The following is a 72,089-nucleotide window of genomic DNA, read 5'->3' on the forward strand; positions in this document are numbered from 1 at the left end:
CCTTACATACACACACTTAGACACTTACATACAGACATTTACATACAGACTCTTACATAAAGACACTTACATACAGACACTTAGACACTTACATACAGACACTTACATACAGACTCTTACATAAAGACACTTACATACAGACACTTACATACAGACACTGAGACACTTACATATACACTTACATACAGACACTTACATACAGACACTTACATACTGACACAAACAGACACTGAGACACTTACATACAGACACTTACATAAAGACATTTACATACAGATACTGAGACACTTACATACAAACACTTACATACATACACTTACATACAGACACTTACATACAGACACTTACATACAGACACTGAGACACTTACATAGACACTTACATACAGACACTTACATACAGACACTTACATACTGACACAAACAGACACTGAGACACTTACATACAGACACTTAAATAAAGACATTTACATACAGATACTGAGACACTTGATACAAACACTTACATACAGACACTTACATACAGACACTTACATACAGACACTTACATACAGACACTGAGACACTAACATAGACACTTACATACAGACGCTTACATACACTTACATACAGACACTGAGACACTTACATACAGACACTTACATACAGACACTTACATACACTTACATACAGACACTGAGACACTTACATACAGACACTTACATACAGACACTTAAATACAGACACTGAGACACTTACATAGACACATACAGACGCTTACATACAGACACTTACATACAGACACTGAGACACTTACATACAGACACTTACATCAGACACTGTGACACTGACATACAGAAACTTACATACAGACACTTACATTGAGACACTTACATACAGAAACTTACATACAGACACTGAGACACTTACATAGAGACACTACTTACAGACACTTACATACAGAAGCTTACATACAGACACTTACATACAGACACTGAGACACTTACATACAGACACTTACATACAGGCACTTATATACAGACACTTAAATACAGACACTTACAAACAGGCACTTACATACAGACACTTACATACAGACACTTACAAACATACACTTACATACAGAAACTTACATACAGACACTTACATACAGATACTTACATACAGACACTTACAGACACTTACATACAGCAACTTACATACAGACACTTACATACAGACACTTACATACAGACACTTACATACAGACACATACAGACACTTATATACAGACACTTACATACAGACACTAAGACACTTACATACAGACACTTACACACAGACATTTACATACAGATACTTACATACAGACACTTACATACAGACACTTACATACAGACACTGAGACACTTACATACAGACACTTACATACAGAAACTTACATACAGTCCCTGAGATACTTACATACAGACACTTACATACAGACACTTAACATACAGACACTTAACATACAGACACTTACATACAGACACTTACATACAGACACTTACTTAGACACTTACTTACAGACACTGAGACACTTAAATACAGACACTTACATACAGACACTTACATACAGACACTTACAAACACACACTGACATACAGACACTGAGACTTACATACAGACACTTACATACAGACACTTACATACAGACACTTACATAAAGACATTTACATACAGATACTGAGACACTTACATACAGACACTTACATACAGACACTTACATACACACACTTACATACAGACACTTACATACATACACTTACATACAGACACTTACATACAGGCACTTACATACAGACACTTACATAGACACTTACATACAGACACTTACATACTGACACAAACAGACACTGAGACACTTACATACAGACACTTACATACAAACACTTACATACAGACACTTACATACAGACACTTATCTACAGACACTTACATACAGACCCTTACATACACACACTTAGACACTTACATACAGACACTTACATACAGACTCTTACATAAACACACTTACATACAGACACTTAGACACTTACATACAGACACTTACATACAGACTCTTACATAAAGACACTTACATACAGACAATTACATACAGACACTTACATACAGACACTAAGACACTTACATACAGACACTTACATACAGACACTTACATACAGACACTGAGACACTTACATAGACACTTACATACAGACACTTACATACAGACACTTACACACTGACACAAACAGACACTGAGACACTTACATACAGACCCTTACATAAAGACATTTACATACAGACACTGAGACACTTACATACAGACACTTACATACAGACACTGAGACACTTACATACAGACACTTACATACAGAAACTTACATACAGTCCCTGAGATACTTACATACAGACACTTACATACAGACACTTAACATACAGACACTTAACATACAGACACTTACATACAGACACTTACATACAGACACTTACTTAGACACTTACTTACAGACACTGAGACACTTAAATACAGACACTTACATACAGACACTTACATACAGACACTTACAAACACACACTGACATACAGACACTGAGACTTACATACAGACACTTACATACAGACACTTACATACAGACACTTACATAAAGACATTTACATACAGATACTGAGACACTTACATACAGACACTTACATACAGACACTTACATACACACACTTACATACAGACACTTACATACAGACACTTACATACAGACACTTACATACAGGCACTTACATACAGACACTTACATAGACACTTACATACAGACACTTACATACTGACACAAACAGACACTGAGACACTTACATACAGACACTTACATACAAACACTTACATACAGACACTTACATACAGACACTTATCTACAGACACTTACATACAGACCCTTACATACACACACTTAGACACTTACATACAGACACTTACATACAGACTCTTACATAAACACACTTACATACAGACACTTAGACACTTACATACAGACACTTACATACAGACTCTTACATAAAGACACTTACATACAGACAATTACATACAGACACTTACATACAGACACTAAGACACTTACATACAGACACTTACATACAGACACTTACATACAGACACTGAGACACTTACATAGACACTTACATACAGACACTTACATACAGACACTTACACACTGACACAAACAGACACTGAGACACTTGCATACAGACCCTTACATAAAGACATTTACATACAGACACTGAGACACTTACATACAGACACTTACATCAGACACTGTGACACTGACATACAGAAACTTTCATACAGACACTTACATTGAGACACTTACATACAGAAACTTACATACAGACACTGAGACACTTACATAGAGACACTACTTACAGACACTTACATACAGAAGCTTACATACAGACACTTACATACAGACACTGAGACACTTACATACAGACACTTACAAACAGGCACTTACATACAGACACTTACATACAGACACTTACAAACATACACTTACATACGGAAACTTACATACAGACACTTACATACAGATACTTACATACAGACACTTACATACAGCCACTTACATACAGACACTTACATACAGACACTGATACACTTACATACAGACACTTACATACAGACACTGAGACACTTACATACAGACACTTACATACAGACACTTACATACAGACACTGAGACACTTACATAGACACTTACATACAGACACTTACATACAGACACTTACATACTGACACAAACAGACACTGAGACACTTACATACAGACACTTAAATAAAGACATTTACATACAGATACTGAGACACTTGATACAAACACTTACATACAGACACTTACATACAGACACTTACATACAGACACTTACATACAGACACTGAGACACTAACATAGACACTTACATACAGACGCTTACATACACTTACATACAGACACTGAGACACTTACATACAGACACTTACATACAGACACTTACATACACTTACATACAGACACTGAGACACTTACATACAGACACTTACATACAGACACTTAAATACAGACACTGAGACACTTACATAGACACATACAGACGCTTACATACAGACACTTACATACAGACACTGAGACACTTACATACAGACACTTACATCAGACACTGTGACACTGACATACAGAAACTTACATACAGACACTTACATTGAGACACTTACATACAGAAACTTACATACAGACACTGAGACACTTACATAGAGACACTACTTACAGCCACTTACATACAGAAGCTTACATACAGACACTTACATACAGACACTGAGACACTTACATACAGACACTTACATACAGGCACTTATATACAGACACTTAAATACAGACACTTACAAACAGGCACTTACATACAGACACTTACATACAGACACTTACAAACATACACTTACATACAGAAACTTACATACAGACACTTACATACAGATACTTACATACAGACACTTACAGACACTTACATACAGCAACTTACATACAGACACTTACATACAGACACTTACATACAGACACTTACATACAGACACATACAGACACTTATATACAGACACTTACATACAGACACTAAGACACTTACATACAGACACTTACACACAGACATTTACATACAGATACTTACATACAGACACTTACATACAGACACTTACATACAGACACTGAGACACTTACATACAGACACTTACATACAGAAACTTACATACAGTCCCTGAGATACTTACATACAGACACTTACATACAGACACTTAACATACAGACACTTAACATACAGACACTTACATACAGACACTTACATACAGACACTTACTTAGACACTTACTTACAGACACTGAGACACTTAAATACAGACACTTACATACAGACACTTACATACAGACACTTACAAACACACACTGACATACAGACACTGAGACTTACATACAGACACTTACATACAGACACTTACATACAAACACTTACATACAGACACTTACATACAGACACTTATCTACAGACACTTACATACAGACCCTTACATACACACACTTAGACACTTACATACAGACACTTACATACAGACTCTTACATAAACACACTTACATACAGACACTTAGACACTTACATACAGACACTTACATACAGACTCTTACATAAAGACACTTACATACAGACAATTACATACAGACACTTACATACAGACACTAAGACACTTACATACAGACACTTACATACAGACACTTACATACAGACACTGAGACACTTACATAGACACTTACATACAGACACTTACATACAGACACTTACACACTGACACAAACAGACACTGAGACACTTGCATACAGACCCTTACATAAAGACATTTACATACAGACACTGAGACACTTACATACAGACACTTACATCAGACACTGTGACACTGACATACAGAAACTTTCATACAGACACTTACATTGAGACACTTACATACAGAAACTTACATACAGACACTGAGACACTTACATAGAGACACTACTTACAGACACTTACATACAGAAGCTTACATACAGACACTTACATACAGACACTGAGACACTTACATACAGACACTTACAAACAGGCACTTACATACAGACACTTACATACAGACACTTACAAACATACACTTACATACGGAAACTTACATACAGACACTTACATACAGATACTTACATACAGACACTTACATACAGCCACTTACATACAGACACTTACATACAGACACTGATACACTTACATACAGACACTTACATACAGACACTGAGACACTTACATACAGACACTTACATACAGACACTTACATACAGACACTGAGACACTTACATAGACACTTACATACAGACACTTACATACAGACACTTACATACTGACACAAACAGACACTGAGACACTTACATACAGACACTTAAATAAAGACATTTACATACAGATACTGAGACACTTGATACAAACACTTACATACAGACACTTACATACAGACACTTACATACAGACACTTACATACAGACACTGAGACACTAACATAGACACTTACATACAGACGCTTACATACACTTACATACAGACACTGAGACACTTACATACAGACACTTACATACAGACACTTACATACACTTACATACAGACACTGAGACACTTACATACAGACACTTACATACAGACACTTAAATACAGACACTGAGACACTTACATAGACACATACAGACGCTTACATACAGACACTTACATACAGACACTGAGACACTTACATACAGACACTTACATCAGACACTGTGACACTGACATACAGAAACTTACATACAGACACTTACATTGAGACACTTACATACAGAAACTTACATACAGACACTGAGACACTTACATAGAGACACTACTTACAGACACTTACATACAGAAGCTTACATACAGACACTTACATACAGACACTGAGACACTTACATACAGACACTTACATACAGGCACTTATATACAGACACTTAAATACAGACACTTACAAACAGGCACTTACATACAGACACTTACATACAGACACTTACAAACATACACTTACATACAGAAACTTACATACAGACACTTACATACAGATACTTACATACAGACACTTACAGACACTTACATACAGCAACTTACATACAGACACTTACATACAGACACTTACATACAGACACTTACATACAGACACATACAGACACTTATATACAGACACTTACATACAGACACTAAGACACTTACATACAGACACTTACACACAGACATTTACATACAGATACTTACATACAGACACTTACATACAGACACTTACATACAGACACTGAGACACTTACATACAGACACTTACATACAGAAACTTACATACAGTCCCTGAGATACTTACATACAGACACTTACATACAGACACTTAACATACAGACACTTAACATACAGACACTTACATACAGACACTTACATACAGACACTTACTTAGACACTTACTTACAGACACTGAGACACTTAAATACAGACACTTACATACAGACACTTACATACAGACACTTACAAACACACACTGACATACAGACACTGAGACTTACATACAGACACTTACATACAGACACTTACATACAGACACTTACATAAAGACATTTACATACAGATACTGAGACACTTACATACAGACACTTACATACAGACACTTACATACACACACTTACATACAGACACTTACATACATACACTTACATACAGACACTTACATACAGGCACTTACATACAGACACTTACATAGACACTTACATACAGACACTTACATACTGACACAAACAGACACTGAGACACTTACATACAGACACTTACATACAAACACTTACATACAGACACTTACATACAGACACTTATCTACAGACACTTACATACAGACCCTTACATACACACACTTAGACACTTACATACAGACACTTACATACAGACTCTTACATAAACACACTTACATACAGACACTTAGACACTTACATACAGACACTTACATACAGACTCTTACATAAAGACACTTACATACAGACAATTACATACAGACACTTACATACAGACACTAAGACACTTACATACAGACACTTACATACAGACACTTACATACAGACACTGAGACACTTACATAGACACTTACATACAGACACTTACATACAGACACTTACACACTGACACAAACAGACACTGAGACACTTACATACAGACCCTTACATAAAGACATTTACATACAGACACTGAGACACTTACATACAGACACTTACATACAGACACTGAGACACTTACATACAGACACTTACATACAGAAACTTACATACAGTCCCTGAGATACTTACATACAGACACTTACATACAGACACTTAACATACAGACACTTAACATACAGACACTTACATACAGACACTTACATACAGACACTTACTTAGACACTTACTTACAGACACTGAGACACTTAAATACAGACACTTACATACAGACACTTACATACAGACACTTACAAACACACACTGACATACAGACACTGAGACTTACATACAGACACTTACATACAGACACTTACATACAGACACTTACATAAAGACATTTACATACAGATACTGAGACACTTACATACAGACACTTACATACAGACACTTACATACACACACTTACATACAGACACTTACATACAGACACTTACATACAGACACTTACATACAGGCACTTACATACAGACACTTACATAGACACTTACATACAGACACTTACATACTGACACAAACAGACACTGAGACACTTACATACAGACACTTACATACAAACACTTACATACAGACACTTACATACAGACACTTATCTACAGACACTTACATACAGACCCTTACATACACACACTTAGACACTTACATACAGACACTTACATACAGACTCTTACATAAACACACTTACATACAGACACTTAGACACTTACATACAGACACTTACATACAGACTCTTACATAAAGACACTTACATACAGACAATTACATACAGACACTTACATACAGACACTAAGACACTTACATACAGACACTTACATACAGACACTTACATACAGACACTGAGACACTTACATAGACACTTACATACAGACACTTACATACAGACACTTACACACTGACACAAACAGACACTGAGACACTTGCATACAGACCCTTACATAAAGACATTTACATACAGACACTGAGACACTTACATACAGACACTTACATCAGACACTGTGACACTGACATACAGAAACTTTTATACAGACACTTACATTGAGACACTTACATACAGAAACTTACATACAGACACTGAGACACTTACATAGAGACACTACTTACAGACACTTACATACAGAAGCTTACATACAGACACTTACATACAGACACTGAGACACTTACATACAGACACTTACAAACAGGCACTTACATACAGACACTTACATACAGACACTTACAAACATACACTTACATACGGAAACTTACATACAGACACTTACATACAGATACTTACATACAGACACTTACATACAGCCACTTACATACAGACACTTACATACAGACACTGATACACTTACATACAGACACTTACATACAGACACTGAGACACTTACATACAGACACTGAGACACTTACATACAGACACTTACATAAAGACACTGAGACACTTACATAGACACTTACATACAGACGCTTACATACGGACACTTACATACAGACACTGAGACACTTACATACAGACACTTACATACAGACACTTACATACAGACATTGAGACACTTACATACAGATTCTTACATACAGACACTTATATACAGACACTGAGACACTTACATACAGACACTTACATACAGGCACTTACATACAGACACTTACTTAGACACTTACTTACAGACATTGAGACACTTAAATACAGACACTTACATACAGATACTTACATACAGACACTTACAAACACACACTGACATACAGACACTGAGACTTACATACAGACACATACAGACACTTACATAAAGACATTTACATACAGATAGTGAGACACTTACATACAGACACTTACATACAGACACTTACATACACACACTTACATACAGACACTTACATACAGACACTTACATACAGACACTTACATACAGGCACTTACATAGACACTTACAGACACTTACATACTGACACAAACAGACACTGAGACACTTACATACAGACACTTACATACAGACACTTACATACAGAAACTTACATACAGTCCCTGAGATACTTACATACAGACACTTACATACAGACACTTAACATACAGACACTTAACATACAGACACTTACATACAGACACTTACATACAGACACTTACTTAGACACTTACTTACAGACACTGAGACACTTAAATACAGACACTTACATACAGACACTTACATACAGACACTTACAAACACACACTGACATACAGACACTGAGACTTACATACAGACACTTACATACAGACACTTACATACAGACACTTACATAAAGACATTTACATACAGATACTGAGACACTTACATACAGACACTTACATACAGACACTTACATACACACACTTACATACAGACACTTACATACAGACACTTACATACAGACACTTACATACAGGCACTTACATACAGACACTTACATAGACACTTACATACAGACACTTACATACTGACACAAACAGACACTGAGACACTTACATACAGACACTTACATACAAACACTTACATACAGACACTTACATACAGACACTTATCTACAGACACTTACATACAGACCCTTACATACACACACTTAGACACTTACATACAGACACTTACATACAGACTCTTACATAAACACACTTACATACAGACACTTAGACACTTACATACAGACACTTACATACAGACTCTTACATAAAGACACTTACATACAGACAATTACATACAGACACTTACATACAGACACTAAGACACTTACATACAGACACTTACATACAGACACTTACATACAGACACTGAGACACTTACATAGACACTTACATACAGACACTTACATACAGACACTTACACACTGACACAAACAGACACTGAGACACTTACATACAGACCCTTACATAAAGACATTTACATACAGACACTGAGACACTTACATACAGACACTTACATCAGACACTGTGACACTGACATACAGAAACTTACATACAGACACTTACATTGAGACACTTACATACAGAAACTTACATACAGACACTGAGACACTTACATAGAGACACTATTTACAGACACTTACATACAGAAGCTTACATACAGACACTTACATACAGACACTGAGACACTTACATACAGACACTTACATACAGGCACTTATATACAGACACTTACATACAGACACTTACAAACAGGCACTTACATACAGACACTTACATACAGACACTTACAAACATACACTTACATACGGAAACTTACATACAGACACTTACATACAGATACTTACATACAGACACTTACATACAGCCACTTACATACAGACACTTACATACAGACACTGATACACTTACATACAGACACTTACATACAGACACTGAGACACTTACATACAGACACTGAGACACTTACATACAGACACTTACATAAAGACACTGAGACACTTACATAGACACTTACATACAGACGCTTACATACGGACACTTACATACAGACACTGAGACACTTACATACAGACACTTACATACAGACACTTACATACAGACATTGAGACACTTACATACAGATTCTTACATACAGACACTTATATACAGACACTGAGACACTTACATACAGACACTTACATACAGGCACTTACATACAGACACTTACTTAGACATTTACTTACAGACATTGAGACACTTAAATACAGACACTTACATACAGATACTTACATACAGACACTTACAAACACACACTGACATACAGACACTGAGACTTACATACAGACACATACAGACACTTACATAAAGACATTTACATACAGATAGTGAGACACTTACATACAGACACTTACATACAGACACTTACATACACACACTTACATACAGACACTTACATACAGACACTTACATACAGACACTTACATACAGGCACTTACATACAGACACTTACATAGACACTTACAGACACTTACATACTGACACAAACAGACACTGAGACACTTACATACAGACACTTACATACAGACACTTACATACAGACACTTACATACAGACACTTACATACAGACACTTACATACAGACCCTTACATACACACACTTAGACACTTACATACAGACACTTACATACAGACTCTTACATAAAGACACTTACATACAGACACTTAGACACTTACATACAGACACTTACATACAGACTCTTACATAAAGACGCTTACATACAGACAATTACATACAGACACTTACATACAGACACTGACACTTACATACAGACACTTACATAAAGACATTTACATAGAGATACTGAGACACTTACATACAAACACTTACATACAGACACTTACATACAGACACTTACATACAGACACTTACATACAGACACTGAGACACTTACATAGACACTTACATACAGACACTTACATACTGACATAAACAGACACTGAGACACTTACATACAGACACTTAAATAAAGACATTTACATACAGATACTGAGACACTTACATACAAACACTTACATACAGACACTTACATACAGACACTTACATACAGACACTTACATACAGACACTGAGACACTTACATAGACACTTACATACAGACGCTTACATACACTTACATACAGACACTGAGACACTTACATACAGACACTTACATACAGACACTTACATACACTTACATACAGACACTGAGACACTTACATACAGACACTTACATACAGACACTTAAATACAGACGCTGAGACACTTACATAGACACATACAGACGCTTACATACAGACACTTACATACAGACACTGAGACACTTACATACAGACACTTACATCAGACACTGTGACACTGACATACAGAAACTTACATACAGACACTTACATTGAGACACTTACATACAGAAACTTACATACAGACACTGAGACACTTACATAGAGACACTACTTACAGACACTTACATACAAAAGCTTACATACAGACACTTACATACAGACACTGAGACACTTACATACAGACACTTACATACAGGCACTTATATACAGACACTTACATACAGACACTTACAAACAGGCACTTACATACAGACACTTACATACAGACACTTACAAACATACACTTACATACAGAAACTTACATACAGACACTTACATACAGATACTTACATACAGACACTTACAGACACTTACATACAGCCACTTACATACAGACACTTACATACAGACACTTACATACAGACACTTACATACGGACACATACAGACACTTACATACAGACACTTACATACAGACACTAAGACACTTACATACAGACACTTACACACAGACATTTATATACAGATACTTACATACAGACACTTACATACAGAAACTTACATACAGACCCTGAGATACTTACATACAGACACTTACATACAGACATTTAACATGCAGACACTTACATACAGACACTTACATACAGACACTTACATACAGACACTTACATACAGACACTGAGACACTTACATACAGACACTTACATACAGCCACTTACATACACACACTGATATATTCACATACAGACACTTACATACAAACACTTAACATACAGACACTTACATACAGACACTTACATACAGACACTTACTTAGACACTTACTTACAGACACTGAGACACTTAAATACAAACACTTACATACAGACACTTACATACAGACACTTACAAACACACACTGACATACAGACACTGAGACTTACATACAGACACTTACATACAGACACTTACATACAGACACTTACATAAAGACATTTACATACAGATACTGAGACACTTACATACAGACACTTACATACAGACACTTACATACAGACACTTACATACAGACACTTACATACAGACACTTACATACAGGCACTTACATACAGACACTTACATAGACACTTACATACAGACACTTACATACTGACACAAACAGACACTGAGACACTTACATACAGACACTTACATACAAACACTTACATACAGACACTTACATACAGACACTTACATACAGACACTTACATACAGACCCTTACATACACACACTTAGACACGTACATACAGACTCTTACATAAAGACACTTACATACAGACACTTCGACACTTACATACAGACACTTACATACAGACTCTTACATAAAGACACTTACATACCGACACTTACATACAGACACTGAGACACTTACATAGACACTTACATACAGACACTTACATACAGACACTTACATACTGACACAAACAGACACTGAGACACTTACATACAGACACTTACATAAAGACATTTACATACAGACACTGAGACACTTACATACAGACAATTACATCAGACACTGTGACACTGACATACAGAAACTTACATACAGACACTTACATTGAGACACTTACATACAGAAACTTACATACAGACACTGAGACACTTACATAGAGACACTACTTACAGACACTTACATACAGAAGCTTACATACAGACACTTACATACAGACACTGAGACACTTACATACAGACACTTACATACAGGCACTTATATACAGACACTTACATACAGACACTTACAAACAGGCACTTACATACAGACACTTACATACCGACACTTACAAACATACACTTACATACAGAAACTTACATACAGACACTTACATACAGATACTTACAAACAGACACTTACATACAGCCACTTACACACAGACACTTACATACAGACACTTACATACAGACAGTTACATACAGACACATACAGTCACTTACATACAGACACTTACATACAGACACTAAGACACTTACATACAGACACTTACACACAGACATTTACATACAGATACTTACATACAGACACTTACATACAGACACTTACATACAGACACTGAGACACTTACATACAGACACTTACATACAGAAACTTACATACAGACACTGAGATACTTACATACAGACACTTACATACAGACACTTAACATACAGACACTTACATACAGACACTTACATACAGACACTTACATACAGACACTGAGACACTTACATACAGACACTTACATACAGCCACTTACATACAGACACTGATATATTCACATACAGACACTTACATACAAACAGTTAACATACAGACACTTACATACAGACACTTACATACAGACACTTACTTAGACACTTACTTACAGACACTGAGACACTTAAATACAGACACTTGCATACAGACACTTACATACAGACACTTACAAACACACACTGACATACAGACACTGAGACTTACATACAGACACTTACATACAGACACTTACATACAGACACTTACATACACACACTTACATACAGACACTTACATACAGACACTTACATACAGACATTTACATACAGGCACTTACATACAGACACTTACATACTGACACAAACAGACACTGAGACACTTACATACAAACACTTACATACAGACCCTTACATACACACATTTAGACACTTACATACAGACACTTACATACAGACTCTTACATAAAGACACTTACATACAGACACTTAGACACTTACATACAGACACTTACATACAGACACTTACATACAGACACTGAGACACTTACATAGACACTTACATACAGACGCTTACATAGACTTACATACAGACACTGAGACATTTACATACAGACACTTACATACAGACACTTACATACAGACACTTACATACAGACACTGAGATATTCACATACAGACACTTACATACAGACACTTACATACAGACACTTACATACAGACACTGAGACACTTACATACAGACACTTACATACAGACACTGAGACACTTACATAGACACTTACATACAGACGCTTACATACAGACACTTACATACAGACACTGAGACACTTACATACAGACACTTACATACAGACACTGAGACACTTACATACAGATGCTTACATACAGACACTTATATACAGACACTGAGACACTTACATACAGACACTTACATACAGACACTTACATACAGACACTTACATAAAGACATTTACATACAGATACTGAGACACTTACATACAGACACTTACATACAGACACTTACATACACACACTTACAATCAGACACTTACATACAGGCACTTACATACAGACACTTACATAGACACTTACATACAGACACTTACATACTGACACAAACAGACACTGAGACACTTACATACAGACACTTACATACAGACTCTTACATAAAGACACTTACATACCGACACTTACATACAGACACTGAGACACTTACATAGACACTTACATACAGACACTTACATACAGACACTTACATACTGACACAAACAGACACTGAGACACTTACATACAGACACTTACATAAAGACATTTACATACAGACACTGAGACACTTACATACAGACACTTACATCAGACACTGTGACACTGACATACAGAAACTTACATACAGACACTTACATTGAGACACTTACATACAGAAACTTACATACAGACACTGAGACACTTACATAGAGACACTACTTACAGACACTTACATACAGAAGCTTACATACAGACACTTACATACAGACACTGAGACACTTACATACAGACACTTACATACAGGCACTTATATACAGACACTTACATACAGACACTTACAAACAGGCACTTACATACAGACACTTACATACCGACACTTACAAACATACACTTACATACAGAAACTTACATACAGACACTTACATACAGATACTTACATACAGACACTTACATACAGCCACTTACACACAGACACTTACATACAGACACTTACATACAGACACTTACATACAGACACATACAGTCACTTACATACAGACACTTACATACAGACACTAAGACACTTACATACAGACACTTACACACAGACATTTACATACAGATACTTACATACAGACACTTACATACAGACACTTACATACAGACACTGAGACACTTACATACAGACACTTACATACAGAAACTTACATACAGACACTGAGATACTTACATACAGACACTTACATACAGACACTTAACATACAGACACTTACATACAGACACTTACATACAGACACTTACATACAGACACTTACATACAGACACTGAGACAGTTACATACAGACACTTACATACAGCCACTTACATACAGACACTGATATATTCACATACAGACACTTACATACAAACAATTAACATACAGACACTTACATACAGACACTTACATACAGACACTTACTTAGACACTTACTTACAGACACTGAGACACTTAAATACAGACACTTACATACAGACACTTACATACAGACACTTACAAACACACACTGACATACAGACACTGAGACTTACATACAGACACTTACATACAGACACTTACATACAGACACTTATATACACACACTTACATACAGACACTTACATACAGACACTTACATACAGATATTTACATACAGGCACTTACATACAGACACTTACATAGACACTTACATACAGACACTTACATACTGACACAAACAGACACTGAGACACTTACATACAGACACTTACATACAGACCCTTACATACACACATTTAGACACTTACATACAGACACTTACATACAGACTCTTACATAAAGACACTTACATACAGACACTTAGACACTTACATACAGACACTTACATACAGACACTTATATACAGACACTGAGACACTTACATAGACACTTACATACAGACGCTTACATAGACTTACATACAGACACTGAGACATTTACATACAGACACTTACATACAGACACTTACATACAGACACTTACATACAGACACTGAGATATTCACATACAGACACTTATATACAGACACTTACATACAGACACTTACATACAGACACTGAGACACTTACATACAGACACTTACATACAGACACTGAGACACTTACATAGACACTTACATACAGACGCTTACATACAGACACTTACATACAGACACTGAGACACTTACATACAGACACTTACATACAGACACTGAGACACTTACATACAGATGCTTACATACAGACACTTATATACAGACACTGAGACACTTACATACAGACACTTACATACAGACACTTACATACAGACACTTACATAAAGACATTTACATACAGATACTGAGACACTTACATACAGACACTTACATACAGACACTTACATACACACACTTACAATCAGACACTTACATACAGGCACTTACATACAGACACTTACATAGACACTTACATACAGACACTTACATACTGACACAAACAGACACTGAGACACTTACATACAGACACTTACATACAAACATTTACATACAGACACTTACATACACACACTTACATACAGACACTTACATACAGACCCTTACATACACACACTTAGACACTTACATACAGACACTTACATACAGACTCTTACATAAAGACACTTACATACAGACACTTAGACACTTACATACAGACCCTTACATACACACATTTAGACACTTACATACAGACACTTACATACAGACTCTTACATAAAGACACTTACATACAGACACTTAGACACTTACATACAGACACTTACATACAGACACTTACATACAGACACTGAGACACTTACATAGACACTTACATACAGACGCTTACATAGACTTACATACAGACACTGAGACATTTACATACAGACACTTAAATACAGACACTTACATACAGACACTTACATACAGACACTGAGATATTCACATACAGACACTTACATACAGACACTTACATACAGACACTTACATACAGACACTGAGACACTTACATACAGACACTTACATACAGACACTGAGACACTTACATAGACACTTACATACAGACGCTTACATACAGACACTTACATACAGACACTGAGACACTTACATAGACACTTACATACAGACGCTTACATACAGACACTTACATACAGACACTGAGACACTTACATACAGACACTTACATACAGACACTGAGACACTTACATACAGATGCTTACATACAGACACTTATATACAGACACTGAGACACTTACATACAGACACTTACATACAGACACTTACATACAGACACTTACATAAAGACATTTACATACAGATACTGAGACACTTACATACAGACACTTACATACAGACACTTACATACACACACTTACAATCAGACACTTACATACAGGCACTTACATACAGACACTTACATAGACACTTACATACAGACACTTACATACTGACACAAACAGACACTGAGACACTTACATACAGACACTTACATACAAACATTTACATACAGACACTTACATACACACACTTACATACAGACACTTACATACAGACCCTTACATACACACACTTAGACACTTACATACAGACACTTACATACAGACTCTTACATAAAGACACTTACATACAGACACTTAGACACTTACATACAGACCCTTACATACACACATTTAGACACTTACATACAGACACTTACATACAGACTCTTACATAAAGACACTTACATACAGACACTTAGACACTTACATACAGACACTTACATACAGACACTTACATACAGACACTGAGACACTTACATAGACACTTACATACAGACGCTTACATAGACTTACATACAGACACTGAGACATTTACATACAGACACTTAAATACAGACACTTACATACAGACACTTACATACAGACACTGAGATATTCACATACAGACACTTACATACAGACACTTACATACAGACACTTACATACAGACACTGAGACACTTACATACAGACACTTACATACAGACACTGAGACACTTACATAGACACTTACATACAGACACTTACATACACACACTTACATACAGACACTTACATACAGACACTTACATACAGACATTTACATACAGGCACTTACATACAGACACTTACATACTGACACAAACAGACACTGAGACACTTACATACAAACACTTACATACAGACCCTTACATACACACATTTAGACACTTACATACAGACACTTACATACAGACTCTTACATAAAGACACTTACATACAGACACTTAGACACTTACATACAGACACTTACATACAAACACTTACATACAGACACTGAGACACTTACATAGACACTTACATACAGACGCTTACATAGACTTACATACAGACACTGAGACATTTACATACAGACACTTACATACAGACACTTACATACAGACACTTACATACAGACACTGAGATATTCACATACAGACACTTACATACAGACACTTACATACAGACACTTACATACAGACACTGAGACACTTACATACAGACACTTACATACAGACACTGAGACACTTACATAGACACTTACATACAGACGCTTACATACAGACACTTACATACAGACACTGAGACACTTACATACAGACACTTACATACAGACACTGAGACACTTACATACAGATGCTTACATACAGACACTTATATACAGACACTGAGACACTTACATACAGACACTTACATACAGACACTTACATACAGACACTTACATAAAGACATTTACATACAGATACTGAGACACTTACATACAGACACTTACATACAGACACTTACATACACACACTTACAATCAGACACTTACATACAGGCACTTACATACAGACACTTACATAGACACTTACATACAGACACTTACATACTGACACAAACAGACACTGAGACACTTACATACAGACACTTACATACAGACTCTTACATAAAGACACTTACATACCGACACTTACATACAGACACTGAGACACTTACATAGACACTTACATACAGACACTTACATACAGACACTTACATACTGACACAAACAGACACTGAGACACTTACATACAGACACTTACATAAAGACATTTACATACAGACACTGAGACACTTACATACAGACACTTACATCAGACACTGTGACACTGACATACAGAAACTTACATACAGACACTTACATTGAGACACTTACATACAGAAACTTACATACAGACACTGAGACACTTACATAGAGACACTACTTACAGACACTTACATACAGAAGCTTACATACAGACACTTACATACAGACACTGAGACACTTACATACAGACACTTACATACAGGCACTTATATACAGACACTTACATACAGACACTTACAAACAGGCACTTACATACAGACACTTACATACCGACACTTACAAACATACACTTACATACAGAAACTTACATACAGACACTTACATACAGATACTTACATACAGACACTTACATACAGCCACTTACACACAGACACTTACATACAGACACTTACATACAGACACTTACATACAGACACATACAGTCACTTACATACAGACACTTACATACAGACACTAAGACACTTACATACAGACACTTACACACAGACATTTACATACAGATACTTACATACAGACACTTACATACAGACACTTACATACAGACACTGAGACACTTACATACAGACACTTACATACAGAAACTTACATACAGACACTGAGATACTTACATACAGACACTTACATACAGACACTTAACATACAGACACTTACATACAGACACTTACATACAGACACTTACATACAGACACTTACATACAGACACTGAGACACTTACATACAGACACTTACATACAGCCACTTACATACAGACACTGATATATTCACATACAGACACTTACATACAAACAATTAACATACAGACACTTACATACAGACACTTACATACAGACACTTACTTAGACACTTACTTACAGACACTGAGACACTTAAATACAGACACTTACATACAGACACTTACATACAGACACTTACAAACACACACTGACATACAGACACTGAGACTTACATACAGACACTTACATACAGACACTTACATACAGACACTTACATACACACACTTACATACAGACACTTACATACAGACACTTACATACAGATATTTACATACAGGCACTTACATACAGACACTTACATAGACACTTACATACAGACACTTACATATTGACACAAACAGACACTGAGACACTTACATACAGACACTTACATACAGACCCTTACATACACACATTTAGACACTTACATACAGACACTTACATACAGACTCTTACATAAAGACACTTACATACAGACACTTAGACACTTACATACAGACACTTACATACAGACACTTACATACAGACACTGAGACACTTACATAGACACTTACATACAGACGCTTACATAGACTTACATACAGACACTGAGACATTTACATACAGACACTTACATACAGACACTTACATACAGACACTTACATACAGACACTGAGATATTCACATACAGACACTTACATACAGACACTTACATACAGACACTTACATACAGACACTGAGACACTTACATACAGACACTTACATACAGACACTGAGACACTTACGTAGACACTTACATACAGACGCTTACATACAGACACTTACATACAGACACTGAGACACTTACATACAGACACTTACATACAGACACTGAGACACTTACATACAGATGCTTACATACAGACACTTATATACAGACACTGAGACACTTACATACAGACACTTACATACAGACACTTACATACAGACACTTACATAAAGACATTTACATACAGATACTGAGACACTTACATACAGACACTTACATACAGACACTTACATACACACACTTACAATCAGACACTTACATACAGGCACTTACATACAGACACTTACATAGACACTTACATACAGACACTTACATACTGACACAAACAGACACTGAGACACTTACATACAGACACTTACATACAAACATTTACATACAGACACTTACATACACACACTTACATACAGACACTTACATACAGACCCTTACATACACACACTTAGACACTTACATACAGACACTTACATACAGACTCTTACATAAAGACACTTACATACAGACACTTAGACACTTACATACAGACCCTTACATACACACATTTAGACACTTACATACAGACACTTACATACAGACTCTTACATAAAGACACTTACATACAGACACTTAGACACTTACATACAGACACTTACATACAGACACTTACATACAGACACTGTGACACTTACATAGACACTTACATACAGACGCTTACATAGACTTACATACAGACACTGAGACATTTACATACAGACACTTAAATACAGACACTTACATACAGACACTTACATACAGACACTGAGATATTCACATACAGACACTTACATACAGACACTTACATACAGACACTTACATACAGACACTGAGACACTTACATACAGACACTTACATACAGACACTGAGACACTTACATAGACACTTACATACAGACGCTTACATACAGACACTTACATACAGACACTGAGACACTTACATACAGACACTTACATACAGACACTGAGACACTTACATACAGATGCTTACATACATACAGACACTGAGACACTTACATACAGACACTTACATACAGACACTTACATACAGACACTTACATAAAGACATTTACATACAGATACTGAGACACTTACATACAGACACTTACATACAGACACTTACATACACACACTTACAATCAGACACTTACATACAGGCACTTACATACAGACACTTACATAGACACTTACATACAGACACTTACATACTGACACAAACAGACACTGAGACACTTACATACAGACACTTACATACAAACATTTACATACAGACACTTACATACACACACTTACATACAGACACTTACATACAGACCCTTACAAACACACACTTAGACACTTACATACAGACACTTACATACAGACTCTTACATAAAGACACTTACATACAGACACTTAGACACTTACATACAGACTCTTACATAAAGACACTTACACACAGACAATTGCATACAGACACTTACATACAGACACTTACATACAGACACTGAGACACTTACATACAGACACTTACATACAGAAACTTACATACAGACACTGAGATACTTACATACAGACACTTACATACAGACACTTAACATACAGACACTTACATACAGACACTTACATACAGACACTTACATACAGACACTGAGACACTTAAATACAGACACTTACATACAGCCACTTACATACAGACACTGATATATTCACATACAGACACTTACATACAAACACTTAACATACAGACACTTACATACAGACACTTACATACAGACACTTACTTAGACACTTACTTACAGACAGAGACACTTAAATACAGACACTTACATACAGACACTTACATACAGACACTTACAAACACACACTGACATACAGACACTGAGACTTACATACAGACACTTACATACAGACACTTACATACAGACACTTACATAAAGACATTTACATACAGATACTGAGACACTTACATACAGACACTTACATACAGACACTTACATACACACACTTACATACAGACACTTACATACAGACACTTACATACAGACACTTACATATAGGCACTTACATACAGACACTTACATAGACACTTACATACAGACACTTACATACTGACACAAACAGACACTGAGACACTTACATACAGACACTTACATACAAACACTTACATACAGACACTTACATACAGACACTTACATACAGACACTTACATACAGACCCTTACATACACACACTTAGACACTTACATACAGACACTTACATACAGACTCTTACATAAAGACACTTACATACAGACACTTAGACACTTACATACAGACACTTACATACAGACTCTTACATAAAGACACTTACATACAGACAATTACATACAGACACTTACATACAGACACTAAGACACTTACATACAGACACTTACATACAGACACTTACATACAGACACTGAGACACTTACATAGACACTTACATACAGACACTTACATACAGACACTTACATACTGACACAAACAGACACTGAGACATTTACATACAGACACTTACATAAAGACATTTACATACAGATACTGAGACACTTACATACAGACACTTACATCAGACACTGTGACACTGACATACAGAAACTTACATACAGACACTTACATTGAGACACTTGCATACAGAAACTTACATACAGACACTGAGACACTTACATAGAGACACTACTTACAGACACTTACATACAGAAGCTTACATACAGACACTTACATACAGACACTGAGACACTTACATACAGACACTTACATACAGGCACTTATATACAGACACTTACATACAGACACGTACAAACAGGCACTTACATTCAGACACTTACATACCGACACTTACAAACATACACTTACATACAGAAACTTACATACAGACACTTACATACAGATACTTACATACAGACACTTACATACAGCCACTTACACACAGACACTTACATACAGACACTTACATACAGACACTTACATACAGACACATACAGTCACTTACATACAGACACTTACATACAGACACTAAGACACTTACATACAGACACTTACACACAGACATTTACATAAAGATACTTACATACAGACACTTACATACAGATACTTACATACAGACACTGAGACACTTACATACAGACACTTACATACAGAAACTTACATACAGACACTGAGATACTTACATACAGACACTTACATACAGACACTTAACATACAGACACTTACATACAGACACTTACATACAGACACTTACATACAGACACTTACATACAGACACTGAGAGACTTACATACAGACACTTACATACAGCCACTTACATACAGACACTGATATATTCACATACAGACACTTACATACAAACACTTAACATACAGACACTTACATACAGACACTTACATACAGACACTTACATACAGACACTTACTTAGACACTTACTTACAGACACTGAGACACTTAAATACAGACACTTACATACAGACACTTACATACAGACACTTACAAACACACACTGACATACAGACACTGAGACTTACATACAGACACTTACATACAGAAGCTTACATACAGACACTTACATACAGACACTGAGACACTTACATACAGACACTTACATACAGGCACTTATATACAGACACTTACATACAGACACTTACAAACAGGCACTTACATACAGACACTTACAAACAGACACTTACAAACATACACTTACATACAGAAACTTACATACAGACACTTACATACAGATACTTACATACAGACACTTACAGACACTTACATACAGCCACTTACATACAGACACTTACATACAGACACTTACATACAGACACTTACATACAGACACTAAGACACTTACATACAGACACTTACACACAGACATTTATTTACAGATACTTACATACAGACACTTACATACAGACACTTACATACAGACACTGAGACACTTACATACAGACACTTACATACAGAAACTTACATACAGACCCTGAGATACTTACATACAGACACTTACATACAGATATTTAACATACAGACACTTACATACAACAACAACAACCGCCATTCGCCACTAAGTGGCGGTGACGTCACCACGACGCTTGTGCCAGGCTATGTGCACCCTGAGGCCACGTGAAGTGTCGAACGCCCGCTGGCAGGAGGTCACGGGGCAGACCCAGGTGCCACGGGTCGACTGACTGAGATGACTGGCTGATGCACCACCTGTGCCCCCTACTGTGCCAACCTGCTGTGCTTTAGCCACCCGGCGCTCCGCTCGCTGTTGTGAGCGTCGCTCCTCCGCCCTCCGTTGTTGTTGGAGGGCGACTGCCTCCAACTGCCCAGTAGCATCCTTCACGAGCCTCCTCCACAGAGGCCGATCTTGACACCGCTGGTACCAGTCATCGGCAAGTCCACTCAGCTCCACGTCCTCCTGTACCACATCACTCCATCTCTTCTCTAGCCCGTGCTGCGCCCGCTTAGCCCCCTCAATCCGGCCAAACAAAAGCTGTTTCGGCATGCGGTGGCTGGGCATGCGGGCTACATGACCCAGCCATCGCAGCCTTGCCTGCCGGAGGAGCTCACCGATGGGACCCTGCCCAGATCTTTCAAGGATTTGTGAGCTCCTCACACAATCCAGTCTGGTTAAACCGAGGATGGATCGGAGGCAGGCCAGCCTAAATGTTTCTAACCGGCGAAGATGTTCCATTAGGGGGGTCCACGTTTCGCAAGCGTAGAGAAGGGAGGGAATGACCGTGGCCGAGAAGACCTGAAGCTTAGTGCGGAGCGACAGACCAGGTAGCTTCCACACAGCGTTACGCAACCGATGAAAAGATATTGCCGCTCGACTGATTCGGAGTGAGACCTCTGCTTACATACAGACACTTACATACAGACACTTACATACAGACACTTACATACAGACACTGAGACACTTACATACAGACACTTACATACAGCCACTTACATACAGACACTGATATATTCACATACAGACACTTACATACAAACACTTAACATACAGACACTTACATACAGACACTTACATACAGACACTTACTTAGACACTTACTTACAGGCACTGAGACACTTAAATACAGACACTTACATACAGACACTTACATACAGACACTTACAAACACACACTGACATACAGACACTGAGACTTACATACAGACACTTACATACAGACACTTACATACAGACACTTACATAAAGACATTTACATACAGATACTGAGACACTTACATACAGACACTTACATACAGACACTTACATACACACACTTACATACAGACACTTACATACAGACACTTACATACAGGCACTTACATACAGACACTTACATAGACACTTACATACAGACACTTACATACTGACACAAACAGACACTGAGACACTTACATACAGACACTTACATACAAACACTTACATACAGACACTTACATACAGACACTTACATACAGACACTTACGTACAGACCCTTACATACACACACTTAGACACTTACATACAGACACTTACATACAGACTCTTACATAAAGACACTTACATACAGACACTTAGACACTTACATACAGACACTTACATACAGACTCTTACATAAAGACACTTACATACAGACAATTACATACAGACACTTACATACAGACACTAAGACACTTACATACAGACACTTACATACCGACACTTACATACAGACACTGAGACACTTACATAGACACTTACATACAGACACTTACATACAGACACTTACATACTGACACAAACAGACACTGAGACACTTACATACAGACACTTACATAAAGACATTTACATACAGACACTGAGACACTTACATACAGACACTTACATCAGACACTGTGACACTGACATACAGAAACTTACATACAGACACTTACATTGAGACACTTACATACAGAAACTTACATACAGACACTGAGACACTTACATAGAGACACTACTTACAGACACTTACATATAGAAAGCTTACATACAGACACTTACATACAGACACTGAGACACTTACATACAGACACTTACATACAGGCACTTATATACAGACACTTACATACAGACACTTACAAACAGGCACTTACATACAGACACTTACATACCGACACTTACAAACATACACTTACATACAGAAACTTACATACAGACACTTACATACAGATACTTACATACAGACACTTACATACAGCCACTTACACACAGACACTTACATACAGACACTTACATACAGACACTTACATACAGACACATACAGTCACTTACATACAGACACTTACATACAGACACTAAGACACTTACATACAGACAATTACACACGGACATTTACATACAGATACTTACATACAGACACTTACATACAGACACTTACATACAGACACTGAGACACTTACATACAGACACTTACATACAGAAACTTACATACAGACTCTGAGATACTTACATACAGACACTTACATACAGACACTTAACATACAGACACTTACATACAGACACTTACATACAGACACTTACATACAGACACTTACATACAGACACTGAGACACTTACATACAGACACTTACATACAGCCACTTACATACAGACACTGATATATTCACATACAGACACTTACATACAAACACTTAACATACAGACACTTACATACAGACACTTACATACAGACACTTACTTAGACACTTACTTACAGACACTGAGACACTTAAATACAGACACTTACATACAGACACTTACATACAGACACTTACAAACACACACTGACATACAGACACTGAGACTTACATACAGACACTTACATACAGACACTTACATACAGACACTTACATACACACACTTACATACAGACACTTACATACAGACACTTACATACAGACATTTACATACAGGCACTTATATACAGGCACTTACATAGACACTTACATACAGACACTTACATACTGACACAAACAGACACTGAGACACTTACATACAGACACTTACATACAGACCCTTACATACACACATTTAGACACTTACATACAGACACTTACATACAGACTCTTACATAAAGACACTTACATACAGACACTTAGACACTTACATACAGACACTTACATACAGACACTTACATACAGACACTGAGACACTTACATAGACACTTACATACAGACGCTTACATAGACTTACATACAGACACTGAGACATTTACATACAGACACTTACATACAGACACTTACATACAGACACTTACATACAGACACTGAGATATTCACATACAGACACTTACATACAGACACTTACATACAGACACTTACATACAGACACTTACATACAGACACTGAGCACTTACATACAGACACTTACATACAGACACTGAGACACTTACATAGACACTTACATACAGACGCTTACATACAGACACTTACATACAGACACTGAGACACTTACATACAGACACTTACATACAGACACTTACATACAGACACTGAGACACTTACATACAGATGCTTACATACAGACACTTATATACAGACACTGAGACACTTACATACAGACACTTACATACAGACACTTACATACAGACACTTACATAAAGACATTTACATACAGATACTGAGACACTTACATACAGACACTTACATACAGACACTTACATACACACACTTACAATCAGACACTTACATACAGGCACTTACATACAGACACTTACATAGACACTTACATACAGACACTTACATACTGACACAAACAGACACTGAGACACTTATATACAGACACTTACATACAAACATTTACATACAGACACTTACATACACACACTTACATACAGACACTTACATACAGATACTTACATACAGACACTTACATACAGCCACTTACACACAGACACTTACATACAGACACTTACATACAGACACTTACATACAGACACATACAGTCACTTACATACAGACACTTACATACAGACACTAAGACACTTACATACAGACACTTACACACAGACATTTACATACAGATACTTACATACAGACACTTACATACAGACACTTACATACAGACACTGAGACACTTACATACAGACACTGACATACAGAAACTTACATACAGACACTGAGATACTTACATACAGACACTTACATACAGACACTTAACATACAGACACTTACATACAGACACTTACATACAGACACTTACATACAGACACTTACATACAGACACTGAGACACTTACATACAGACACTTACATACAGCCACTTACATACAGACACTGATATATTCACATACAGACACTTACATACAAACACTTAACATACAGACACTTATATACAGACACTTACATACAGACACTTACTTAGACACTTACTTACAGGCACTGAGACACTTAAATACAGACACTTACATACAGACACTTACATACAGACACTTACAAACACACACTGACATACAGACACTGAGACTTACATACAGACACTTACATACAGACACTTACATACAGACACTTACATAAAGACATTTACATACAGATACTGAGACACTTACATACAGACACTTACATACAGACACTTACATACACACACTTACATACAGACACTTACATACAGACACTTACACACAGGCACTTACATACAGACACTTACATAGACACTTACATACAGACACTTACATACTGACACAAACAGACACTGAGACACTTAAATACAGACACTTACATACAGACACTTACATACAGACACTTACAAACACACACTGACATACAGACACTGAGACTTACATACAGACACTTACATACAGACACTTACATACAGACACTTACATACACACACTTACATACAGACACTTACATACAGACACTTACATACAGACATTTACATACAGGCACTTACATACAGACACTTACATAGACACCTACATACAGACACTTACATACTGACACAAACAGACACTGAGACACTTACATACAGACACTTACATACAGACCCTTACATACACACATTTAGACACTTACATACAGACACTTACATACAGACTCTTACATAAAGACACTTACATACAGACACTTAGACACTTACATACAGACACTTACATACAGACTCTTACATAAAGACACTTACATACAGACAATTACATACAGACACTTACATACAGACACTAAGACACTTACATACAGACACTTACATACAGACACTTACATACAGACACTGAGACACTTACATAGACACTTACATACAGACGCTTACATAGACTTACATACAGACACTGAGACATTTACATACAGACACTTACATACAGACACTTACATACAGACACTTACATACAGACACTGAGATATTCACATACAGACACTTACATACAGACACTTACATACAGACACTTACATACAGACACTGAGACACTTACATACAGACACTTACATACAGACAATGAGACACTTACATACAGACACTGAGACACTTACATACAGACACTTACATAAAGACACTGAGACACTTACATAGACACTTACATACAGACGCTTACATACAGACACTTACATACAGACACTGAGACACTTACATACAGACACTTACATACAGACACTTGCATACAGACACTGAGACACTTACATACAGATGCTTACATACAGACACTTATATACAGACACTGAGACACTTACATACAGACACTTACATACAGACACTTACATACAGACACTTACATAAAGACATTTACATACAGATACTGAGACACTTACATACAGACACTTACATACAGACACTTACATACACACACTTACAATCAGACACTTACATACAGGCACTTACATACAGACACTTACATAGACACTTACATACAGACACTTACATACTGACACAAACAGACACTGAGACACTTACATACAGACACTTACATACAAACATTTACATACAGACACTTACATACACACACTTACATACAGACACTTACATACAGACCCTTACATACACACACTTAGACACTTACATACAGACACTTACATACAGACTCTTACATAAAGACACTTACATACAGACACTTAGACACTTACATACAGACTCTTACATAAAGACACTTACACACAGACAATTACATACAGACACTTACATACAGACACTTACATACAGACACTGAGACACTTACATACAGACACTTACATACAGAAACTTACATACAGACACTGAGATACTTACATACAGACACTTACATACAGACACTTAACATACAGACACTTACATACAGACACTTACATACAGACACTTACATACAGACACTGAGACACTTACATACAGACACTTACATACAGCCACTTACATACAGACACTGATATATTCACATACAGACACTTACATACAAACACTTAACATACAGACACTTACATACAGACACTTACATACAGACACTTACTTAGACACTTACTTACAGACAGAGACACTTAAATACAGACACTTACATACAGACACTTACATACAGACACTTACAAACACACACTGACATACAGACACTGAGACTTACATACAGACACTTACATACAGACACTTACATACAGACACTTACATAAAGACATTTACATACAGATACTGAGACACTTACATACAGACACTTACATACAGACACTTACATACACACACTTACATACAGACACTTACATACAGACACTTACATACAGACACTTACATATAGGCACTTACATACAGACACTTACATAGACACTTACATACATACACTTACATACTGACACAAACAGACACTGAGACACTTACATACAGACACTTACATACAAACACTTACATACAGACTCTTACATACAGACACTTACATACAGACACTTACATACAGACCCTTACATACACACACTTAGACACTTACATACAGACACTTACATACAGACTGTTACATAAAGACACTTACATACAGACACTTAGACACTTACATACAGACACTTACATACAGACTCTTACATAAAGACACTTACATACAGACAATTACATACAGACACTTACATACAGACACTAAGACACTTACATACAGACACTTACATACAGACACTTACATACAGACACTGAGACACTTACATAGACACTTACATACAGACACTTACATACAGACACTTACATACTGACACAAACAGACACTGAGACACTTACATACAGACACTTACATAAAGACATTTACATACAGACACTGAGACACTTACATACAGACACTTACATCAGACACTGTGACACTGACATACAGAAACTTACATACAGACACTTACATTGAGACACTTGCATACAGAAACTTACATACAGACTCTGAGACACTTACATAGAGACACTACTTACAGACACTTACATACAGAAGCTTACATACAGACACTTACATACAGACACTGAGACACTTACATACAGACACTTACGTACAGGCACTTATATACAGACACTTACATACAGACACTTACAAACAGGCACTTACATAAAGACACTTACATACCGACACTTACAAACATACACTTACATACAGAAACTTACATACAGACACTTACATACAGATACTTACATACAGACACTTACATACAGCCACTTACACACAGACACTTACATACAGACACTTACATACAGACACTTACATACAGATACATACAGTCACTTACATACAGACACTTACATACAGCCACTTACACACAGACACTTACATACAGACACTTACATACAGACACTTACATACAGACACACACAGTCACTTACATACAGACACTTACATACAGACACTAAGACACTTACATACAGACAATTACACACAGACATTTACATACAGATACTTACATACAGACACTTACATACAGACACTTACATACAGACACTGAGACACTTACATACAGACACTTACATACAGAAACTTACATACGGACACTGAGATACTTACATACAGACACTTACATACAGACACTTAACATACAGACACTTACATACAGACACTTACATACAGACACTTACATACAGACACTTACATACAGACACTGAGACACTTACATACAGACACTTACATACAGCCACTTACATACAGACACTGATATATTCACATACAGACACTTACATACAAACACTTAACATACAGACACTTACATACAGACACTTACATACAGACACTTACTTAGACACTTACTTACAGACACTGAGACACTTAAATACAGACACTTACATACAGACACTTACATACAGACACTTACAAACACACACTGACATACAGACACTGAGACTTACATACAGACACTTACATACAGACACTTACATACAGACACTTACATAAAGACATTTACATACAGATACTGAGACACTTACATACAGACACTTACATACAGACACTTACATACACACACTTACATACAGACACTTACATACAGACACTTACATACAGACATTTACATACAGGCACTTACATACAGACACTTACATAGACACTTACATACAGACACTTACATACAAACACTTACATACAGACACTTACATACAGACACTTACATACAGACACTTACATACAGACCCTTACATACACACACTTAGACACTTACATACAGACACTTACATACAGACTCTTACATAAAGACACTTACATACAGACACTTAGACACTTACATACAGACACTTACATACAGACTCTTACATAAAGACACTTACATACAGACAATTACATACAGACACTTACATACAGACACTAAGACACTTACATACAGACACTTACATACAGACACTTACATACAGACACTGAGACACTTACATAGACACTTACATACAGACGCTTACATACACTTACATAGAGACACTGAGACATTTACATACAGACACTTACATACAGACACTTACATACAGACACTTACACACAGACACTGAGATATTCACATACAGCCACTTACATACAGACACTTACATACAGACACTTACATACAGACACTGAGACACTTACATACAGACACTGACATACAGACAATGAGACACTTACATACAGACACTGAGACACTTACATACAGACACTTACATAAAGACACTGAGACACTTACATAGACACTTACATACAGACGCTTACATACAGACACTTACATACAGACACTGAGACACTTACATACAGACACTTACATACAGACACTTACATACAGACACTGAGACACTTACATACAGATGCTTACATACAGACACTTATATACAGACACTGAGACACTTACATACAGACACTTACATACAGACACTTACATACAGACACTTACATAAAGACATTTACATACAGATACTGAGACACTTACATACAGACACTTACATACAGACACTTACATACACACACTTACAATCAGACACTTACATACAGACACTTACATACAGACACTTACATACAGGCACTTACATACAGACACTTACATAGACACTTACATACAGACACTTACATACTGACACAAACAGACACTGAGACACTTACATACAGACACTTACATACAAACACTTACATACAGACACTTACATACACACACTTACATACAGACACTTACATACAGACCCTTACATACACACACTTAGACACTTACATACAGACACTTACATACAGACTCTTACATAAAGACACTTACATACAGACACTTAGACACTTAAATACAGACTCTTACATAAAGACACTTACACACAGACAATTACATACAGATACTTACATACAGACACTTACATACAGACACTGAGACACTTACATACAGACACTTACATACAGAAACTTACATACAGACACTGAGATTCTTACATACAGACACTTACATACAGACACTTAACATACAGACACTTACATACAGACACTTACATACAGACACTTACATACAGACACTTACATACAGACACTGAGACACTTACATACAGACACTTACATACAGACACTTACATACAGACACTGAGATATTCACATACAGACACTTACATACAAACACTTAACATACAGACACTTACATACAGACACTTACATACAGACGCTTACTTAGACATTTACTTACAGACACTGAGACGCTTAAATACAAACACTTACATACAGACACTTACATAAAGACATTTACATACAGATACTAAGACACTTACATACAGACACTTACATACAGACACTTACATACACACACTTACATACAGGCACTTACATACAGACACTTACATAGACACTTACATACAGACACTTACATACTGACACAAACAGACACTGAGACACTTACATACAGACACTTACATACAGACACTTACATACAGACCCTTTCATACAGACACTTAGACACTTACATACAGACACTTACATACAGTCACTTACATAAAGACACTTACATACAGACACTTAGACACTTACATACAGACACTTACATACAGACTCTTACATAAAGACACTTACATACAGACAATTACATACAGACACTTACATACAGACACTAAGACACTTACATACAGACACTTACATACAGACACTTACATACAGACACTGAGACACTTACATAGACACTTACATACAGACGCTTACATACACTTACATACAGACACTGAGACACTTACATACAGACACTTACATACAGACACTTACATACAGACACTGAGACACTTACATAGACACTTACATACAGACGCTTACATACACTTACATACAGACACTGAGACACTTACATACAGACACTTACATACAGACACTGAGACACTTACATACAGACACTTCCATACAGACACTGAGACACTTACATACAGACACTTACATACAGACACTTACATACAGACACTGAGACACTTACATACAGACACTTACATACAGACACTGAGACACTTACATACAGACACTGAGACACTTACATACAGACACTTACATAAAGACACTGAGACACTTACATAGACACTTACATACAGACGCTTACATACAGACACTTACATACAGACACTGAGACACTTACATACAGACACTTACATACAGACACTGTGACACTGACATACAGAAAGTTACATACAGACACTTACATTGAGACACTTACATACAGAAACTTACATACAGACACTGAGACACTTACATAGAGACACTACTTACAGACACTTACATACAGAAGCTTACATACAGACACTTACATACAGACACTGAGACACTTACATACAGACACTTACATACAGGCACTTATATACAGACACGTACATACAGACACTTACAAACAGGCACTTACATACAAATACTTACATACAGACACTTACAAACATACACTTACATACAGCCACTTACATACAGACACTTACATTGAGACACTTACATACAGAAACTTACATACAGACACTGAGACACTTACATAGAGACACTACTTACAGACACTTACATACAGAAGCTTACATACAGACACTTACATACAGAAACTGAGACACTTACATACAGACACTTACATACAGGCACTTATATACAGACACTTACATACAGACACTTACAAACAGGCACTTACATACAGACACTTACATACAGACACTTACAAACATACACTTACATACAGCCACTTACATACAGACACTTACATACAGACACTTACATACAGACACTTACATACAGACACATACAGACACTTACATACAGACACTTACATACAGACACTAAGACACTTACATACAGACACTTACATACAGACACTGAGACACTTACATACAGACACTTACATACATAAACTTACATACAGACACTGAGATACTTACATACTTACATACAAACACTTACATATAGACACTTACATACAGACACTGAGACACTTACATACAGACACTTACATACAGCCACTTACATACAGACACTGAGATATTCACATACAGACACTTACATACAAACACTTAACATACAGCCACTTACATACAGACACTTACATACAGACACTTACTTAGACACTTACTTACAGACACTGAGACACTTAAATACAGACACTTACATACAGACACTTACATACAGACACTTACAAACACACACTGACATACAGACACTGAGACTTACATACAGACACTTACATACAGACACTTACATACAGACACTTACATAAAGACATTTACATACAGATACTGAGACACTTACATACAGACACTTACATACAGACACTTACATACACACACTTACATACAGACACTTACATACAGACACTTACATACAGACACTTACATACAGGCACTTAGATACAGACACTTACATAGACACTTACATACAGACACTTACATACTGACACAAACAGACACTGAGACACTTACATACAGCCACTTACATACAAACACTTACATACAGACACTTACATACAGACACTTACATACAGACACTTACATACAGACCCTTACATACACACACTTAGACACTTACATACAGACACTTACATACAGACTCTTACATAAAGACACTTACATACAGACACTTAGACACTTACATACAGACACTTACATACAGACTCTTACATAAAGACACTTACATACAGACAATTACATACAGACACTTACATACAGACTCTTACATAAAGACACTTACATACAGACACTAAGACACTTACATACAGACACTTACATACAGACACTTACATACAGACACTGAGACACTTACATAGACACTTACATACAGACGCTTACATACACTTACATACAGACACTGAGACATTTACATACAGACACTTACATACAGACACTTACATACAGACACTTACATACAGACACTTACATACAGACACTGAGACACTAACATACAGACACTTACATACAGACACTTACATACAGACACTTACATACAGACACTTACATACAGACACTGAGACACTTACATACAGACACTTACATACAGACAATGAGACACTTACATACAGACACTGAGACACTTACATACAGACACTTACATAAAGACACTGAGACACTTACATAGACACTTACGTACAGACGCTTACATACAAACACTTACATACAGACACTGAGACACTTACATACAGACATTTACATACAGACACTTACATACAGACACTGAGACACTTACATACAGATGCTTACATACAGACACTTATATACAGACACTGAGACACTTACATACAGACACTTACATACAGACACTTACATACAGACACTTACATAAAGACATTTGCATACAGATACTGAGACACTTACATACAGACACTTACATACAGACACTTACATACACACACTTACATACAGACACTTACATACAGACACTTACATACAGACCCTTACATACAGGCACTTACATACAGACACTTACATAGACACTTACATACAGACACTTACATACTGACACAAACAGACTGAGACACTTACATACAGACACTTACATACAAACACTTACATACAGACACTTACATACAGACACTTACATACAGACACTTACATACAGACACTTACATACAGGCACTTACATACAGACACTTACATAGACACTTACATACAGACACTTACATACTGACACAAACAGACACTGAGACACTTACATACAGACACTTACACACAAACACTTACATACAGACACTTACATACAGACACTTACATACAGACACTTACATACAGACCCTTACATACACACACTTAGACACTTACATACAGACACTTACATACAGACTCTTACATAAAGACACTTACATACAGACACTTAGACACTTACATACAGACACTTACATACAGACTCTTACATAAAGACACTTACATACAGACAATTACATACAGACACTTACATACAGACACTAAGACACTTCCATACAGACACTTACATACAGACACTTACATACAGACACTGAGACACTTACATAGACACTTACATACAGACGCTTACATACACTTACATACAGACACTGAGACATTTACATACAGACACTTACATAAGACACTTACATACAGACACTTACATACAGACACTGAGACACTTACATACAGACACTTACATACAGACAATGAGACACTTACATACAGACACTGAGACACTTACATACAGACACTTACATAAAGACACTGAGACACTTGCATAGACACTTACGTACAGACGCTTACATACAAACACTTACATACAGACACTGAGACACTTACATACAGACACTTACATACAGACACTGAGACACTTACATACAGATGCTTACATACAGACACTTATATACAGACACTGAGACACTTACATACAGACACTTACATACAGACACTTACATACAGACACTTACATAAAGACATTTGCATACAGATACTGAGACACTTACATACAGACACTTACATACAGACACTTACATACAGACACTTACATACAGACACTTACATACAGACCCTTACATACAGGCACTTACATACAGACACTTACATAGACACTTACATACAGACACTTACATACTGACACAAACAGACACTGAGACACTTACATACAGACACTTACATACAAACACTTACATACAGACACTTATATACAGACACTTACATACAGACCCTTACATACACACACTTAGACACTTACATACAGACACTTACATACAGACTCTTACATAAAGACACTTACATACAGACACTTACAAACATACACTTACATACAGAAACTTACATACAGACACTTACATACAGACACTAGACACTTACATACAGACACTTACACACAGACATTTACATACAGATACTTACATACAGACACTTACATACAGACACTTACATACAGACACTGAGACACTTACATACAGACACTTACATACAGAAACTTACATACAGACACTGAGATGCTTACATACAGACACTTACATACAGGCACTTAACATACAGACACTTACATACAGACACTTACATACAGACACTTACATACAGACACTTACATACAGACACTGGGACACTTACATACAGACACTTACACACAGCCACTTACATACAGACACTGATATATTCACATACAGACACTTACATACAAACACTTAACATACAGACACTTACATACAGACACTTACATACAGACACTTACTTAAACACTTACTTACAGACACTGAGACACTTAAATACAGACACTTACATACAGACACTTACATACAGACACTTACAAACACACACTGACATACAGACACTGAGACTTACATACAGACACTTACATACAAACACTTACATACAGACACTTACATACAGACACTTACATAAAGACATTTACATACAGATACTGAGACACTTACATACAGACACTTACATACAGACACTTACATACACAACCTTACATACAGACACTTACATACAGACACTTACATACAGACACTTACATACAGGCACTTACATACAGACATTTACATAGACACTTACATACAGATACTTACATACTGACACAAACAGACACTGAGACACTTACATACAGACACTTACATACAAACACTTACACACATACACTTACATACAGACACTTACATACAGACACTTACATACAGACCCTTACATACACACACTTAGACACTTACATACAGACACTTACATACAGACTCTTACATAAAGACACTTACATACAGACACTTACATACAGACACTAAGACACTTACATACAGACACTTACATACAGACACTTACATACAGACACTGAGACACTTACATAGACACTTACATACAGACGCTTACATACACTTACATACAGACACTGAGACATTTACATACAGACACTTACATACAGACACTTACATACAGACACTTACATACAGACACTGAGACACTTACATACAGACACTTACATACAGACAATGAGACACTTACATACAGACACTGAGACACTTACATACAGACACTTACATAAAGACACTGAGACACTTGCATAGACACTTACGTACAGACGCTTACATACAAACACTTACATACAGACACTGAGACACTTACATACAGACACTTACATACAGACACTTACATACAGACACTTACATAAAGACATTTGCATACAGATACTGAGACACTTACATACAGACACTTACATACAGACACTTACAAACAGACACTTACATACAGACACTTACATACAGACCCTTACATACAGGCACTTACATACAGACACTTACATAGACACTTACATACAGACACTTACATACTGACACAAACAGACACTGAGACACTTACATACAGACACTTACATACAAACACTTACATACAGACACTTATATACAGACACTTACATACAGACCCTTACATACACACACTTAGACACTTACATACAGACACTTACATACAGACTCTTACATAAAGACACTTACATACAGACACTTACAAACATACACTTACATACAGAAACTTACATACAGACACTTACATACAGATACTTACATACAGACACTTACAGACACTTACATAGAGCCACTTACATACAGACACTTACATACAGACACTTACATACAGACACTTACATACAGACACATACAGACTCTTACATACAGACACTTACATACAGACACTAGACACTTACATACAGACACTTACACACAGACATTTACATACAGATACTTACATACAGACACTTACATACAGACATTTACATACAGACACTGAGACACTTACATACAGACACTTACATACAGAAACTTACATACAGACACTGAGATGCTTACATACAGACACTTACATACAGGCACTTAACATACAGACACTTACATACAGACACTTACATACAGACACTTACATACAGACACTTACATACAGACACTGGGACACTTACATACAGACACTTACACACAGCCACTTACATACAGACACTGATATATTCACATACAGACACTTACATACAAACACTTAACATACAGACACTTACATACAGACACTTACATACAGACACTTACTTAAACACTTACTTACAGACACTGAGACACTTAAATACAGACACTTACATACAGACACTTACATACAGACACTTACAAACACACACTGACATACAGACACTGAGACTTACATACAGACACTTACATACAAACACTTACATACAGACACTTACATACAGACACTTACATAAAGACATTTACATACAGATACTGAGACACTTACATACAGACACTTACATACAGACACTTACATACACAACCTTACATACAGACACTTACATACAGACACTTACATACAGACACATACAGGCACTTACATACAGACACTTACATAGACACTTACATACAGATACTTACATACTGACACAAACAGACACTGAGACACTTACATACAGACACTTACATACAAACACTTACATACATACACTTACATACAGACACTTACATACAGACACTTACATACAGACCCTTACATACACACACTTAGACACTTACATACAGACACTTACATACAGACTCTTACATAAAGACACTTACATACAGACACTTAGACACTTACATACAGACACTTACATACAGACTCTTACATAAAGACACTTACATACAGACACTTACATACAGACACTAAGACACTTACATACAGACACTTACATACAGACACTTACATACAGACACTGAGACACTTACATAGACACTTACATACAGACGCTTACATACACTTACATACAGACACTGAGACATTTACATACAGACACTTACATACAGACACTTACATACAGACACTTACATACAGACACTTACATACAGACCCTTACATACACACACTTAGACACTTACATACAGACACTTACATACAGACTCTTACATAAAGACACTTACATACAGACACTTAGACACTTACATACAGACACTTACATACAGACTCTTACATAAAGACACTTACATACAGACACTTACATACAGACACTGAGACACTTACATACAGACACTTATATACAGACAATGAGACACTTACATACAGACACTGAGACACTTACATACAGACACTTACATAAAGACACTGAGACACTTACATAGACACTTACATACAGACGCTTACATACAGACACTTACATACAGACACTTACATACAGACCCTTACATACACACACTTAGACACTTACATACAGACACTTACATACAGACTCTTACATAAAGACACTTACATACATACACTTACAAACATACACTTACATACAGAAACTTACATACAGACACGTACATACAGATACTTACATACAGACACTTACAGACACTTACATAGAGCCACTTACATACAGACACTTACATACAGACACTTACATACAGACACATACAGACTCTTACATACAGACACTTACATACAGACACTAGACACTTACATACAGACACTTACACACAGACATTTACATACAGATACTTACATAAGACACTTACATACAGACACTTACATACAGACACTGAGACACTTACATACAGACACTTACATACAGAAACTTACATACAGACACTGAGATGCTTACATACAGACACTTACATACAGGCACTTAACATACAGACACTTACATACAGACACTTACATACAGACACTTACATACAGACACTTACATACAGACACTGGGACACTTACATACAGACACTTACACACAGCCACTTACATACAGACACTGATATATTCACATACAGACACTTACATACAAACACTTAACATACAGACACTTACATACAGACACTTACATACAGACACTTACTTAAACACTTACTTACAGACACTGAGACACTTAAATACAGACACTTACATACAGACACTTACATACAGACACTTACAAACACACACTGACATACAGACACTGAGACTTACATACAGACACTTACATACAGACACTTACATACAGACATTTACATACAGACACTTACATAAAGACATTTACATACAGATACTGAGACACTTACATACAGACACTTACATACAGACACTTACATACACACACTTACATACAGACACTTACATACAGACACTTACATACAGACACTTACATACAGGCACTTACATACAGACACTTACATAGACACTTACATACAGATACTTACATACTGACACAAACAGACACTGAGACACTTACATACAGACACTTACATACAAACACTTACATACATACACCTACATACAGACACTTACATACAGACACTTACATACAGACCCTTACATACACACACTTAGACACTTACATACAGACACTTACATACAGACTCTTACATAAAGACACTTACATACAGACACTTAGACACTTACATACAGACACTTACATACAGACTCTTACATAAAGACACTTACATACAGACACTTACATACAGACACTAAGACACTTACATACAGACACTTACATACAGACACTTACATACAGACACTGAGACACTTACATAGACACTTACATACAGACGCTTACATACACTTACATACAGACACTGAGACATTTACATACAGACACTTACATACAGACACTTACATACAGACACTTACATACAGACACTTACATACAGACCCTTACATACACACACTTAGACACTTACATACAGACACTTACATACAGACTCTTACATAAAGACACTTACATACAGACACTTAGACACTTACATACAGACACTTACATACAGACTCTTACATAAAGACACTTACATACAGACACTTACATACAGACACTGAGACACTTACATACAGACACTTACATACAGACAATGAGACACTTACATACAGACACTGAGACACTTACATACAGACACTTACATAAAGACACTGAGACACTTACATAGACACTTACGTACAGACGCTTACATACAAACACTTACATACAGACACTGAGACACTTACATACAGACATTTACATACAGACACTTACATACAGACACTGAGACACTTACATACAGATGCTTACATACAGACACTTATATACAGACACTGAGACACTTACATACAGACACTTACATACAGACACTTACATACAGACACTTACATAAAGACATTTGCATACAGATACTGAGACACTTACATACAGACACTTACATACAGACACTTACATACACACACTTACATACAGACACTTACATACAGACACTTACATACAGACCCTTACATACAGGCACTTACATACAGACACTTACATAGACACTTACATACAGACACTTACATACTGACACAAACAGACTGAGACACTTACATACAGACACTTACATACAAACACTTACATACAGACACTTACATACAGACACTTACATACAGACACTTACATACAGACACTTACATACAGGCACTTACATACAGACACTTACATAGACACTTACATACAGACACTTACATACTGACACAAACAGACACTGAGACACTTACATACAGACACTTACACACAAACACTTACATACAGACACTTACATACAGACACTTACATACAGACACTTACATACAGACCCTTACATACACACACTTAGACACTTACATACAGACACTTACATACAGACTCTTACATAAAGACACTTACATACAGACACTTAGACACTTACATACAGACACTTACATACAGACTCTTACATAAAGACACTTACATACAGACAATTACATACAGACACTTACATACAGACACTAAGACACTTCCATACAGACACTTACATACAGACACTTACATACAGACACTGAGACACTTACATAGACACTTACATACAGACGCTTACATACACTTACATACAGACACTGAGACATTTACATACAGACACTTACATAAGACACTTACATACAGACACTTACATACAGACACTGAGACACTTACATACAGACACTTACATACAGACAATGAGACACTTACATACAGACACTGAGACACTTACATACAGACACTTACATAAAGACACTGAGACACTTGCATAGACACTTACGTACAGACGCTTACATACAAACACTTACATACAGACACTGAGACACTTACATACAGACACTTACATACAGACACTGAGACACTTACATACAGATGCTTACATACAGACACTTATATACAGACACTGAGACACTTACATACAGACACTTACATACAGACACTTACATACAGACACTTACATAAAGACATTTGCATACAGATACTGAGACACTTACATACAGACACTTACATACAGACACTTACATACAGACACTTACATACAGACACTTACATACAGACCCTTACATACAGGCACTTACATACAGACACTTACATAGACACTTACATACAGACACTTACATACTGACACAAACAGACACTGAGACACTTACATACAGACACTTACATACAAACACTTACATACAGACACTTATATACAGACACTTACATACAGACCCTTACATACACACACTTAGACACTTACATACAGACACTTACATACAGACTCTTACATAAAGACACTTACATACAGACACTTACAAACATACACTTACATACAGAAACTTACATACAGACACTTACATACAGACACTAGACACTTACATACAGACACTTACACACAGACATTTACATACAGATACTTACATACAGACACTTACATACAGACACTTACATACAGACACTGAGACACTTACATACAGACACTTACATACAGAAACTTACATACAGACACTGAGATGCTTACATACAGACACTTACATACAGGCACTTAACATACAGACACTTACATACAGACACTTACATACAGACACTTACATACAGACACTTACATACAGACACTGGGACACTTACATACAGACACTTACACACAGCCACTTACATACAGACACTGATATATTCACATACAGACACTTACATACAAACACTTAACATACAGACACTTACATACAGACACTTACATACAGACACTTACTTAAACACTTACTTACAGACACTGAGACACTTAAATACAGACACTTACATACAGACACTTACATACAGACACTTACAAACACACACTGACATACAGACACTGAGACTTACATACAGACACTTACATACAAACACTTACATACAGACACTTACATACAGACACTTACATAAAGACATTTACATACAGATATTGAGACACTTACATACAGACACTTACATACAGACACTTACATACACAACCTTACATACAGACACTTACATACAGACACTTACATACAGACACTTACATACAGGCACTTACATACAGACATTTACATAGACACTTACATACAGATACTTACATACTGACACAAACAGACACTGAGACACTTACATACAGACACTTACATACAAACACTTACACACATACACTTACATACAGACACTTACATACAGACACTTACATACAGACCCTTACATACACACACTTAGACACTTACATACAGACACTTACATACAGACTCTTACATAAAGACACTTACATACAGACACTTAGACACTTACATACAGACACTTACATACAGACTCTTACATAAAGACACTTACATACAGACACTTACATACAGACACTAAGACACTTACATACAGACACTTACATACAGACACTTACATACAGACACTGAGACACTTACATAGACACTTACATACAGACGCTTACATACACTTACATACAGACACTGAGACATTTACATACAGACACTTACATACAGACACTTACATACAGACACTTACATACAGACACTGAGACACTTACATACAGACACTTACATACAGACAATGAGACACTTACATACAGACACTGAGACACTTACATACAGACACTTACATAAAGACACTGAGACACTTGCATAGACACTTACGTACAGACGCTTACATACAAACACTTACATACAGACACTGAGACACTTACATACAGACACTTACATACAGACACTGAGACACTTACATACAGATGCTTACATACAGACACTTATATACAGACACTGAGACACTTACATACAGACACTTACATACAGACACTTACATACAGACACTTACATAAAGACATTTGCATACAGATACTGAGACACTTACATACAGACACTTACATACAGACACTTACAAACAGACACTTACATACAGACACTTACATACAGACCCTTACATACAGGCACTTACATACAGACACTTACATAGACACTTACATACAGACACTTACATACTGACACAAACAGACACTGAGACACTTACATACAGACACTTACATACAAACACTTACATACAGACACTTATATACAGACACTTACATACAGACCCTTACATACACACACTTAGACACTTACATACAGACACTTACATACAGACTCTTACATAAAGACACTTACATACAGACACTTACAAACATACACTTACATACAGAAACTTACATACAGACACTTACATACAGATACTTACATACAGACACTTACAGACACTTACATAGAGCCACTTACATACAGACACTTACATACAGACACTTACATACAGACACTTACATACAGACACATACAGACTCTTACATACAGACACTTACATACAGACACTAGACACTTACATACAGACACTTACACACAGACATTTACATACAGATACTTACATACAGACACTTACATACAGACACTTACATACAGACACTGAGACACTTACATACAGACACTTACATACAGAAACTTACATACAGACACTGAGATGCTTACATACAGACACTTACATACAGGCACTTAACATACAGACACTTACATACAGACACTTACATACAGACACTTACATACAGACACTTACATACAGACACTGGGACACTTACATACAGACACTTACACACAGCCACTTACATACAGACACTGATATATTCACATACAGACACTTACATACAAACACTTAACATACAGACACTTACATACAGACACTTACATACAGACACTTACTTAAACACTTACTTACAGACACTGAGACACTTAAATACAGACACTTACATACAGACACTTACATACAGACACTTACAAACACACACTGACATACAAACACTGAGACTTACATACAGACACTTACATACAAACACTTACATACAGACACTTACATACAGACACTTACATAAAGACATTTACATACAGATACTGAGACACTTACATACAGACACTTACATACAGACACTTACATACACAACCTTACATACAGACACTTACATACAGACACTTACATACAGACACTTACATACAGGCACTTACATACAGACACTTACATAGACACTTACATACAGATACTTACATACTGACACAAACAGACACTGAGACACTTACATACAGACACTTACATACAAACACTTACATACATACACTTACATACAGACACTTACATACAGACACTTACATACAGACTCTTACATAAAGACACTTACATACAGACACTTAGACACTTACATACAGACACTTACATACAGACTCTTACATAAAGACACTTACATACAGACACTTACATACAGACACTAAGACACTTACATACAAACACTTACATACAGACACTTACATACAGACACTGAGACACTTACATAGACACTTACATACAGACGCTTACATACACTTACATACAGACACTGAGACATTTACATACAGACACTTACATACAGACACTTACATACAGACACTTACATACAGACACTTACATACAGACCCTTACATACACACACTTAGACACTTACATACAGACACTTACATACAGACTCTTACATAAAGACACTTACATACAGACACTTAGACACTTACATACAGACACTTACATACAGACTCTTACATAAAGACACTTACATACAGACACTTACATACAGACACTGAGACACTTACATACAGACACTTATATACAGACAATGAGACACTTACATACAGACACTGAGACACTTACATACAGACACTTACATAAAGACACTGAGACACTTACATAGACACTTACATACAGACGCTTACATACAGACACTTACATACAGACACTTACATACAGACCCTTACATACACACACTTAGACACTTACATACAGACACTTACATACAGACTCTTACATAAAGACACTTACATACATACACTTACAAACATACACTTACATACAGAAACTTACATACAGACACGTACATACAGATACTTACATACAGACACTTACAGACACTTACATAGAGCCACTTACATACAGACACTTACATACAGACACTTACATACAGACACATACAGACTCTTACATACAGACACTTACATACAGACACTAGACACTTACATACAGACACTTACACACAGACATTTACATACAGATACTTACATAAGACACTTACATACAGACACTTACATACAGACACTGAGACACTTACATACAGACACTTACATACAGAAACTTACATACAGACACTGAGATGCTTACATACAGACACTTACATACAGGCACTTAACATACAGACACTTACATACAGACACTTACATACAGACACTTACATACAGACACTTACATACAGACACTGGGACACTTACATACAGACACTTACACACAGCCACTTACATACAGACACTGATATATTCACATACAGACACTTACATACAAACACTTAACATACAGACACTTACATACAGACACTTACATACAGACACTTACTTAAACACTTACTTACAGACACTGAGACACTTAAATACAGACACTTACATACAGACACTTACATACAGACACTTACAAACACACACTGACATACAGACACTGAGACTTACATACAGACACTTACATACAGACACTTACATACAGACACTTACATACAGACACTTACATAAAGACATTTACATACAGATACTGAGACACTTACATACAGACACTTACATACAGACACTTACATACACACACTTACATACAGACACTTACATACAGACACTTACATACAGACACTTACATACAGGCACTTACATACAGACACTTACATAGACACTTACATACAGATACTTACATACTGACACAAACAGACACTGAGACACTTACATACAGACACTTACATACAAACACTTACATACATACACTTACATACAGACACTTACATACAGACACTTACATACAGACCCTTACATACACACACTTAGACACTTACATACAGACACTTACATACAGACTCTTACATAAAGACACTTACATACAGACACTTAGACACTTACATACAGACTCTTACATAAAGACACTTACATACAGACACTTACATACAGACACTAAGACACTTACATACAGACACTTACATACAGACACTTACATACAGACACTGAGACACTTACATAGACACTTACATACAGACGCTTACATACACTTACATACAGACACTGAGACATTTACATACAGACACTTACATACAGACACTTACATACAGACACTTACATACAGACACTTACATACAGACCCTTACATACACACACTTAGACACTTACATACAGACACTTACATACAGACTCTTACATAAAGACACTTACATACAGACACTTAGACACTTACATACAGACACTTACATACAGACTCTTACATAAAGACACTTACATACAGACACTTACATACAGACACTGAGACACTTACATACAGACACTTACATACAGACAATGAGACACTTACATACAGACACTGAGACACTGACATACAGACACTTACATAAAGACGCTGAGACACTTACATAGACACTTACATACAGACGCTTACATACAGACACTTACATACAGACACTGAGACACTTACATACAGACACTTACATACAGACACTTACATACAGACACTGAGACACTTACATACAGATGCTTACATACAAAGACAAAGATCCCCCATATAGCCTGTGACAGACTGTAGGGGCAAGTGCTGTTAGCGAGCACCTATGAAGGCTGAAACGGTACACGAGGGGGTGGGTGGCCAGCACCACGCCCGACCGCCTTTGTCTCCCTAGTGGCGATGTTTACACACCGCACCAGGTACTCATTTGAGGCTGAGTCGACCTAGGGGAGGCCCGGGACCGGTTCAGATAATCGTCACTGGTGTTGGCCGTGAGCGGGAATTGAACCCGGGTCGCCAGGTTCATAGCGCTGCGCGCTAACCGCTACACTATCGCTCCCCACACTTACATACAGATGCTTACATACAGACACTTATATACAGACACTGAGACACTTACATACAGACACTTACATACAGACACTTATATACAGACACTTACATAAAGACATTTACATACAGATACTGAGACACTTACATACAGACACTTACATACAGACACTTACATACACACACTTACATACAGACACTTACATACAGGTACTTACATACAGACACTTACATAGACACTTACATACAGACACTTACATACTGACACAAACAGACACTGAGACACTTACATACAGACACTTACATACAAACACTTACATACAGACACTTACATACAGACACTTACATACAGACACTTACATACAGACCCTTACATACACACACTTAGACACTTACATACAGACACTTTCATACAGACTCTTACATAAAGACACTTACATACAGACACTTAGACACTTACATACAGACACTTACATACAGACTCTTACATAAAGACACTTACACACAGACAATTACATACAGACACTTACATACAGACACTTACATACAGACACTGAGACACTTACATACAGACACTTACATACAGAAACTTACATACAGACACTGAGATACTTACATACAGACACTTACATACAGACACTTAACATACAGACACTTACATACATACACTTACATACAGACACTTACATACAGACACTGAGACACTTACATACAGACACTTACATACAGACACTGAGATATTCACATACAGACACTTACATACAAACACTTAACATACAGACACTTACATACAGACACTTACATACAGACACTTACTTAGACATTTACTTACAGACACTGAGACACTTAAATACAAACACTTACATACAGACACTTACATACAGACTCTTACAAACACACACTGACATACAGACACTGAGACTTACATACAGACACTTACATACAGACACTTACATAAATTCATGTACATACAGATACTGAGACACTTGCATACAGACACTTACATACAGACACTTACATACAGACACTTACATACACACACTTACATACAGGCACTTACATACAGACACTTACATAGACACTTACATACAGACACTTACATACAGACACTTACATACAGACACTGAGACACTTACATAGACACTTACATACAGACGCTTACATACACTTACATACAGACACTGAGACATTTACATACAGACACTTACATACAGACACTTACATACAGACACTTACAAACACACACTGACATACAGACACTGAGACTTACATACAGACACTTACATACAGACACTTACATACAGACACTTACATACAGACACTTACATAAAGACATTTACATACAGATACTGAGACACTTACATACAGACACTTACATACAGACACTTACATACACACACTTACATACAGACACTTACATACAGACACTTACATACAGACACTTACATACAGGCACTTACATACAGACACTTACATAGACACTTACATACAGATACTTACATACTGACACAAACAGACACTGAGACACTTACATACAGACACTTACATACAAACACTTACATACATACACTTACATACAGACACTTACATACAGACACTTACATACAGACCCTTACATACACACACTTAGACACTTACATACAGACACTTACATACAGACTCTTACATAAAGACACTTACATACAGACACTTAGACACTTACATACAGACACTTACATACAGACTCTTACATAAAGACACTTACATACAGACACTTACATACAGACACTAAGACACTTACATACAGACACTTACATACAGACACTTACATACAGACACTGAGACACTTACATAGACACTTACATACAGACGCTTACATACACTTACATACAGACACTGAGACATTTACATACAGACACTTACATACAGACACTTACATACAGACACTTACATACAGACACTTACATACAGACCCTTACATACACACACTTAGACACTTACATACAGACACTTACATACAGACTCTTACATAAAGACACTTACATACAGACACTTAGACACTTACATACAGACACTTACATACAGACTCTTACATAAAGACACTTACATACAGACACTTACATACAGACACTGAGACACTTACATACAGACACTTACATACAGACAATGAGACACTTACATACAGACACTGAGACACTTACATACAGACACTTACATAAAGACACTGAGACACTTACATAGACACTTACATACAGACGCTTACATACAGACACTTACATACAGACACTGAGACACTTACATACAGACACTTACATACAGACACTTACATACAGACACTGAGACACTTACATACAGATGCTTACATACAAAGACAAAGATCCCCCATATAGCCTGTGACAGACTGTAGGGGCAAGTGCTGTTAGCGAGCACCTATGAAGGCTGAAACGGTACACGAGGGGGTGGGTGGCCAGCACCACGCCCGACCGCCTTTGTCTCCCTAGTGGCGATGTTTACACACCGCACCAGGTACTCATTTGAGGCTGAGTCGACCTAGGGGAGGCCCGGGACCGGTTCAGATAATCGTCACTGGTGTTGGCCGTGAGCGGGAATTGAACCCGGGTCGCCAGGTTCATAGCGCTGCGCGCTAACCGCTACACTATCGCTCCCCACACTTACATACAGATGCTTACATACAGACACTTATATACAGACACTGAGACACTTACATACAGACACTTACATACAGACACTTACATACAGACACTTACATAAAGACATTTACATACAGATACTGAGACACTTACATACAGACACTTACATACAGACACTTACATACACACACTTACATACAGACACTTACATACAGGTACTTACATACAGACACTTACATAGACACTTACATACAGACACTTACATACTGACACAAACAGACACTGAGACACTTACATACAGACACTTACATACAAACACTTACATACAGACACTTACATACAGACACTTACATACAGACACTTACATACAGACCCTTACATACACACACTTAGACACTTACATACAGACACTTTCATACAGACTCTTACATAAAGACACTTACATACAGACACTTAGACACTTACATACAGACACTTACATACAGACTCTTACATAAAGACACTTACACACAGACAATTACATACAGACACTTACATACAGACACTTACATACAGACACTGAGACACTTACATACAGACACTTACATACAGAAACTTACATACAGACACTGAGATACTTACATACAGACACTTACATACAGACACTTAACATACAGACACTTACATACATACACTTACATACAGACACTTACATACAGACACTGAGACACTTACATACAGACACTTACATACAGACACTGAGATATTCACATACAGACACTTACATACAAACACTTAACATACAGACACTTACATACAGACACTTACATACAGACACTTACTTAGACATTTACTTACAGACACTGAGACACTTAAATACAAACACTTACATACAGACACTTACATACAGACTCTTACAAACACACACTGACATACAGACACTGAGACTTACATACAGACACTTACATACAGACACTTACATAAATTCATGTACATACAGATACTGAGACACTTGCATACAGACACTTACATACAGACACTTACATACAGACACTTACATACACACACTTACATACAGGCACTTACATACAGACACTTACATAGACACTTACATACAGACACTTACATACAGACACTTACATACAGACACTGAGACACTTACATAGACACTTACATACAGACGCTTACATACACTTACATACAGACACTGAGACATTTACATACAGACACTTACATACAGACACTTACATACAGACACTTACATACAGACACTTACATACAGACCCTTACATACACACACTTAGACACTTACATACAGACACTTACATACAGACTCTTACATAAAGACACTTACATACAGACACTTAGACACTTACATACAGACACTTACATACAGACTCTTACATACAGACACTTACATACAGACACTGAGACACTTACATACAGACACTTACATACAGACAATGAGACACTTACATACAGACACTGAGACACTTACATACAGACACTTACATAAAGACACTGAGACACTTACATAGACACTTACATACAGACGCTTACATACAGACACTTACATACAGACACTGAGACACTTACATACAGACACTTACATACAGACACTTACATACAGACACTGAGACACTTACATACAGATGCTTACATACAAAGACAAAGATCCCCCATATAGCCTGTGACAGACTGTAGGGGCAAGTGCTGTTAGCGAGCACCTATGAAGGCCGAAACGGTACACGAGGGGGTGGGTGGCCAGCACCACGCCCGACCGCCTTTGTCTCCCTAGTGGCGATGTTTACACACCGCACCAGGTACTCATTTGAGGCTGAGTCGACCTAGGGGAGGCCCGGGACCGGTTCAGATAATCGTCACTGGTGTTGGCCGTGAGCGGGAATTGAACCCGGGTCGCCAGGTTCATAGCGCAGCGCGCTAACCGCTACACTATCGCTCCCCACACTTACATACAGATGCTTACATACAGACACTTATATACAGACACTGAGACACTTACATACAGACACTTACATACAGACACTTACATACAGACACTTACATAAAGACATTTACATACAGATACTGAGACACTTACATACAGACACTTACATACAGACACTTACATACACACACTTACATACAGACACTTACATACAGGTACTTACATACAGACACTTACATAGACACTTACATACAGACACTTACATACTGACACAAACAGACACTGAGACACTTACATACAGACACTTACATACAAACACTTACATACAGACACTTACATACAGACACTTACATACAGACACTTACATACAGACCCTTACATACACACACTTAGACACTTACATACAGACACTTTCATACAGACTCTTACATAAAGACACTTACATACAGACACTTAGACACTTACATACAGACACTTACATACAGACTCTTACATAAAGACACTTACACACAGACAATTACATACAGACACTTACATACAGACACTTACATACAGACACTGAGACACTTACATACAGACACTTACATACAGAAACTTACATACAGACACTGAGATACTTACATACAGACACTTACATACAGACACTTAACATACAGACACTTACATACATACACTTACATACAGACACTTACATACAGACACTGAGACACTTACATACAGACACTTACATACAGACACTGAGATATTCACATACAGACACTTACATACAAACACTTAACATACAGACACTTACATACAGACACTTACATACAGACACTTACTTAGACATTTACTTACAGACACTGAGACACTTAAATACAAACACTTACATACAGACACTTACATACAGACTCTTACAAACACACACTGACATACAGACACTGAGACTTACATACAGACACTTACATAGAGACACTTACATACAGACACTTACATAAATTCATGTACATACAGATACTGAGACACTTGCATACAGACACTTACATACAGACACTTACATACAGACACTTACATACACACACTTACATACAGGCACTTACATACAGACACTTACATAGACACTTACACTCAGACACTTACATACTGACACAAACAGACACTGAGACACTTACATACAGACACTCACATACAAACACTTTCATACAGACACTTACATACAGACACTTACATAGAGACACTTACATACAGACCCTTACATACAGACACTTAGACACTTACATACAGACACTTACATACAGACTCTTACATAAAGACACTTACATAAGACACTTAGACACTTACATACAGACATTTACATACAGACTCTTACATAAAGACACTTACATATAGACAATTACATACAGACACTTACATACAGACACTAAGACACTTACATACAGACACTTACATAAAGACACTTACATACAGACACTGAGACACTTACATAGACACTTACATACAGACGCTTACATACACTTACATACAGACATTGAGACACTTACATACATACACTTACATACAGACACTTACATACAGACACTTACATACAGACACTGAGACACTTACATACAGACACTTCCATACAGACACTGAGACAGTTACATACAGACACTTACATACAGACACTTACATACAGACACTTACATACCGACACTGAGACACTTACATACAGACACTTACATACAGACACTGAGACACTTACATACAGACACTGAGACACTTACATACAGACACTTACATAAAGACACTGAGACACTTACATAGACACTTACATACAGACGCTTACATACAGACACTTACATACAGACACTGAGACACTTACATACAGACACTTACATACAGACACATACAGATGCTGAGACACTTACATACAGACACTTACATACAGACACTTACATACAGACACGAAGACACTTACATACAGACACTTACATACAGACACTTACATACAGACACTTACATACTGACACAAACAGACACTGGGACACTTACATACAGACACTTACATACAAACACTTACATACAGACACTTACATACAGACACTTACATAGAGACACTTACATACAGACCCTTACATACAGACACTTAGACACTTACATACAGACACTTACATACAGACTCTTACATAAAGACACTTACATACAGACACTTAGACACTTACATACAGACACTTACATACAGACTCTTACGTAAAGACACTTACATATAGACAATTACATACAGACACTTACATACAGACACTAAGACACTTACATACAGACACTTACATACAGACACTGAGACACTTACATAGACACTTACATACAGACGCTTACATACACTTACATACAGACACTGAGACACTTACATACATACACTTACATACAGACACTTACATACAGACACTTACATACAGACACTGAGACACTTACATACAGACACTTCCATACAGACACTGAGACAGTTACATACAGACACTTACATATAGACACTTACATACAGACACTTACATACCGACACTGAGACACTTACATACAGACACTTACATACAGACACTGAGACACTTACATACAGACACTGAGACACTTACATACAGACACTTACATAAAGACACTGAGACACTTACATAGACACTTACATACAGACGCTTACATACAGACACTTACATACAGACACTGAGACACTTACATACAGACACTTACATACAGACACATACAGATGCTGAGACACTTACATACAGACACTTACATACAGACACTTACATACAGACACGAAGACACTTACATACAGACACTTACATACAGACACTTACATACAGACTCTTACATAAAGACACTTACATATAGACAATTACATACAGACACTTACATACAGACACTAAGACACTTACATACAGACACTTACATAAAGACACTTACATACAGACACTGAGACACTTACATAGACACTTACATACAGACGCTTACATACACTTACATACAGACACTGAGACACTTACATACATACACTTACATACAGACACTTACATACAGACACTTACATACAGACACTGAGACACTTACATACAGACACTTCCATACAGACACTGAGACAGTTACATACAGACACTTACATACAGACACTTACATACAGACACTTACATACTGACACTGAGACACTTACATACAGACACTTACATACAGACACTGAGACACTTACATACAGACACTGAGACACTTACATACAGACACTTACATAAAGACACTGAGACACTTACATAGACACTTACATACAGACGCTTACATACAGACACTTACATACAGACACTGAGACACTTACATACAGACACTTACATACAGACACATACAGATGCTGAGACACTTACATACAGACACTTACATACAGAAACTTACATACAGACACTGAGATGCTTACATACAGACACTTACATACAGGCACTTAACATACAGACACTTACATACAGACACTTACATACAGACACTTACATACAGACACTTACATACAGACACTGGGACACTTACATACAGACACTTACACACAGCCACTTACATACAGACACTGATATATTCACATACAGACACTTACATACAAACACTTAACATACAGACACTTACATACAGACACTTACATACAGACACTTACTTAAACACTTACTTACAGACACTGAGACACTTAAATACAGACACTTACATACAGACACTTACATACAGACACTTACAAACACACACTGACATACAGACACTGAGACTTACATACAGACACTTACATACAAACACTTACATACAGACACTTACATACAGACACTTACATAAAGACATTTACATACAGATACTGAGACACTTACATACAGACACTTACATACAGACACTTACATACACAACCTTACATACAGACACTTACATACAGACACTTACATACAGACACTTACATACAGGCACTTACATACAGACATTTACATAGACACTTACATACAGATACTTACATACTGACACAAACAGACACTGAGACACTTACATACAGACACTTACATACAAACACTTACACACATACACTTACATACAGACACTTACATACAGACACTTACATACAGACCCTTACATACACACACTTAGACACTTACATACAGACACTTACATACAGACTCTTACATAAAGACACTTACATACAGACACTTAGACACTTACATACAGACACTTACATACAGACTCTTACATAAAGACACTTACATACAGACACTTACATACAGACACTAAGACACTTACATACAGACACTTATATACAGACACTTACATACAGACACTGAGACACTTACATAGACACTTACATACAGACGCTTACATACACTTACATACAGACACTGAGACATTTACATACAGACACTTACATACAGACACTTACATACAGACACTTACATACAGACACTGAGACACTTACATACAGACACTTACATACAGACAATGAGACACTTACATACAGACACTGAGACACTTACATACAGACACTTACATAAAGACACTGAGACACTTGCATAGACACTTACGTACAGACGCTTACATACAAACACTTACATACAGACACTGAGACACTTACATACAGACACTTACATACAGACACTGAGACACTTACATACAGATGCTTACATACAGACACTTATATACAGACACTGAGACACTTACATACAGACACTTACATACAGACACTTACATACAGACACTTACATAAAGACATTTGCATACAGATACTGAGACACTTACATACAGACACTTACATACAGACACTTACATACAGACACTTACATACAGACACTTACATACAGACCCTTACATACAGGCACTTACATACAGACACTTACATAGACACTTACATACAGACACTTACATACTGACACAAACAGACACTGAGACACTTACATACAGACACTTACATACACACACTTACATACAGACACTTATATACAGACACTTACATACAGACCCTTACATACACACACTTAGACACTTACATACAGACACTTACATACAGACTCTTACATAAAGACACTTACATACAGACACTTACAAACATACACTTACATACAGAAACTTACATACAGACACTTACATACAGATACTTACATACAGACACTTACAGACACTTACATAGAGCCACTTACATACAGACACTTACATACAGACACTTACATACAGACACTTACATACAGACACATACAGACTCTTACATACAGACACTTACATACAGACACTAGACACTTACATACAGACACTTACACACAGACATTTACATACAGATACTTACATACAGACACTTACATACAGACACTTACATACAGACACTGAGACACTTACATACAGACACTTACATACAGAAACTTACATACAGACACTGAGATGCTTACATACAGACACTTACATACAGGCACTTAACATACAGACACTTACATACAGACACTTACATACAGACACTTACATACAGACACTTACATACAGACACTGGGACACTTACATACAGACACTTACACACAGCCACTTACATACAGACACTGATATATTCACATACAGACACTTACATACAAACACTTAACATACAGACACTTACATACAGACACTTACATACAGACACTTACTTAAACACTTACTTACAGACACTGAGACACTTAAATACAGACACTTACATACAGACACTTACATACAGACACTTACAAACACACACTGACATACAGACACTGAGACTTACATACAGACACTTACATACAGACACTTACATACAGACACTTACATACAGACACTTACATAAAGACATTTACATACAGATACTGAGACACTTACATACAGACACTTACATACAGACACTTACATACACACACTTACATACAGACACTTACATACAGACACTTACATACAGACACTTACATACAGGCACTTACATACAGACACTTACATAGACACTTACATACAGATACTTACATACTGACACAAACAGACACTGAGACACTTACATACAGACACTTACATACAAACACATACATACACTTACATACAGACACTTACATACAGACACTTACATACAGACCCTTACATACACACACTTAGACACTTACATACAGACACTTACATACAGACTCTTACATAAAGACACTTACATACAGACACTTAGACACTTACATACAGACACTTACATACAGACTCTTACATAAAGACACTTACATACAGACACTTACATACAGACACTAAGACACTTACATACAGACACTTACATACAGACACTTACATACAGACACTGAGACACTTACATAGACACTTACATACAGACGCTTACATACACTTACATACAGACACTGAGACATTTACATACAGACACTTACATACAGACACTTACATACAGACACTTACATACAGACACTTACATACAGACCCTTACATACACACACTTAGACACTTACATACAGACACTTACATACAGACTCTTACATAAAGACACTTACATACAGACACTTAGACACTTACATACAGACACTTACATACAGACTCTTACATAAAGACACTTACATACAGACACTTACATACAGACACTGAGACACTTACATACAGACACTTACATACAGACAATGAGACACTTACATACAGACACTGAGACACTTACATACAGACACTTACATAAAGACACTGAGACACTTACATAGACACTTACATACAGACGCTTACATACAGACACTTACATACAGACACTGAGACACTTACATACAGACACTTACATACAGACACTTACATACAGACACTGAGACACTTACATACAGATGCTTACATACAAAGACAAAGATCCCCCATATAGCCTGTGACAGACTGTAGGGGCAAGTGCTGTTAGCGAGCACCTATGAAGGCCGAAACGGTACACGAGGGGGTGGGTGGCCAGCACCACGCCCGACCGCCTTTGTCTCCCTAGTGGCGATGTTTACACACCGCACCAGGTACTCATTTGAGGCTGAGTCGACCTAGGGGAGGCCCGGGACCGGTTCAGATAATCGTCACTGGTGTTGGCCGTGAGCGGGAATTGAACCCGGGTCGCCAGGTTCATAGCGCAGCGCGCTAACCGCTACACTATCGCTCCCCACACTTACATACAGATGCTTACATACATACACTTATATACAGACACTGAGACACTTACATACAGACACTTACATACAGACACTTACATACAGACACTTACATAAAGACATTTACATACAGATACTGAGACACTTACATACAGACACTTACATACAGACACTTACATACACACACTTACATACAGACACTTACATACAGGTACTTACATACAGACACTTACATAGACACTTACATACAGACACTTACATACTGACACAAACAGACACTGAGACACTTACATACAGACACTTACATACAAACACTTACATACAGACACTTACATACAGACACTTACATACAGACACTTACATACAGACCCTTACATACACACACTTAGACACTTACATACAGACACTTTCATACAGACTCTTACATAAAGACACTTACATACAGACACTTAGACACTTACATACAGACACTTACATACAGACACTTACATACAGACACTTACAAACACACACTGACATACAGACACTGAGACTTACATACAGACACTTACATACAAACACTTACATACAGACACTTACATACAGACACTTACATAAAGACATTTACATACAGATACTGAGACACTTACATACAGACACTTACATACAGACACTTACATACACAACCTTACATACAGACACTTACATACAGACACTTACATACAGACACTTACATACAGGCACTTACATACAGACATTTACATAGACACTTACATACAGATACTTACATACTGACACAAACAGACACTGAGACACTTACATACAGACACTTACATACAAACACTTACACACATACACTTACATACAGACACTTACATACAGACACTTACATACAGACCCTTACATACACACACTTAGACACTTACATACAGACACTTACATACAGACTCTTACATAAAGACACTTACATACAGACACTTAGACACTTACATACAGACACTTACATACAGACTCTTACATAAAGACACTTACATACAGACACTTACATACAGACACTAAGACACTTACATACAGACACTTACATACAGACACTTACATACAGACACTGAGACACTTACATAGACACTTACATACAGACGCTTACATACACTTACATACAGACACTGAGACATTTACATACAGACACTTACATACAGACACTTACATACAGACACTTACATACAGACACTGAGACACTTACATACAGACACTTACATACAGACAATGAGACACTTACATACAGACACTGAGACACTTACATACAGACACTTACATAAAGACACTGAGACACTTGCATAGACACTTACGTACAGACGCTTACATACAAACACTTACATACAGACACTGAGACACTTACATACAGACACTTACATACAGACACTGAGACACTTACATACAGATGCTTACATACAGACACTTATATACAGACACTGAGACACTTACATACAGACACTTACATACAGACACTTACATACAGACACTTACATAAAGACATTTGCATACAGATACTGAGACACTTACATACAGACACTTACATACAGACACTTACATACAGACACTTACATACAGACACTTACATACAGACCCTTACATACAGGCACTTACATACAGACACTTACATAGACACTTACATACAGACACTTACATACTGACACAAACAGACACTGAGACACTTACATACAGACACTTACATACAAACACTTACATACAGACACTTATATACAGACACTTACATACAGACCCTTACATACACACACTTAGACACTTACATACAGACACTTACATACAGACTCTTACATAAAGACACTTACATACAGACACTTACAAACATACACTTACATACAGAAACTTACATACAGACACTTACATACAGATACTTACATACAGACACTTACAGACACTTACATAGAGCCACTTACATACAGACACTTACATACAGACACTTACATACAGACACTTACATACAGACACATACAGACTCTTACATACAGACACTTACATACAGACACTAGACACTTACATACAGACACTTACACACAGACATTTACATACAGATACTTACATACAGACACTTACATACAGACACTTACATACAGACACTGAGACACTTACATACAGACACTTACATACAGAAACTTACATACAGACACTGAGATGCTTACATACAGACACTTACATACAGGCACTTAACATACAGACACTTACATACAGACACTTACATACAGACACTTACATACAGACACTTACATACAGACACTGGGACACTTACATACAGACACTTACACACAGCCACTTACATACAGACACTGATATATTCACATACAGACACTTACATACAAACACTTAACATACAGACACTTACATACAGACACTTACATACAGACACTTACTTAAACACTTACTTACAGACACTGAGACACTTAAATACAGACACTTACATACAGACACTTACATACAGACACTTACAAACACACACTGACATACAGACACTGAGACTTACATACAGACACTTACATACAGACACTTACATACAGACACTTACATACAGACACTTACATAAAGACATTTACATACAGATACTGAGACACTTACATACAGACACTTACATACAGACACTTACATACACACACTTACATACAGACACTTACATACAAACACTTACATACAGACACTTACATACAGGCACTTACATACAGACACTTACATAGACACTTACATACAGATACTTACATACTGACACAAACAGACACTGAGACACTTACATACAGACACTTACATACAAACACTTACATACATACACTTACATACAGACACTTACATACAGACACTTACATACAGACCCTTACATACACACACTTAGACACTTACATACAGACACTTACATACAGACTCTTACATAAAGACACTTACATACAGACACTTAGACACTTACATACAGACACTTACATACAGACTCTTACATAAAGACACTTACATACAGACACTTACATACAGACACTAAGACACTTACATACAGACACTTACATACAGACACTTACATACAGACACTGAGACACTTACATAGACACTTACATACAGACGCTTACATACACTTACATACAGACACTGAGACATTTACATACAGACACTTACATACAGACACTTACATACAGACACTTACATACAGACACTTACATACAGACCCTTACATACACACACTTAGACACTTACATACAGACACTTACATACAGACTCTTACATAAAGACATGTACATACAGACACTTAGACACTTACATACAGACACTTACATACAGACTCTTACATAAAGACACTTACATACAGACACTTACATACAGACACTGAGACACTTACATACAGACACTTACATACAGACAATGAGACACTTACATACAGACACTGAGACACTTACATACAGACACTTACATAAAGACACTGAGACACTTACATAGACACTTACATACAGACGCTTACATACAGACACTTACATACAGACACTGAGACACTTACATACAGACACTTACATACAGACACTTACATACAGACACTGAGACACTTACATACAGATGCTTACATACAAAGACAAAGATCCCCCATATAGCCTGTGACAGACTGTAGGGGCAAGTGCTGTTAGCGAGCACCTATGAAGGCCGAAACGGTACACGAGGGGGTGGGTGGCCAGCACCACGCCCGACCGCCTTTGTCTCCCTAGTGGCGATGTTTACACACCGCACCAGGTACTCATTTGAGGCTGAGTCGACCTAGGGGAGGCCCGGGACCGGTTCAGATAATCGTCACTGGTGTTGGCCGTGAGCGGGAATTGAACCCGGGTCGCCAGGTTCATAGCGCAGCGCGCTAACCGCTACACTATCGCTCCCCACACTTACATACAGATGCTTACATACATACACTTATATACAGACACTGAGACACTTACATACAGACACTTACATACAGACACTTACATACAGACACTTACATAAAGACATTTACATACAGATACTGAGACACTTACATACAGACACTTACATACAGACACTTACATACACACACTTACATACAGACACTTACATACAGGTACTTACATACAGACACTTACATAGACACTTACATACAGACACTTACATACTGACACAAACAGACACTGAGACACTTACATACAGACACTTACATACAAACACTTACATACAGACACTTACATACAGACACTTACATACAGACACTTACATACAGACCCTTACATACACACACTTAGACACTTACATACAGACACTTTCATACAGACTCTTACATAAAGACACTTACATACAGACACTTAGACACTTACATACAGACACTTACATACAGACTCTTACATAAAGACACTTACACACAGACAATTACATACAGACACTTACATACAGACACTTACATACAGACACTGAGACACTTACATACAGACACTTACATACAGAAACTTACATACAGACACTGAGATACTTACATACAGACACTTACATACAGACACTTAACATACAGACACTTACATACATACACTTACATACAGACACTTACATACAGACACTGAGACACTTACATACAGACACTTACATATAGACACTGAGATATTCACATACAGACACTTACATACAAACACTTAACATACAGACACTTACATACAGACACTTACATACAGACACTTACTTAGACATTTACTTACAGACACTGAGACACTTAAATACAAACACTTACATACAGACACTTACATACAGACTCTTACAAACACACACTGACATACAGACACTGAGACTTACATACAGACACTTACATACAGACACTTACATACAGACACTTACATAAATTCATGTACATACAGATACTGAGACACTTACATACAGACACTTACATACAGACACTTACATACAGACACTTACATACACACACTTACATACAGGCACTTACATACAGACACTTACATAGACACTTACACTCAGACACTTACATACTGACACAAACAGACACTGAGACACTTACATACAGACACTCACATACAAACACTTTCATACAGACACTTACATACAGACACTTACATAGAGACACTTACATACAGACCCTTACATACAGACACTTAGACACTTACATACAGACACTTACATACAGACTCTTACATAAAGACACTTACATAAGACACTTAGACACTTACATACAGACACTTACATACAGACTCTTACATAAAGACACTTACATATAGACAATTACATACAGACACTTACATACAGACACTAAGACACTTACATACAGACACTTACATAAAGACACTTACATACAGACACTGAGACACTTACATAGACACTTACATACAGACGCTTACATACACTTACATACAGACACTGAGACACTTACATACATACACTTACATACAGACACTTACATACAGACACTTACATACAGACACTGAGACACTTACATACAGACACTTCCATACAGACACTGAGACAGTTACATACAGACACTTACATACAGACACTTACATACAGACACTTACATACTGACACTGAGACACTTACATACAGACACTTACATACAGACACTGAGACACTTACATACAGACACTGAGACACTTACATACAGACACTTACATAAAGACACTGAGACACTTACATAGACACGTACATACAGACGCTTACATACAGACACTTACATACAGACACTGAGACACTTACATACAGACACTTACATACAGACACATACAGATGCTGAGACACTTACATACAGACACTTACATACAGACACTTACATACAGACACGAAGACACTTACATACAGACACTTACATACAACAACAACAACAACCGCCATTCGCCACTAAGTGGCGGTGACGTCACCACGACGCTTGTGCCAGGCTATGTGCACCCTGAGGCCACGTGAAGTGTCGAACGCCCGCTGGCAGGAGGTCACGGGGCAGACCCAGGCGCCACGGGTCGACTGACTGAGATGACTGGCTGATGCACCACCTGTGCTCCCTACTGTGCCAACCTGCTGTGCTTTAGCCACCCGGCGCTCCGCTCGCTGTTGTGAGCGTCGCTCCTCCGCCCTCCGTTGTTGTTGGAGGGCGACTGCCTCCAACTGCCCAGTAGCATCCTTCACGAGCCTCCTCCACAGAGGCCGATCTTGACACCGCTGGTACCAGTCATCGGCAAGTCCACTCAGCTCCACGTCCTCCTGTACCACATCACTCCATCTCTTCTCTAGCCCGTGCCGCGCCCGCTTAGCCCCCTCAATCCGGCCAAACAAAAGCTGTTTCGGCATGCGGTGGCTGGGCATGCGGGCTACATGACCCAGCCATCGCAGCCTTGCCTGCCGGAGGAGCTCACCGATGGGACCCTGCCCAGATCTTTCAAGGATTTGTGAGCTCCTCACACAATCCAGTCTGGTTAAACCCAGGATGGATCGTAGGCAGGTCAGCCTAAATGTTTCTAACCGGCGAAGATGTTCCATTAGGGGGGTCCACGTTTCGCAAGCGTAGAGAAGGGAGGGAATGACCGTGGCCGAGAAGACCTGAAGCTTAGTGCGGAGCGACAGACCAGGTAGCTTCCACACAGCGTTACGCAACCGATGAAAAGATATTGCCGCTCGACTGATTCGGAGTGAGACCTCTGCTGTTAAACTGGAGCCAGTCATAAGCACACTGCCCAGGTATGGGAAACTCTCCACTCTCTCCACAACTGCCCCATCACCGATTGGGAGTTGTGGGGGTGGAGTGTCCGATGGTACAAAATACCCAGGCAGGTGCTTAGTTTTGGTGGGGCTGATGGTAAGGCCCCACCTCTTAGTGGCACGCTCCAGTCTCAGCAGCAGCGTCTGCAACTCCTCCTCTGACTGAGCAGCTATTACCAAGTCATCAGCATACATAACGTGGTTGAGCAATAGGGAGCCATCCCTTGACCGCACCCGGGCATCGATTAGCCTCCCATTATATCTGTACCATATGGAGATTCCCCCGGTACAGCTATTGAAGGCTTCACGAACTACGTGGTCAAAATAGATGTTAAATAATGTGGGAGCCAGAGGACATCCCTGTCGCACCCCAAGGTGTACAGGGAATGGCTCTGACTCCCGGCCACGTAGTTTTACCCGGGCCCGCTCACCATCATGAAGGTCCTTAATGATCGTGAGCAGAGGGTCAGGTACTCCAAAAGCACGAAGAACGACCCAGAGCCCAGGCCTACTGATGGTATCATAGGCCTTGACCAGGTCAATAAAGCAGAGATGTAGGTCTTGTTGGAATTCCCTACACCTCTGCTGTAGCAGACGGACAGAAAATATGGCATCTGTGCAGGACCGCCCTTTCCTGAAACCGCATTGGGGCTCCGCAAGCCTCTCCTCAGCGTGCCTGGCAAGGCGATGCTGAATAATCCTTGCCAGGACCTTTCCCGGCACACTGAGGAGTGAGATGCCCCTGTAGTTGTTACAGTCTGTGCGGTCCCCCTTCTTAAAAAGGGGGACCACCAGGGCATCCTTCCAATCCTGCGGAACCCGTCCAGTGG

The sequence above is a fragment of the Petromyzon marinus genome, unplaced genomic scaffold (assembly GCF_048934315.1).
Source record: "Petromyzon marinus isolate PM22_M1 ecotype Great Lakes invasive population unplaced genomic scaffold, UKy_Petmar_22M1.pri1.0 PM_G_Scaffold_96, whole genome shotgun sequence".
NCBI lineage: Eukaryota > Metazoa > Chordata > Hyperoartia > Petromyzontiformes > Petromyzontidae > Petromyzon > Petromyzon marinus.